The sequence below is a fragment of the Dufourea novaeangliae genome, unplaced genomic scaffold, assembly GCF_001272555.1.
Source record: "Dufourea novaeangliae isolate 0120121106 unplaced genomic scaffold, ASM127255v1 scaffold14, whole genome shotgun sequence".
In the NCBI taxonomy this organism is placed as follows: Eukaryota; Metazoa; Arthropoda; class Insecta; order Hymenoptera; family Halictidae; genus Dufourea; species Dufourea novaeangliae.
This window is the reverse complement of record NW_015373890.1, coordinates 2,321,155-2,393,243: the sequence shown is the minus strand read 5'-3', so window position 1 is coordinate 2,393,243 and position 72,089 is coordinate 2,321,155. Positions and strand designations below refer to the sequence as shown.

Genomic DNA, 72,089 nt, shown 5'->3' with positions numbered 1-72,089 from the left:
TCACACTGTTATATTACAAACTAAACGACTTAGAACGAAATAATTTTTACCATCTGAGGGAGTGTAAAATTTGATATGGGAAACATGTAGAATGTCGTTTTTTAAAAACAAAGTGGACCTAATAGAGTCTGGCTTTGTGGTTCAGATATAGTTCAAATTAAAGTAACGAATATAATGCAATTCAACAGTACGCGAGGGTTAAAACGTTTATACAAATGGGAACTATATATTTGTTTTAATAAATTAGCAACATAGTTTAAATTCGAAGCATCTTTTTGTCGTCTTCTTGTTTTAAAAATAACGGATGACGGAGCGTTTCTACAATTTTTCTTTAACAATAAATATTGAATTTGTCAGAAACTAGTGGACAACTAGTGGAAAATAAAAATCGGCATTAGATGGTTCTAAAATATTAAAATTTTCTTGTTTATCATTTATATGTCATGTAATATACACAAAAAATAGAACAAAATATTTCTGTGGAAATTTTTAAATAATTTAGTATTTATGTATTACTGTTAACATATGAAAACCTCTACTACAAGAAACAAAATTCTGCCCAATTTTGTTGTTCATACTCCACTGCTCAAAAACTGTAAATTTACATAAACATCTGCAGTCTATTTACACTATTTCGTTTTCACTGTGTCTATATAATAAAATCAGATTTCAATAAAAACGATTCAACTGGTTTCGGTGAATCAATTCGAACGGTCCTCTCTTGGCGAACATGCTGGTGTCGGGGTCCATTTTCTCGCCGTCGGAGAGGGGGGAGGGGGTTAAACGATCGAAAACGGATCGACGCGGTGGACGGCGAGAAAATAGCGGAAATGGAAAATAGACGGTGTAATAACATTGGTCGACAAGCGACGGGGAATTAGCGGTACGGGCAGGTTGTAATTAGCGGGAGGGGTTGAAAAAATGGTGACGGGGACATGAATACCAATTAACGGTTCGACAATTAAGAGAGGCCGTGTAAATTATACTCGCGAAGGGAATGTCGATATTGAAAGGACGTGAATGGGATTTCATTTGTGCCGGATGCGGAAGTTAATTGGAAACTGAACGATGAATCTGGAAAAAAAATATCTGATACCCATGACCGGGAGAAATGGGAATGTGTTGAAAAAATCCGATCCGTGTAAATAGAAATATAATTTCGAATTGGAGATCGGACAGTTGTTTATGCGTGTAACGCCGCGAAAAAGAAATTTTAAACAAGTCGTTGATATTGGAGATTCAATCGGTGGTCGCAACCTGAGTGCTTTATAAATATCGGTTTCGTCCAATGAAAACACGGTAATGTTTGATCTACTGGGTGATCCGTAAATCGGTGATGGTATTTGAGTTACTTTTGATCGAATTCATGGGTAATTGGGTGTTTCAAAATGCACTAGAATGAAAGCTTCAGTATGAACTGATGACGTTTATGTATTATTTTCAATCTAACCCTCATCCGCCCCACATTTTCTCAACTTAATTTGTCCATTGGTATCAAATTTCCACACTGGTAAAAAATGAATACAATGAAGGGACAAATTATTAAATTTGCAAATTCTTTAAAACAAAATTCATGGAGATTCGCTAAACTTACCTACGCATGACAGAATAAAATCATTTCTGAGGAGAAAAATGTGTCAAATTAACAAAGGGATGAAGATTAATATGATTTAATTATAATTAATAATTGTAATGAATGGCAAATACGTTGGATGTGATATGACGGAGAACGTGGAAAAATTGTCCGTTCAATCGACACGTTGTAATTAATTTTTATCGCTTTCGAGTAACGGTAACTGAAAGGACGAAGAAAAGGGCTTCGATATCGAGATGAAGTGCAGTAACTTGGAATGGATTTCTGAGAGGACGGGAAGTACTCACGATTTTTCTATGGTAGCTGATAACTGTTACTAAAGTTTTTTGCGTGAATTTTTTTTCGTATATTCCACTTCCTCGGTTTCAAATAATATTTCCATTAAGCTCGCAGGAATTTTTATATACCGCATAGAGTCGAATCGTTTGAGGTTCAATAAAACAAGCTGCCAGATTCATGAAGTTTTTATTATTTCTAATGGGTATTGAAAAAAATATTAACGAAAACTCTGTAGTATACAGTTATTCACGAAAGTAAAATATATCTGACAGATTTAACTGAAGTTAAAGATGCAGCTAGCAATTATAATCTATATTAGAATATACTTTAATAAATATACTTTAAGTTGAAATGCTTTTTAATGGGTTAGGCTACCTTTGATGTGTCGAAGTCATAGTCATTTTCGGCAATTTTTTGGGGGGAAGATAATAAAGTAAATAGAAAATTCAATATAAAGCCTTTTATTGAACAACTTTCGACGGAGAAAGTCGCTTTTTTTGTTTGTATTTTTTTCTTCAAACGTGTTTTGACCGTTTGACCTAGAGCACAAAACCAAAGATTTTTATGTTCAACATGCCAAAGACTGCAATAATACGTATGGATTCTGCGATTTCTTGAACAGATTCTTAACCATTGACAATTTTATACCAAATTTTTATGAGAAAAGAATGTACTTTTTCTTCACAGATTCACCACTTCCATACAAACGAATGTTTCTGTACCCGTATAGTGTATATTTAGTTTTTGGCATGTAGAAAATAAAAATGAATGGTCTTTTGCTTTACATAAAAAGATGTAGCCGTGATGTAGAACACCGTGGAGAACGTCGCTCGAAAAAATATTCGCGTATTTCGGCTCTAATGCCTGTATTTTGTGAGAAACAAGTACAAACAAAACTATGACTTTTTTCGTTGAAAGTTGTACAATAAAAGACTTTGTATTGAATTTTTCATTTCTTTCATTATCTCCCTGAAGAAGTTGCCGAAAATAAGTATGACTTCCTTAAAAACGACACCTTTCCATTTTTTAGCGTCAGTAACACCGTGGGGTTGCGGGCGACTAAAATAAAAATCTTAATATTTAATATTTTCAAACTATTGCTTAAGGTAAAGAAATGAATGTTCTAATGTTTATTTTCACGTCTATACACAAAATTCAAATTTTGCGGCGATGCCGGTAGTCCCAGGGTGGCGTTGCAGGATTAAGTGAAAAAATTGAGAAATTATACATAGTTTATTTAAGCTAATATTGCTTCTTAATTCTATTTTTCATTACATATGTTTGTAAATTATTCGACACCTGTTGTTTACCTATCATAAACTCGGTACAAAAATTGACACAATTCAAAAATCGTGTTTTTCTGAAAATTCCCGTTATTCATCCAGTGTCGGTTCGCAGTTACCAAACAACCGACAAATTTCCTTTGGGTTTTCCTGCATTGGCATATTCGATCGCTTGGTCTATATCGATCCCCGAATGAAAATATAGTTTTGGTCGGCTAAAAACTTGTTCCCTGTTTCACTCGGGGTAAAGGGCGACACGGAAAAGGAAACTAGCGGGGTCACGCGTGAGTTCTGATGAGAAAACGCGAGCTACAGCTCGTTAAGGCACGTAAATAACGACAACGTCGAGGACAACGAGGCAATTTCAGGGACATGTGTATGTGTATGCTCAGATTTTTCCCATCCTCAAGCTCGAAATTTGTGTACATGTACGCGGAGCTCTCTTCGAGCCATCGATGTTATTTTTACCCAGTTGTGAATTTTGGGGGTTTTATCCTGATTAGACCTTAAGCCTCGTTCACGAGGACACGAACGGTCTTCTCGTTCAGGGAGACATCTCGTTCTGTCCATCGACATACAGTCCCATTCATAAGTACAGTAATTCTTCGATGAATGCGACACGAACAACGGCGTTATTCTCACGACTGGGGGTTTCCCTTCTGGGTCCAATAAAAACATACAAAATAGAGAAGAAACGAATTTATGAGGGGCTAAAAACCATTCGGCCTTGTTACGAATGCTGTAAATATTATAAATTTCCAAATTGAATGCATCTTAATCCGAGTTATATAATTAATATTTTTATTTTCAATTTAGATTAATTATGGAAAATATATTATATGTATAGGTTGAGCGGATACTTCTGCGAGTAACGGATGTATTAAGCTCGGCGAGAATTTTCATGAGAATATCAGGCTAATCGGGGGGTAGGTTTACGAACCTTCGAAGACGTCGCTAGATTGTTTGGGATCTTAATATTCTATCTGCTTTGGTTGAGCAGCTTGTGCTTAGGAATTAACGCAATCGCGGCTCGTGTTAGCTCGCTTTGATCGGTGAGCTTCTGGGAGTGCAGACGATTTTACGCGTGATGGCTGGAGAAAGCTTAACCTTTGAACGGTTGATTATTTATGAGCTGCATGGAGGGCGGATACTAGTCCAATTGTGCTGCATGTCGAAGTTGTTGATGTACCAGGTTGTAGAACATTAAGTTAATAAACGTTATTAATAATAACTTATCATACATAGTGTTTGAAAACTCAAGCTAGATAGTAATTGGACTCCTATAACGAGTAAAATATAATTTTGTATATTCAAACTTTAGTAACGTGAGCTTCTTAACATCATATTTAATATATAGACAGTGGATCTTTTAGTGGACTGTAGATACTTTATCCGATACGCAATTATTATAATACTTTCTTCGACAAATGTAGAATATAGTATTGTTACAAATATAAAAAGTTACTCTTACGACAAACTCCCAAAAATTTGTCCAAAATAACATTTTCTGCTCTGCGAGACTTAATCCCACACTTCTCAACAAACAAGAGACCTCTCCAACCTTTCCCATAAAAAAGAAAAAATTCACAATGTGTCCCATCAAACACCAAGGACACGCTCTGCAAATAAACACGCCATTCTTCGCTAAACTCGAGATCAACCGCGCCTACGCCACCTCCAACCCAACATACCCGAGGTCAGCCAAAGTCAATACTCGCAAACATACAACTCCGGCATTTCCGATGGTTTGCTAATCCCGTAGCTTTACTTATCATAGCCAGCGTCATTCGAAGACAATCGCGTGCTTGCGGGTGGAAGGGAGGACGAGAGGCTCGACCGGCGGCTTTGAAAGTGCAATTGATCGCGAGGCAGCAGCAGCCTCAGACGGTGCAACCGTACGGACTCAAGGCGTACGTCCTCGTGGACCGTCTCTCTGGTTTCCAGCAGCCGGGGGGTGCTGTCTGTTGCTGCCAACTTCGACAAAGAGGAACGTCTCCTCTCTCTCTGTTCCCGTCTTCGTTGGCCGAGAGAAGGGACACACCGTCTCCCTCGGTATGGTCGCGTAGGTAGAGACGAGGGCGCAGCAGCAACAGCGGGTAGCTTCGGGCACGAGGAAGTGGGGTGTGAGGAGCCGCCACGAGCTGTACGAGATGCCGTAGGACGAGAGTGGAATCGGGAGGAGACGCCGAGAGAGGAGGAGGAGGAACACGCGGAGAGGAACCTGGACGAAACGAGGAAGCAGGAAATCCAACCTAGGGGAAGCGGGTAGAGTAGCTAGGAGAAAAGAGGATAGCTGCGATTGAGAGGAAAGAGGATAGGTAGATTGAGGGTAGCTTGGGAGAAGAAGAAATATGTGTGCGACAGAGGAAGGAACCGGGCACAGAAATAGGTGGGACAGGCGGAGAGGAACCTGGATGAAAAGAGAAAGCATAAAATCCAATCTAGGGGAGGGGAGGATGGCTACGAGGAAGGAGGATAGCTGTAACTAAGAGGAAAGAGGATAAGTAGACTGGGGTTGCTTTGAAGAAGAAGAAAAGCGTGCGCGTCGGAGGATGGAGTCGGGGATAGAAGGAGGATGAACAGAGCAAGCAGGAAGTCTAACCTAGTCGGAGGAGGATAGTTACGACTAGGAGGAAAAGGGATAGCTAGATTTGGGGTAGCTTGGACGAAGAAGAAAAGTGGTGTGCGACAGAGGAAGGAACTGGGGGGGAGGGGAGCAGAAAGAGGGAGAGAAAGTCGTACAGAAGAACGATGGAAGGTGGGAAAAAGGGAGAAGAGTGTGGAGAGCGAGAGGTGGAGAAGAGCCGGAACGACCCGGGGGTTGCCGTGGCGTTATCGACCGGACTGGTGGTCGGTACGAAACCAGGCGTCGGCGCCGTGGATGCCCTGGCTTCCTCGAGTGCCGGACCATCCTCCACTTGCACTGCTACCACCACTACCATTACCACTACCACCACCACCACCACCACCTCCACCACCACCACCACCGACGGCAGCAGCAGCAGCAGCAGCAGCACCAGCACCGCCACCTCCATGGAGGTCGCGCGGTTGGCCGTCAGTAGAGCCCGGGACAGACAGCCGATCGCATGCACGGAGGGTGCGGGTCGTCCCTGGGATTGCTCGTCGGATGATCGGGTTTGGTCGGTTAGGACAGAGTCGGTCGGTTGCATGGTTCCAGGCGCCGGATAGTTGGTTGCCACCCGGGATTGTTATTTCGTTTCGTTCACCGTCACAGTTTTCTTTTCCCGCCAGTTCTCTCCACGAACCTGTTTATAGTTTTGTGTTTTTTTTTTTTTTTTGGATCGTCGTGGTCGAAGTCCGTTTATGTGAACGGGTCCAGCGACGGTAGTGCGATGAAGGAGCATCGAGAGATGAAGACACCTCGTGGGTAGTGGTGGTGAGAGGGTGGTGCAGGTGGTGAAGGAGAGTGCTGGACGCGTTTCATCGCGAGCCGAATTATAGTGTGAACTGGACCGAGCGTTGGATTTGACAGTGACTGGGCTTTCTGTTTCTGATCTGATTACCGTGATTCGTATTGTACTTCTGATTCGGCCAGTCGGTGTGTAAACGTGTTTTGGGATCCCGTTCCCGGCTTCCATGGACTGAACACTGGAACCGGCTGGGATTGTACGGGAAGTTGAAATCCTCGTGGACAATGACATGATGTTCGAAGAAGGAAATCGAGTGCGATAAATATGGATGCTGCAAGAGTGGTGTTCGATTGTTGTTGTTTTCGTTGCGACATTAAACGACGGATTTGTGCGGTGGCGGCGTATCCAGCGGCCGCTGATCATGTGAATTGCGAACAAGTTGCTTCGCCCAGGCTTATGGTTTAATAGTAAACTACTTACCGAAGTGTTAACTTTGTTCTCGTCTTCTTGAAGCCGTTTAAGTTCGAAGGTATGCAAATACGTGGTGGATGGAGAAGTTTCAGTTGGCTTACGGTTTAATCACGGTTGAAAAGGTTGCTGTAACTTTAGCAGACTTTCCCCCAGGTCTTCTTTATATTTTTAACTGAAAATTATTAATACGTGTATATTGCCGACGATATTTTCGTCACAAGCTTGATTTCATAGTAATCTGCGACTTTTAACTTTAGCGACCACCACGAATAAATTAAGGTTCGCATTAGGTGCAACAATTTATTCTGGATTGATTCAACAATCCATTCTGGATTAATTCAACAATCTATTCTGGATTAGTGCCAGTCGAGTCTTCTGCATCATTTCTCTTACCCTCTTCTTCCAATCGACCGTTCATAACATACTAATGAAATTCGATATATCCAAGATCAATCTCATACAATTAACATTTTGAGCACCAGTTTGTATCCAAATGAATACAATCTTTTCTAGCCTAATGGGGACCACCTGTATTAGTTTGGGTACTATGTTATAGGAAACATACTCAGTGACTAAAAGCCGCATAATTTGAGGAGTTAAGCGATACACTTTCTCTGATCTAGCGTTCTTCATCGATTCCAATTTGAAAGAAATAATTTCTACATTTCCATTCAAAAATTGAACAGCTGTTAGGATAACGACAGGAACCATTGGGGTATAATTTTTTTATTTCTGACTTCTGGCTAGCAGGGCTTCTAATATCCACCCCCGTAATCCGTTGTCATTAATCGCACCAAAGACGTCGGACGCAAAGTCTAAGCTCCCGGCGGCTTCCATTCGGGCACAGCATTGAGCATCACCAGGTCGGCGTCGGGACAGCTGGGTCGAAAATTCAGGGGTCCGTTCACCGGTTAATCCTACTCTGTTCTATCCCCTATCTCGATAATTTCCCGAGGATCGATCTCCGAGGCTTGGAAGTTTCCAGCGGACGCGGGTCCACCGAATTATTAATCGCCTCCTCACAGCTCGTCCCTGGCGATTAGCGGCTAGAACGCTCGGAATTTCATTTTGCTCCGTGGGGTATAATTCAGCAATTTGGCTCTCGCGAGCTGTACGTCCTGATGATCGTCCGGTTTTGTCGCGGTATCTCGACGACGGGATGACGGATATGCTCGTCGGCTCGTTTCGGAACGCGTAATCCCAATGACACTTTGATCCTCTTTTGAAGTTGTAAAGCCCCATCGACACCGAGCCAACTTCCGCGATGGAAGCCTCTGATAGGCGACGAATCGGCCGAGTAGTTACACTCTCCCGACGATCCTCTCTTCATAGTTCACGGTTTGATCCAACTTGGACATTTTTGATCTCTGATGGAGAGAAAGTTCCTCTCGGCGAACGTTACTGCGGAGACTGGGTTCCTCGATGATGCCCTGAGTTGGGGTAACTTTCACTGAGACTGGAGTAGAGGAAAGTGGCCAAATATGGAATAGTGTAGCTAATGTGGAATAGTATACCTAATATGGAATAGTGCCATTTTTCAAACTCTAGCAAATGAACTCAGTCTCTCATTTTAGCACCGCACACGTTGCGAATCTGAATAGCATAACTAATATGGAATAATGGACCTAATGTGGAATATTATACCTAATACGGAATAGCATACCTAATATGAAATAGTATACCTAATTTCTCGTAGTGCTATTTTTAAAATCTGACAAATGAATATCTGGATATATCGTTTGTTGTTTGATGATATACTTTCTGCCAGGGGACTGTTTATAATATACCGACGGATCTAAAAATAAAGTTTCCAAGTATATTTTGCGAGTATATGTATTCTATCAATCACAGTGATAGAGGAATATTATATAAACGTAGGTCGGTGTTAGTTTTATTTTCAAGATACAACGTTTCAAAGGTTTTCATTACAAAAACTGTTCGGAACGACTAATTTGAATAAGACAATATGAGTCGTTTTTCTTTCAAACCGGTGTAGTTCGAGACATTCGATAATATTGTTGCGATGGTAATAAACCAATTCAAATAAATTGAAGAAGAAAAAGTGAAGTTTACACCACTTTCACAATAAACGACTGAATATTTCATGGATCTGCAACACTCGTACGAGAGTCTCTATTATTCTGAATCGTTTGACAATCTTCTACAATATGGTTGCGGAGATGTGACCTCTCAATCGACTTGGAATCACGTTTACGTGCTGACGTTGCATCAGAGCATTTCATTTCATAAGGGAACTTCGGAACGTTCAATCCTGAATATTTCAGAACCTATGCTGAATTATTTCTGTCCATTATTTTTGAAAACGATGAAAAGGAAGAGACTAATACACGCTGAGACTATTCTTAAGATAACGCTAACATGATCTACATATATCGAACGTAATAAGGAGAAATTATTGTTGAATAATATTGATACAGAATATGTCACAGCCTAGTTCGACATGAGCAATTAATATTCAATTTTTTAAATCCAGCATTAGGTATAGTCAGTTGATGCTAATATCCATTATTGTTAAGTGTAAGTAAAAGTTATATTATTACACGAATATCATTTAGGGAGTGTAAAATTGGATTCAGAAATATTTTGCTATATAACACAGAGTACTAACTGTTTTTAATCAAATTCTATTGTTACCTAACGTATCGTCGTACACATTCACGGTATTGATGTCTTCAGTATTAGAAACCGACTCCATCTGCAGTATTTCTGTTAGCTTTGCATTTTTATTTAATAGTTAAACTTATCGAGTCACAGAAAATAAATATTCCAATCGTTTTCGTGGTATCGAAGTTAAAGAGTCAGATAGGCGCTGTTCTCGAGAAAGATGATCATCTTAAGTTGATAGAGTAGGTGGGTCGCGGTAAAAAGTTTCATTTGCAGTTCGATTGCCGGCTGGAAAATCTTCGAACCTCGAGTTAGATAAAAAGTTGTTCGACGCACACACGTTCGCCGCGGTCGACTGCCCTCCCGATGGAATATAAAACGACGCAGGACGGGCGCGTCGTTTACTGCCTTGGATGTGGATCCACATAAATTTTCGTTTCACCGCGTAATTTCAACACCCCCTTAAATTTTACTCGCTACCAAGGACATCGTCACGAGGTATTAGTCGTATAAATTTTTATTCCAGCGTTCATTCGTTACGACGACGACAGTTATTCGACTGACAATTGCATTTTCGGATGTTGACTGCTTATTTTACCGTACGCCAAGTGTCGTCTTTCTTAACGATATATGAAAGCTTAAAATGAATTGGATTGAGTAAGCCACTTGAAGGGATTTTTTTGAGATTGTAGGTTTCGATAGTTTTAGGTATCAACAGCTAGCCAGATTTAAATCAGTAGAAAAAGAAATATTTATTTATTGAGAATTCTTCCTTTGCGGCTTAGGATGACTTCCGGTTATCGAGGGTGCTTCCGAAATGATGGTACAATCTGAAAGGATGTGATTCTACATGGTAAAGTAAATCGAAAATGTAGAATAACATTTTTGCGGACGATGCTTCGTTTTGGAGAAAATCGAATTTGAAAACCTACTGGATATGTGTGTAATTGAATAAGACTTGGCTGGCGGGTCTGTTCATTGCATTCTGCTTCCACTTATTGTCATTATGAATATATGTACGTTAGATGATTTTGAAAGTTGATTATCTTCGAAACGAAGCATTGTACGAAACAATGTTATTCCATATTTTCGACTTATTTTTACATTTAAAATCACATTCTTTCGGGTTCTACCATCATTTCGAAAACTACCTGTATATCATACAATTACCATCTATTATAATTGCTTCTTATATGTATTTCGAGAAACAGGAATTATAGAGAGATGAACATTTTATTCTTGTTTCGTTTTAATGATCGTTGATTATATTATTAAATGTTCAAGTGTTCTCAATTTTTTTGTTTTTATAGTATGTTTTATGTTCAACTCGATTCTTAATAGTGATTGATGAAGTCTACTTTGTATAAGGCCAAGTAGCACAATTCTTCTAACTAACATTTGCAAAGATTCGAAAAGAATGAGGTTTCATAATTTTCTTTATGCCTGCCGCGGGTTTTCATCACAGGACATTTCAATATAGGAAATGGTTTTAATCGTATTTATCTTACTTTTTGTTACATACAACTTAAACATATCATTTATCATCGTCATTAGTATTGTTAGCAACTGTTAATGATTCCTAAAAAGCAAAGCGATTTATATTTACATTTGTTACAATTATTATTAAAATCTTCTGTACATGTCAAGTGATCATTTAGGATTATCTAACATACAAGGGAATATATCGAACATATACACGCTAACTTTCATGTCATTTATACGGAGCGTAGTTTACGAAAAAATATTTCACACCTTTTTTCGTATCGGCAATCGTCCATATCGGAGGGGTGAAAGCAGCCCTAAAATTAGGTTGTTGAAAGCATATTTCTTGGAATATCTCGAGAACTAAAGAGTATAAAAAAAAACATCTTTTTCATCCAAATATGTTTTGTTTTATCCTAATTATCTATGATTAAAAAAAATGAAAGTAATTAAATTAAAAAATAAACAAAAACTCTGTTGCTGCCTTTCAGAATAACGAAAAAAGGGGAATGACGTGTTCACGATCGGTCTCCTCGAGGGTTCATTTTCACCATCATAATTAACATAATTCGTTAAATAGAACATTTTAACCAACGAGGACAGAATATGGGTGTCACTAGAAAAACGTAGAAACCACAATTCAGCGGATCCCGTTCGACCGCACGCGATGCTAATTGTTTCTAAAGTGTACGTGGACTATGCGTACCGTAATTGGCCCGGGACGGGAAGAGCCTGTGTGTTTGGTAATTTGCACCGGTTTCGATTCCCCTTTATAGGGAATAGGGATCGTTCGTCGAACCGAGGCCACTCAGGGTTAGGTGAGCCGACACCGGTCGAAGGATCGCGTTTAAAGCTGGCCCGGGCCACATGGAAATTCGTACATCGGCCTCGCGTGAATCGGTATTATTGGGTCTCGTGTCATTTGCGGTTTCAGGACACCAAGGTAGGGGGGCAGGGCACGTTACAAATTGAGTTCCACGACGTAAATTCCCCAAAAGGGGCCGAAAAAGCCCGCTAAATGTCTGATCGAGACGCGAAACAAAAGCAACTGGCTGGCATTCAGGGTGGAAGAAAGGGACGGGGGACTAGATTAATGTTATTATTCCATTACTTTCGCGTCGAGTTCACGATTCACTTCCGTGCAAAAGTAATTTTGACTGGTTGTTGGTTCTGCAGGTTTATGAGTTATAGGCTTGCTAGGAAGATTGTTATTTTATTTACTGCCGTTGACACATGTCTCGTTGTGCAATTTGTTGAATTATTCTGCAAGTAAAAAGAAAGAATTTTGTTTGAGTTTACGTTTTCAAGAAACTCGAATTTGAAAATGAATCAAACAGAAATTCATGTACCCTATTAGAATATTTATCAGATTCCAAAGGAATTATAGAATCCGTTAAACTCTATGAAACTTTCAACTGCACTGGACTTTACATATCCGTGTGTAGTATGAATGCATAAAATTTATAGTCTAGTTACTGCAGGGTGTCATGTAAATGGTGGTACAACTGGACAGGAGGTGATTCTACGTGAAAAAATAAGTCGAAACTGTAGAATAACATTTTTTTATTCGAGACTTTGTTTTCGAGAAAATTGACTTTGAAGATTCATCTGAAACGCGTGTATTCGGTCGTGATAGTAAGTAGAAACGGAATGGAATGAGCAGACGCGCTAGCCAAGTCCTATTCAATTGGACGCGTACGGAGCAGATTTTCAAATTCGATTATCTCGAAAATGAAGTCTTAAATGGAAAAATATTATCCTTTCTTTTCGACTTATTTTTGCATGCAGAATCACTAAGCGATTGATTTTAAACTTATGAATATCATAAGTGATTCTAGAATTTTTAGTGGCAGTGTATCTCCATGTAAATTGAATTACCGGTTGCTTTCATCCCCGTAACATGAATATGGATGGCTATACAAAAAAAAATACGTGTCGAATATACTCCGGTTGTCTACCTGCCTGTCAAATTTGATGAAATTTCGCCCATGTCAGTTGGGCGACATCTCTTGTGAGTTAGAACATACCTTCGTCACTGAATTGGTTTTGTTATTTTATTACGTGTTTCAATCGAGGAACACTTTGCACTTTCTGAGTTCAACTTTAGGTCCGAATATACCATAAATGCCATTTCAATTAAAAATATGGAAACGGGGATTCTAACGTTGTTAAGTTTAATTTAATTTAATTGAACAAGAGTTTCCAATGTGAATGGAATCTAAACTAAAATGTGAATATCATCATTGACTTTAATGAAATATAACAAAAATTATAACAGTGAACAGTCTTAAGGATATGGCCATTAAGAATTAACACTAGAACTATCAAGCGAGTCAGAATGACTTATCAAGACACTCTTACAACGATGATTAAAATGTTATGACAATACATTTTCTCAGATCTTTTGCACCTTTTATTACGATATGAAAGTGAAGAAATTAGTCAATTTCTAAATTTTAAAACTTTCGAAAGTTTTTCACGTTTATCCACCGATCGAAGCAAATATGTGTTAATGTCGGTAGTTCTAGTGTTAAAAATGGTAACGTTTTATATTAGGGAATAATCATATTTAAGGATTTGGAATGACAAATAAACGATTATAATTATAAGAAACCGATAGATATTTTACACCTAATACTAGACTATGGATGTTTATGAAAATTCACAATTTACACCGTAGTTTATAAAAATGCAAATTAGAGGACATTTATTTTCTTTCTTAGATGTTTCATTATACGAATAATAACATATAAATGTTACTAAACATTTTTAAGCTATTTTCGCGAGTAATGTTCACCAGTTGCTGCTCGTTTTTATATAATTAACAAAGCATAGTGTTTGCTAAGTATATAAAAAAATTGAAAAACTTTGGATATCTGAAAAGTACCAGTTGATATTCACTTGATTCCAGTGTCGCGTCATCGGCGACTAACAATTTGCACATACATAACGCACCTGTGTCGACGTCGATCGTCATAGTGTTAAAGTTAATTTACTTTACTACGTTTTGTATGTTAACCCTTATGGTATATACTGGGTTACAGCAACCCAATCCGTTTAAAAGACCCCTGGGATTTGTGAACGGTAAAGGGTAGGAAGTTAGGCTTCTGGTGTTTTATCAAAAGATTTGTGACTAAATAACTTAGAGTGAGTCACACGAGTATTCATACCCTCGCAGTTCTTGAGTCCGAACAATAAGTTTTTAACAATATATATATTCTGTAATGCTTATCAATAGGGATGTGTAGCGCATTAACTAAGCTTTCAGACGATGTGTCGTCTATTGAAAAGTAATAATTCATAGTAATGTAAATTAAAACTCAGGGTAATATAATAATATAGTAATATATTATATAAATTTATAGTAATATAAATGAAACGTACAAAAGTATTTGTATTAGTACTAGTGGTATCCTTGTGGAGTCGAAATATTTGTAAATATTTATAAATTTTTTAAATTATACGAATTTGAGTACTTTTATGACATTACATTTTCGATGATTCGCTTAAGTTCCCATTTACGTATATTACTATTTTCAATTAATGATACATCATTCGAAAGTTTATTTATTGCACAATATATCCTTATTGATAAACGTTTGAGAATGTACATTGTTAAAGAATATTAATCATTCAAATTCGAGAATTGTGAGGCTACGAATATTTCTGTGACTCACTGTACATACTTTTTCCCTATTGCCTTACGAATCGATTAAGAAAAAAACCTTAAAACCAGTGCATTACATCCTGAGATACAGGCAAAAGAATATTTTGGGTACCGCTAACCCACGTGTAGTCCAATCGGTGGGAGAATAATAATGTGGTCTCGGAGGGTTAAGAAACGTTATAAATACATAAATAAACTTAACCCATCCACTGCCCTAATATAACAATACAACCCAATATTCCCCAATGACTACACAATATCCAATCAATTCTCTCCTTTCTGTTACAGCAGAGTACGACTAAAGAAGAATACGAAGAAGACTGTTCATAAATGAAGCTAGAGGCTTAGAAGCAACGTCAAGGAATTGATCGATACCTAACTATATCCTCTAAACTACTCTATCCAAAGAAGATCCTCTTGGGAACTGCCAGACTGTCCGTCACAGAAACTACCAAAGCTCTTGCTCCAAAAAAAAAAAAAAAATACTCACTGTTAGTTCTCGCTAGATCATCGAAGTTTGCTAGTGTTCGATGAGTGGACTTCGCCGATGCTTCCCTCAACCGTAGTCGCTCTTGTGGACCGAAGCTCGTCGTGCATCGTGGGAAGGACGGTTGCGGTAGCTTCAGGGCCCGAGTACTTCCGAGCAACGCGGATGCTCGTTGCCGGCAACGCACGCGACCGAGAATGGAACTGATCGTCAGTCCGCAGCCAAACAGCGCGCTACCGCCGAGTTTCTACGAGTTCATGGTGAACCGTTTAATAATCGTTGCTTGGAACGCTAAGCCTCACCAGTCAAACGGGTTGTTTAGGACGTGGACGAAGACCGGGGAGACGAACAGCAAAGGGAGACAGTTTCGAATAACCCAGACAGAAAGGCTAGAAGAGAATCGAAGACAGAGTAACGAAGTGAACGCGAGAAAGTGCGTCAAGAAAGAAGAAGAAGAAGGTTCTTCGGAGCGAAACGTAGCAACGAATGGGTATAAAGAACTGTTGATCGAGATTCCTACAGAGGAAGTGGTAGCAGAAGATTCGAAGACGGCAAAGATCGAGGAGAAGCCAGAAGATAAGAAGGAAGCAAACGTGAAAAAGTGCACCGAGGTGAAGGAGGAAGAAGAAGGTTATTCGATAAAAAAGGTAGCAGAAGATTGGTCTAAAGGACTACTGATCAAGATTCCTAAGGGGGAAGCAATCGCAGAAGCTTCGAAGGCTAAAATCGCAGAATCGTTGAAGGTTAAAATCGAGGCAGCACACTGTGAAGAGACAAGCAAAGAATCCACGGGAAGAGCAGAGGAAAAGGGTCGTCCCTTAGCAGGAGGGCTCCACAGATGCGGGGCCCGGAGGGGCCAGTCCGCGGCGGCGTGACGCGATGCGGACGTCCTCCTCCTCGTCTCCGAGGAAGAGGAAGAGGAAATACCTCTCGCCTCTCGATCTTGCCGAAAGTCTGTCTCCCCTGGGCAATTGTTTCGGCGGATTCTCTATCCTTCAGGATGACTGGCGTGTCAGCCCTAACAGACACCTATCAAAGCACCGGAGAATATGTTCTCTGCAGAAAGGATCTGTTCGCCAGAAACGCGACAGTGGGCCTGTCGAAGCTGATTTCTCGTGGTACGATGACGAAGAAGGATCGCGTGATCGTGGTGACGGGAGCTACGCGGGGAAAGTGGACGTTGCATGCCTGGAAAGTGGGATGTCAAGGTGCGCTGGAGGAAAATGGGGACAGGAAAGAGCTGTTGAACGTAGGGAGAACAGCTCGTGGAAGTGTCTGGCGACGTTTATCGTGTTCCTCGGAATTCTGTGCGGACATTGGTGTACAGGTGCAGCGGAGGCTCTCGCTGGCAGCCAGAAGTACAGCACTAGGACGGTCAGAACCAGATACGGGACACTACGGGGCGTCGAAGCCAGGTCCTCGACGTCCGTCGAGACGTACTACGGTGTCCCGTACGCGACACCGCCAGTCGGAGCGTTGCGATACATGCCGCCGGTCACACCGACCCCGTGGCGAGGCACAAAACTGGCGGACACCATGCCACCTGCATGCCCCCAGAAACCACCCGACCCGGACGCCAGTCTGCCGAAGACTAGACGCGCCTACCTGGAGAGGCTAGCCCCGATGCTGGCCAACCAGAGCGAAGACTGCCTGTATTTGAACCTGTACGTGCCCAAACACCCTCACGGTGAGTTATTCTGATCTTTCCTATACCTTATCCAATGAGTCAAGTCAGTGACTATCGAGAAAGGAAGGCGATGACCATATAGATGGGACAGAGGCAGCTGGTTACCAATAGCTGGGCTCAGTACGCGAACGTTTTGGTTGTTTCTATTGACTCGTCTCGGTAGATGGATTGTTGGCCCCTTTTTTTCGTGGTGTTTGGTGTTCGGGGGTGTGTTTCGTATTTATGTATTGTTCGTATGTTGATTTTGTACTGTTTTTGATTTTTGGAAATTTTTGAGTTCTTAGGTATGATGGAAAACGTTTTAGGATTATAGAATTTTTTGCAGTAAGTTACGATAATAACAGTAACATAAAATGAGTGATATAATATTGGAGATATGGAATGTGTAGACTGTGCGGATTTATGCATTTTCTGAACTGGAACATACAGTAAAATAACGATTTTAGTGGATTTTAGTACTATTTATGTAGTGTTATTCACCCGTTAATGGCTAGACCCGTAAATCGTTTTTTCAAAATTATGAGACTAATACATGTGCTCTATCTTGTTATTTTGAAGTGAAAAATATCGATTTTAAACCGATCTATTTTTTAATATTTCTTCACATCAATTTTAAAATGAATATTGCACGGTTAACAACACTGAGTGTTGGGAGGTTAACGTAATAAAATCTTTAGAACGCGAAATAATGTTCTCACCAATTTTGTATGTTGAATGTTAGTAGCAGAAATACTACATTTTCATAAACTTATGCAGTTTAGTAATGTGATTTGTTCTTTCATGCTTGTTTAAACATGATTGGTAAATACAATACATATTAATGATGATATGAATAGATTAATATATTTCACGAATAATTTTATTTCATACAAAGGCAAATTATTTGGATGCGTTAAATTCTCCTGTTTTGAATAGAGGTATTTCACCTCACAGTATAAATGTTATTAATCGAAATAAAGGCCAATAGAATCTCCACGTTTTGCCAACGGGGGATATAAATCGGTTTTCATTCAAATTAAACATTAAAATAGAAGCGGGTAATCTAGGGAATTCTAAATATGAAATTTAAAGTTACATTGCAGAATTGGATATTGTAACGAGCAAATTGTACGAAAATATATGCAGTTAAGGTGCCTGTACAGAAAATGATTTGCAAAGTTCTATTAAATGATATTTGTTTCATTGACAGAAGAAGGAAAACAGTATTCTTTCTAGAGTCTAAATAATAAAGTGATCCAGAATGAAATCATTTGTTCCGTAAAATGAATTAATGTGAAATAACTGGAAAATTACTGTAGATTTAATTAAATAATAAACAAAATATTCTTAGTCGAACGGAACATGTAATTAATAGTTTTTATATTTGTCATGTCTTATGATGGTTTCCTTCAACGAGCATGAAACGTGAGAATTAAAGTACAAAGTATCACAGTATGTAAAAACATTTTAGCATCCTCTTGTTGTATAATGTAGTCATTCTTCAGAAACTACGGAAATAATCCTTGTTAGAAAGTCTATTGTTCACTCGTCACAATTATTCGCTTGAAATCTCGTGCAACCCAGGATTTAATGGAGAAACATTTCCTTATCGGCCATGAACTTGCACGTTAAATGGCGGATACACAACGGTTTGAACAACTTAGCACGGCAACGAAACTGCTACTTTGCACGCGAAACGTGAGGTGGAGTTTTATGAATAACAAATTGTTCTATAGCAAACAGATCGGCGTCACGATACCTTTCGTCGCTTTTGTCGTATGACTGTGTGTCGTTTAACCAGTTATGCAACTAATACTTTATTCGTAATGTTTATTTAATCAATAAGAAAAAGTATGATGCGTCTTATTTGGCAGTGAATGATAACAATATGCCACTTTCAATAACGTAAGAATTATGTAGTCACTAAATGTAGGAATTCATAAATATATCGATTAAATGTGTAAGATTGGGAATAATAATTTCCATTATTCATATTTCTCATAATATAATATTAGATGAGTGGAAAACAAGTGGTCGATCACCATTAATGTTTCCAGTGATAGATCAGAATGTTGTTCACTACAGTTAATTTTGTTTCTTCGAACTCTTATCTTGACTGCATTCTAAGAAGAAGTAAATATACTCGATATATTCTCCAATTATTTTTGACATCCTCGTCTTATTAAACGGTCATAGATTTCCCATGAAACAAATATAAATGAAGAACAGTTCATATTGTAGGTACAATACTTATCAGACCCAGAATAACCCTGTTCTACGTGTCTGGCCAGGAATAAAGCTATTCTACTTACCTGACTTAAGATTGTCCCCATTCTACTTGTCTGAAGAAGAATGCCCTATTCTACTTACTGGAGCAAAGATGGATCCTGTTCTGCCTGTCTAACAAGCTATGACGCTGCTCAACTTGTTTAACGAGCAACGATCGTACCCTACACGTTGAACAATCATTGACCTTATTTTACGTGGGTGATCGAAGATTGTGATCGTGATAAAAATTGGCCCTATTCTGCTTTTCTGTCGATGAAGGGCCCATATTCTATTTATCTGTAGAGAAATGGCCTTATTATACTTATTGGATCGAATATAATCCTTCTCTACTTGTCGGACTAAATCTTGACCCTAGTCTACTTGTCTGACCAGATATGGACCCTAGTCTACTTATATGAGCAGATTTGTCCCTAGTCTACTTGTCTGACCAGATATTGACCCTAATCTGCTTCTGTGGCCGGCAATTGACCCTATTCTACTTGCCTGACCAGATGTTGACCCCAATCTACTTATCTCAACAGATATGGTCTCTATTCTCCTATTCTAACTATACGTATACAGTCACTATTCGGTTTGTGAAATTAGATACGGTTCCTATTCTGTTTGGCTGATTATTCGTGGACAATGTGATGTTTGTCTGACCGAAGACGAACCTTATGCTACTTATCTATCCACGGATGGCATACAGGGTGTCCCAGTATTGTTGGTATAATCGGAAGGGGGTGATTTTACATGAGAAAATAAGTCGAAAATTTAGAATAAAATTTTAGCATCCGAGGTTTAGTTTTCGAGAAAATCGAATTTGAAGATTCATCTGTAACGCGTATATTCATGATCGTAAGCAGAAATGGAATGCAGTAAACAGACGAGTCAAGTCTGATTCAATTGTATGCGTATTCAGTAGATTTACAAAGTTGATTTTCTTCAGAACAAAGTCTGAAATGAAATAATTTTATTCCATATTTTCGGCTTATTTTCTCATGTAGAATTACCCCCAGTAATACTGGGTTTTATCATTAATACTGGGACATCCGGTATATTGGACACGTTCGTCTATATACGGTCATTATTCTACTCGTTCCACTTATTCTACTTGCTTTCTTTCGTTTGGCTATGAACAGGCACACTTGTCTTCGCTGTTTTTCTGTTGTATATTATAATAGCCAATCACCAAACATCAACGGCCTTGTCTGAAAATATTCCAATTCGCAAATACAACACGGTTAGTATCGGAACGCAGCAATATTCCGCTTGTTTCGTATCGATTACGTAAGTTCTCCCAACATAGTTGTCGACTTGAGTTTCGCAATTTCAACGATACGAATCGAAAATAAAAAAACGGTTTTCCGGTTCTGTCGCGTTGGATTCGCGAAATCGAATCACTCGACGTTAAATTTGACACGGAGATTAGAGGAGAATGGGAAACGCGATGACGGGAATTGCTTTTGCAAAACACAGGGCAATTTGTGCCTCTGTTTGCTTCGTGCGTTTACGAACTGCTTGATTCATCGCGTGGTAGATTGTTTTCAAACGTTTGGGAAATAATTCCAGTAAACAATTTTTAAATATTTCCAGTTTTAGCACGAATATACTATCGTTTGGCAGATTAGAGTTCTGTGAAGTTCGAAATTAGGATGTCAATTTTGGGATAACTCGTAACTGGCATTATTTCGAAGTTAAGGAAACTTAAATTGTTCATTTTGTAGTTTGTTATTATACAGTTCATAGTCAGCAGTGATCCTATATTAGTATTGTACTCTTTTTGAGTATCATATACTTGTAGAGAAAAAAAAAACTACTGTAACGTTGTCCACTTAAAATTAATAACTCATAAATATATCCTTACGTACCATTGTTGTATCTGCTTTATTCATTTTTTTCTTTTATAGTAAACGTCTGCATTAATTTATTTACAAATTACTTCCACATACTGTCGTTGTATTCCCAAATATTTGTGAACAAGACGGACAATGTGCTATTTATTGCATTTAGATGCAACAACGTATGATTTGTTGAAATTGAAATTCTGATTACATGTGACAGTAATTCTTTGTATATTCCTACCAATTCATCCCATTCTTCTGTATCATCCAAAGCCCAAAGTTAATAAAACTAATAGAATTTATTAACACCGTTAATTACAACCATTGATTAACACAGTTAATAAAAATTAAATAACAAAGTTAATAAAAATTGACTGACACAGTTAATAAAAATTAAATAACAAGTTTACTAAAAATTGACTGACAGTTAATAAAAATTAAATAACAAATTTACTAAAAATTAACAAACAAAGTTAATAACAATGTAAGTAACGAAGTTACTAAAATTTCTTGATGGCTATAATATTCTGAAAATTTCTAATTTCCAAGAAGAAATAAACACGACCGTGCCCGTGCTCTAAAGCAAAATTGAAACTTTCCAGAAATACGTCTCCAATTTCGTTGCACGTGCCGAAAACAATCCCATTCGTTCCTGAAATATTCTCTGCTCCACTGCATTTTCGAACTTTCTAATTTCCCCGAAGAAACACACATACTTTTGCGTCCTCGACGCGCACTGCAAGATTGCAAATTTCCGTAAATGCAGCTTCAGTTCCGCAAGCGAGCTTCCTCCGGAAACAGCCGAAATTCGCAAATGAGACTGTCCTGCGCCAGCGTCCACGTCCGTCCTTGGGTTTTATTACGTCATTCCATAAATAATACGATGTTTTTCGGTACGTATGTTAGCGAGAATGAAGAAATTTCTTTATTAATGATTAATGTGTAATATTTTCCCAATCTTTGTGGCAATTAGTTCATAGTTTTTCATCTTCAAAATTTTCCAGTTCTGTTGGAATTCTTCAATAATTACTGACAATTTTTGTTCAACAATAACGTATAAAGTGTCTTCATGTATGTAGTTTTTCAAATGTTTCGACATGTTTCATCTTCAAGGTGCCCTATATATGCTATATAACATTTTCACCTTCATTTGCAAGAATTTATAAAAAATATTAAAAAGTTCGTATTTTTATCATAACTGATATCTGTACTTTTTGTTAGATAGAATCCTGAAAATATCACGGAATACTGAATGAATCACACAGACACCGTCGTGTGAGGGTTAAAAAATAAGGAAATGATAGTATGATAAAGAATACAATTTTTATCTTCATTGGACAAAATCAACTTTGAAAGTTCATAAAATTTCAACTCTTAGAAAAGCCATACAACTTCTGCGATGACCAAACACACTATTATGCACGGGAATCGAGTTACTATTAATATAGTTCGCCGGCCGGCGAACTTCACTGGGTTATTTTGCGTAACATTACGGAGAAATCGATGCTGGCGGGAGTATGTTTAATCGGATCACGCGCGGCCATGTCAATGATATCACGGAGGTAAGCAAATTTTTCAATCAGTCGTGGCGGTCGTGTACGAGCCACCGAATTTTCTGCACGGTCGACGAAAAATCCGCGGCTGTTGAACGACGATCGAGTGTGCTTTCGGCACGAGGCGTTGCCCGCGACGTCGATCGCAGTGTTGGCAATACCGTGTTCCGTCCACAAACTCCTATATTCTATACTAGACTGTTCACTCCCCAAATTTCGCTTGTATAGAATACTTTTAAAAAGTATGTACTAAAGTAGGAGACACCAGGAACAAACGTAACAATAATTATTTTTGAGTCTGTAACTTTTGAATATAGTAGAATTTTTCAAACTTTAAAACTTAGAATATCATATACCAGTTTTTTAAATAAGATTTTCTATAAAATCACTTATATTTTAATTTTGTCCCTACATCTAGAGATGATTGTAACACCTTATCTAAATTAAAAAAACAATTAATAGGTAAGATCGTGAGAGTGGCAGACTCGTGCTCTGATTGGTCCGGGTTTTTCGTTAATATCTCGTTAACGAAGCCTCGGAGAACTTGTCCGTTAAGGAAAAAATTGTTTCAAATCACCTCGGGAATTACCTCGTTCAAGGACATACACCTATTTTGGGACATTCTGTATACGTGACATTTCACTCAACCATCTCACCGACTCAATCGACAATTGGCTCACCGACAGTCAAAAATCTCCCACGAACGTGTTCCTTGTCCATTATATCCCCACGGATCCCCTCCTATAAACCTCAATTCTGTTCAGTAAACCGATACGAGGAGGGTCTCCGATCAATGGATGGGGGGCCTAGATAAAACGGTCCTGCTCGTCGTCAGACGACAAAAAAAAAAAAAAAAAAAAAAAAAGAAGAAAGAAGGTGAGTCGGTCGTCGTCGAGTAACGGTGGTGCGTTTCGCGGTAAGGTCTCGCTGGGGGGTAGCGATTGCCGAGCTCTTGAATCCTCGCTGTCTCGCCGTCGGTCTCTCCTTTCTTTCTTGCTCCCGATTCTTTTCTCATTTTTTGTTTTCGTCTCGATTCCCTCGTATTTGGAGGACGGTGAACGGGGGGAGGATCGAGGAAATGAAAGAAAGCGGAAGAAAGGAGAGAATCCACGCCGACGACAAAAGAACGCATCGATCGGTCCTGTCGCGACGTTTCTTCTGATTGCGAGCCAAGTGAAACAGGGAGACGACGTGAAAATCTGGAAATCTGGAGTCTGCTACCGGGTGTCACGTAAATAATGGTCCTTGGCATTCCATTTGAACTTGAATTACCAAGGAATTTCGTATAGTGTAAATAAAACTTTCTTCGTAAAATATAGAATAGCTTTAGAAGGAAGTCGATTGAGAAGTGATATGCGTATTGTCTCACTATTCTAGTTCTATACTACTTACAGTTATATACTCGGAATAAGTGCGTCTGAATCGTAGGAAATATTTGGATAATTCTGAAAAAAAAGCGCACAAAGATTGATGCTCCTACTGATTCGTATTTAATTACGTACTCGGAACTGGACATCGAAACAGATGAAAAATGAAAATTTAATATGGGAAACAGGTAAAATCAATTTTGCATTAATACCGATACTATTTATTAAATAATGATAAAAATTTGCTTTGAATCTACTGTTACTAAAAAATGACCTCAGTTTCTTGCAGTACTTACGGAACACTTATGCTACGTAAGTTTATAAACGTTTATATATGTTTATAAACATTGACAACAACAAGGTATTATATATTTGCCACGATAATTTAAAATAAATTGTAAGTTAGAAAAAGATTATGTCGATGGAAAGCTAATGATATCGTCCTACTATTATCGGTATTAATTACAAGTAGAAATGTACAGCAATAACCAGACACTTTAGTCCCATTTAAAGGTACACTGTGCTGGATGAACGTTTTAAACGAATGTTTCGTTAAAACGAATCTACAGTCGAAAAAATTCCATTCTACATTGTATTCTATAGCTTGAATACATATTCGAAAAAATTCTCTTCTACATTCCATTCTACATCCTCAATATTTTCGCCCGTTGAATTACATTTCGCCGTGTCGAACCACAAATTTTTTTCCCAAGCTTTATACAAACAATTTTTCTCGACACTTGTAATTGAACACGAATATTTCTAACCCGACAAATCTCTCAGTGATTTACATTTGACTAGCCGGAGGCGGTGTGTACGGTTCATAAATCTCGATTTTATTACTATTTGAAAATCGAAATAGCACATTGTTCGCGCGAAATGAAATTGGCCGCGATCCAATATTCGACTCTCCACGGGGAAAAGACGAAGAAGAGGAGGGTAGGCGCAAGAACGAAAATAATGCATATTTCATGGCCGTTCGCAAAATCAAAATAACGTATTATCGGAACCCATTGAAGAATGGTTCGATGGCGCTGAGGGCTGGTCTGGAAAATTTATTTTATTCGTCGAACGCGTGAGTGAATTCACCGTTTGCACCATTCGAAGTGATTTAGAAGTTCCAATAATGCTGAGATTTCAACAATTCATATTGCCGTGAATGTTTTTTGGTTTCGACGAATGGTACACGTCGCCGAGCGTTGAAATGGAATGTAAAATATTTATTACGTACGCTGAAATTACTTTTATACATACTTTATTCTTTATTTTTTATTAGCTGTGTGTAGGAGTAATGGTCGTAGTATTCAAGATGGTATAATAAATGTTGTGTTATTTTATAATTTGCTGATGAATCGGTTATGACTTTTAGTTTGTCTTTCTAATAGTAAATAAATATCTACTCTATATTTGGAGAAAGATATTTTTTTGTAATAAAATATAAATATTTCTTCTATATTCGGAAAAAATATTTTGTTTCTTAATAATTTTTTTACGCCTATCTGTTAGAGGATTTTAAGACGAATTCGGTAAGTATCATAACATAACATGTGTTACTTTTTTAAAAAAGTTTTTTTTTTTTTAAAGATTAAAGAAATATTCGAACTGTAATATTACAAAGAGTATCGTATGCTACGCCATTGTACGCGTTCCGATGTTGAGCTCTCGCCTACTGTTTGTAAAAATTTCGTTTTGTACATTGGAACACATCTAATGATATCTAATGATCACGATTTGTGGTTCACCGTTTATATGTCTATGATATTTCTATGCCTATGGTTATACTGTATTACGAAGCGATTCGCAGTTACCGCGGTAACGATCTGAAGAGGGAGCGCACGCGCAAGGGCATTAATCGACACGGTCGAACGCATTACCGCTAATGTCACGGATTACGTAATTTCCCATGTCGCTGCGGGTATCCGTTAATCGGTTCGGCGGACGAGATATTCAATATTTCATGAAAATCATTGTCACGCGTAATGTGCTGTGCCACACGAGGTTTCCGGCGGGACCACCGCATGGCGTCTACGTTGCACGGTCGACGCACACGTCGAGGCCGTTTCCGGATCACCCGACGTGATCTTTCGACGTCGACGAAACGATTATTCCCGTGATTCTACAAATGTGCGTGCGTGTCACTGTAGAGTTCGCAAAATGGAACAACGACGGAAATAAAGAATGCTGTTCGATCTCGGACTCGAACGATCCCCTGAATGGGGTACTGTGTGTTCTTATTGTATGTCATGATCATCTTCATTAGTTTACGAATTATGATTTTTTTACGGTTAGAATCGTCATTTGGGCCACTGTGCGCCGGCTGCGAGTGTGCTGAGAACAAATCATTTAAAAGATTGCAATAATATTATTCAAAGTTATACACACGTGGAGAATAAGCGAGGAAAACTGCAGGGTTAAGCGGCGTGGTTCAATTATTTCTGGCGAATTTATGAAACCGATGAAAATCATGCTCGCCACGGGCGCGGCGATAAGACGTTTTGCCCAATGAAATATCAGCACGGCGATATACGCGGGCACGATAAAACGTTTCAAACGGAACGATCATAAATACGCGAAGTTGGACACGATGAGCAGCTCACTTTACGTAAAAGCGTCGATAAAAGTTACTGCGATTGCCGGAGTGTGTCTCAGGAATATTTTTATAATCCTATTTCCTGTCGACCGCGTTACACCGACCAACCGAACACGACGATGCAAATTCGTAAATTCCCGCTCGAACTTGCGGCTACTTTCGAACGACAGACGACGACCATAACCGTATATCGCAACGGTATACCTTTATGCACCGTGATGCATCACGCGTGATACAGCTATCTCTGACCTTTTCATTCTCCTACGGCCCCCTGTTACCAGAATTCTCGTCTAGATGAACGCAACTACCTCTTGCCCACACCGATAAAAGTTTGTGGAAACGCGAGCGCAATAATAGTGGAGATAAACTGCACGAAAATAATCGTGATAATGTTAATAAATAACGCGAGTGTTCACGGTATGGGCGGAATGTGCTTGAGAATGGTCGCCCGTTATGGTTGGTGCTTCTTCGATGCAAATACTATTGCAAAACGTTTAGAAGTTTGAAACGTTATGGCGGTGTGACGCAACGGCGCCTGTACAGAAAATTTAAATCGTAAAGTTATGTATCTTTGGACGATGAATTCAATTCCTTAAATGATTGTTAGAATAGTCTACTTATTTAAGATGTATATTCAAAATTGACGGAATTGTTCCTTCTAAGACTCTGCATTATAATAACCGAGCTAGGTATAATTATTAGACACCGGATGCAAACATAGAATTTTATAGGCTAATTCAGAGGAACGGGAATGAAACAAAAATTGATTTACTTTATTTAATATTCTATCAGCTCTCAATCAATACAAAAAACTGCTTAAATTTTATCAAATTCTCAAATATACTGAATTCTGCACAATCGTCTATGTATAAAATTCACAGTTAAATGATTATACACTTCTTCTCTATTTTCAATTATTTTGTCTCACTCTCTTTTTTACACCGCATAATAACAACACAATTATATCTATTTATATTATTCACAATACCGATCAGACATGTACGAAAAACTTCACACTATTATTTTCATTTTTTCAGCTACAAAGAGTACCGAATATTCAGGTAACTTTCAAAATTTCTGTATATTATTTGAAACGAAACGGTTCCTCTGTACCTCGTTGCATATTCAACGATAATTTTCCTTTACTTCCGCCGTTATCTCTCGACCCGGTATTTCCAGCACATATCGCCGGGAAATCTGGCATGAAAGCGGGACCAATTACACGATCCGAGATAACAACAGGGGAGGAGGGTTGGGGCGAACATTTCGGTGATTCGCAGCAACACGTAACGCCCCACGTTTGTAAAACTGCTGTAAGACCGTCGTAACAGGACAACAATCGTGACGATTATCCCCCCCCCCCCCCCCCGTAGTTCAGGACACAGGGCAAGTTAGTTTCGAAGTTTTGGTCATTGGAGGATTAAGTTTTCGCGCAATCCTGGTTATTATGCAGCCAGCGAACTGCGCTCCGCTTACCTTGGATACGGATATTTGTTGCTCCAGAACGGAATTAGTGCAATTAGTGCATACTGTCATGTGTAGCGTGTTTATATAGGGAGTTCCGCCTTTATCCGACAAAATATATGGAAAATGTTTATATTAAGCGTTTGCAGTTGTAGAATTTTTTTTATTATAAATAACTAGTAACTTCGAGATATTTGTTGCTCGAAAGCGAAATTACTGCAATCGGTACTGTTACGAGTCGCGTGTTTATATAGGAAGTGTTACTCTTTTTCCAACGAAATGTGGAAGCTTAACCTACTAACGGAAATATGAGGAAAGTGTCATATTGATTAGTATTATTATTTATTAGTATATTTATTGCTCGGGAATGAAATGACTGCGATCGGTACAACTAGGAATTGTGTGTCTATGGAGGGATTTCAATATTTTTTCTATGTAATCTAGAGCAGACATATGAAGAATATGGTATATCAACCCTTTGCAGTAAGACTTGTTGTTATTATAAATGGCTAAGAAGTGCAATATATCATTGCTGTGTCAGTTCTAAAACGTATAAGCGTTGCTTTCCTAATAAGTATGTGCAAGTGGTTACAATTTATATTTAATTCGTTAGTTTAATTTTTTATTGCAGTAAACAGATGCATTTTGCGATGATGTATGTAAGCGAGTAAGACTGTCCCGGGGATCGCATAGCTGTATAAATCTACATCTAACATGGCAAAACGTCAGAATCATAAGGTGATTACTAAGAATTGAATATTAAGTGTACCTACTTGGAAAACATATTGTAAAATATTCAATTTCTGTTCAGCAGTAACACTTCAATAATGAAATTCAATTTTAAGATTTAAAATCTTTTTAATATATGTACCCGTTAATAGAATTGGCCTTTTGTAATATGCATCTTTCATCTATCCACGTACTATAGATAAATTCTTTCTCGTCCATTACTGTTGGACACAATTCATTTATAAACTTCGCCAATCAGTTCCTGAATTTCCATTTTATTCGTGCCCCTTCCGATATCCCATTTCGCAGCGACGCGACCGTTAAGCGCGAATAGCTGGAATTGAAAGGGTTAATTCACTGTCATGATTCATGGAATCAGTCTGCCATGAACTGACTTCATATTCAAGACGCTCGGCAAGAGATAATGTTGGATCCTGAAGGTAGCCCGGAGAGTAAGACCACATAATAGATCGCATTCAGCGGGTTGCGGCGCGGTAAGCTGCAGCGACGGCATTAACAGCTCTCGCGATGCATTTGTCATTTTCTGCTAGAACAAATTTTCCCGTTTAATGGACGCCGAATCCATCTGTCTGGTCTGCTTGTATGAACAACCCAAGAAAGGAGGAAACGACTTGAGTCACTAGCGGTTTCTAATACGTTCCGTCGAAATAAAGACAGTACCAACATCTTGGGTATTGACTTAATTTCTAGGTATTTTCTTCACGAATAACTGCAAATAATATCATACATTGGAGAAAGTGATTGACGAAGTAATACTAATAAGGTCTTGATCATACCATAGAAAGCAGTATGAAACGAACTGAATAAAAAGTGAAGGGAAAAATATGAATCAAATACAAAACCAAAGTAATAGAGTAGATGGTCTAAATATGGGCTAGCACTCTTATTTCAGAACTCCTTGGCAAACCTGTTTAAAGATTTTTTAGACGTAACAGTTCAATGTATTAAAAACATGTTAGCTTTATTATCTAGAGTTATAATAAGCTTCTTCTTTTCCTGCCAGAGGATGAAGTACCTAACATGACTATACTTTTAATTATCGCATATTTAGACCCTAGCCTATATTTGGGCTACCTCTAAATGGTGTACAAGTGTGACCCAACCTAGTTATGTACATTTAAGCCTGGCCTAATAATAGTGAATTGGATTAATGATTCTAGAAAATTAGATATTTCAATCACTTCCAATTTCAGTGTTATGTATAATCGAGAGATGGCTTTCAATTTCATGATACGAATGTTACAGGCCATTCTTTTCCTATCTTCGGAATTATGTAGCTGTATTTTACAAACAAACGCAAACCAAATACTGCATCTGCTTAGTTAGTATGATTACAATTGATATCGATATTCAATCTCGGTTTCTGAAAAATAGTAAATCGCAATTTCTGCAAGTTATTCTATGAAAATCTATATTTCCATGAACATTTAGCGTCGACGACGTTTTAACGAAGTTCTTGTGTACCCTCGAAACATAATCACAAAAGTTTGGCCGTACGAGCTGCTAGATATCTCGTATTCACCAACCCAAACGTTCAGGTCGGATCACAAGATGTCTCCATCATTTTAATACGATAAACAGACACACAAAAAGTAGCTAATAACAGTAGAAGGTAACATCTACTTTCTATCAGCTGTCATGAATCATAAAATAAATTTTTGCCCTATCATTTATTTCATCCTAGTGTACAGTCTGAACGGTCATTGCCATAATTAGGCTACTTTGAACGCGATGGTCTCGCGTCTCTTCAATTTTCCCAAGTAACATTTTCAAATGAATTATTTTCGAAACTTCATTGTTGCACTTGGTACATTCACGACGAAGGTTCTGTGACGTACACGTCGCGTTATTTATACGCAAAGTACCCTCTCCCAGAGTGACAGCGCGATGGTTCCAAGCGTGGCCACGCGAACGGACAGTCCAGGTGTATTACACGTGAAAGGCCGCGCTATCGCTGAAAGTTGGCTGGGAAACGAGTAATTAAAAGTGATAACGCTTTGTACCCCGGGTAGTGCTCGAAATAATGCCTTTTTTATTACGAGGAATTAACCGGCGAGGACCAGAGTTGCGCATACGCTGAGCGTTAAAGCGGAGTCGCGGTGTGTTTGGGGCCTTTGTGCGCTTAACGCGACACGGGACAAAGCGTGGACGTCTAGAATTCGGCAAATTAACGGAGTCAACGTCGTGACATTACAGCGTCACCGGGCGAAATGAACCGCTAGGAACGCGACGAAAATATTTTGAGCATCGTCGATAGGGTGGAGTGGAATTGTGGAAAATTCATCGTAGTCACGGTAACTCGTTAACAGCGGGGGCTGGCGTTCATCGACCAAAAACGAATAGTGTTTTTGCACAGAAACTGGACGCTGCGTGTGGTTACGAATCTGAAGAGACGCGATCGATTAACGACATGTGGTCCTGGATTGATAAATAGATAAACCATTCGATTGAGAAATATTATGGTATACACTACCGTTCATAAATATTAGGACGCCTGCTGGTCTCATAAAATGTGATAGCAGATTATACAGGGTGAGTTAATGAGAACTATTATTTAAAATAACTCGTTACCTGTTTGGTTGTATCAGATAACGTTTTAATTATGTAGCATTTTAAGAGACGCATCGGGTGGATACAATTTGATTGTTTTATATCTTACTTTTTTTGAGATATCAAGGTGACCTTGAGTTTCTTTCTGGGTCAATACATATTTTTTTTCAATACGTGAATTTTACCCTCTAGACAACCATTTTGATAAAATTGATTTAAAGAACCAAAAACTAGAAAGCACAAACTATAAAGGTTTTTGTTTCATCAAGTTTGGATGAATAGTAACAAAGTTATGAGAGTCTGAAGATTGAGTAAATTTTGAAATAATTTTGGCCAGCTTTTCGGGTCAAATACCCCACTGTGCATTGTTTCTGTTAAAGAGTATAATTTCATAATAAATACATATTTTTATCTTCCAGAAGAGTTACCACTTTTGATTGTTCTTGACGTAAACAATTAGAAATGTATTTCAAATATGTATAAATATACCCTGAAACGTTGACTGTAAGAAGTGTTACAGTTACTTTGCAAAGAAAAGCTTCCAAAAGTCACATTGAAAACGGGCATTTACACTAGAGGACCGCTTTAACGTGTTACGTGACAGGTTAATGCACTTACAAAGCAGCGTGACACGCGGAAAAGCGTATTTAAGCGCGGGAAACGAATGTCCCCGCTTTTCTTGATTTCGTTTCTCTTGCTGTGCTCGTCCTTTTTCAGTTAACACTACGACGCAACGTGGAATTTTTAATTGAATTCCTTATCTTTTGAGCCGTTTCGCGAGAAAGAGCCGTAGCTAGAAAGGATAAGTATGCAAACCTCGTGTCCGGGCCATTTTCTTAAGCCAAGTTTCTCTTGCGTCCTCTCGCCAAGGAAGAACAAGGGATATTTCTCGTGTGTGCGCGCGCGCACGTTATTACCGGAGGCGAGAGCGGTCTGTTATTAAGTGCAAAGAACGTTTTCGTGAATATAAGGGGGGCACGAAGCTAATTAGTAGAGTTAGCGAGAAGCTTATTATTAAAACGTTGTGGAAAATTCTGTTTGGTTTGCTTTCAGCCTGCACCGAAGATAACAGAAATTGCTCGTACTTTGTAGAATTTTAAGAACGTAAGAGCGAAATGTTGTACTTTTAGACGTTTAACGATGAAACTGTGTATTTTGTAATTATGTAAATTTGGGACAAAATTATTGGTTGAGCGCTGTCTAATTTTAAGGTTGTGTGCGGCTCAGAAATAATGAAATTGTGATAATAATTAAAACCTATTTTTAGGCTCTCTACAAATTATGGTTTCTAATTATAATTTCGCACTTGTATGCGAATATCGACTATGTCATATATTTTGTTAATGTCCCAAAGATGCGTTGGAGCAGATCAAAATTACGATATTTAATATTTCAGTATTTGCGTATTTTTGCACCGTAATTCGAAGGATTGATATGATACTTTCTGATACTGAGAGAAGTATGTTATACAAATAATACATTTTTTATTATCTGCATACTTACGTGTATGTGTATATAGATCAATATTATCTCATATTGAAATCGTCTACATAAGACCCCCTAGTATAATCAATATTACTTTAAACTTTCTACAGTTAATTTTATTTTTAATTTTCTATGGCTTGGTAGTTTTAATAATTATATAATGTAAAAACTGTTCTATGAGTTAGTAACGTTTTACAAAATACGGTCACAAAATTAGGATATCCGTACTATATTCAATTAATTTTTTGTCATTTCGAGGCTTAGTAGGTTCCCGCATAATTTGGCTTAATTATGCTTACCGAAACAGCTGTATTCGGAAAACAGAACGGAGGACGAACAAGAAACCAAGCGCCGAGGAACGATTATTCCGTCAAATTAATCATTCATAGGAGATCTACGAGACACCCGTTACACAGGCTTAAATAAATCACAGACAGAACTCAACCGTCCGATAGACTATCAGACCCATGTTAAATACAATTCTCCGGTTAAATAAAAACCGTTGCGTTCCTGCACTTTTATTCGCGACAATCCTTGTCGAACGGATACCCATAATCCCGTGTATCTTCTCCGACTTTACTCAGCCGTAACACGGCTTATAAAACACGGAACAACGTCGGTGCTTCGACTTTATCGTTTCCAGAAGTTCCCATTACTTCTCCCGCGGACTCTGTGCTCATCACCGGAAAATTGTAAAATTTCAGCCGGCGTTAAATTTCTTTAATCGTCCCCCTCACCCCTCTGTTTTACTGCACCATAGAGAACGGTATAACGTAGTTACTTAGCTAAGGCTAATTTGTGTACAGAATTGTTTGAGTCTGTACTCGAGCGGAAAACACCGGCTGGATGTGTCTTTCGTAAATACAGCGTATCAAATGTACCGGCGTAAAATTCCTGTTTCACGAACGTCACGATAATTCCTTATGTCTCCCCTTTCTCGTTCCACGTTTCTATTTCTATATTTTGCTATTCCACCGCGCAAAAATTCGGGATCGTTGATGGTATTCATGACTAGACTTCATTTCTCTTGGAAAGTGCATCACGTCACTCCTTGAATATTTGTTAAGAATTACTTTTTAAAAATATTATTGTAAATATTATATGCTTGATGCAAAAATACAAATAGTAAGGTCTTACTCGAGCAAATTCTGGTTTTGACGTGAACGTTTCTTGTAAATGAAGGTACAGTGGACTCTAAGTATATTGCCACTGAGCAGATTGCCACGCGAGGCACTTCCCCTTCACACGTATTTTCACACGAATTCGCTCTTCCTACAACGTTGCGTACGCCGGCGCACCAGCACGATCCAGCTTTTTCGCAGGCGCTGAGGTCGAGGCAATGACGATAGAACTTAGCATGGAGGGGGTTCGGAACTCATTGCCACTTTACTCCCCTATTGCCTCGACCATGGCAATATAGTTAGAGTCCACTGTACCTAGTCTATTTTCGGTTGTTGATGACTACAATGAAAATTATAATACACGTATATAAAGTGGATAGATACTTCTTACAGCGAGTAACTGTATGCCAATCGATAAAATCATATATTTCACATGTAACGATCTCATATTTATGCGAGTGGTTTGAAACTTTTGGCTGGTAGAGTACTCCGTAGTAGATCCTCCCGTAACAATCAATCCGTGACAAGGCGTGCATATCTTCTTCCATGGTAGAATATATCGTTGACCATCAAAGGGAACGATGAAAAATAGGGGTGGAGACAGAGAGAACGAGGGGAATGAAAACGGGACGAGAGGTTCGGGCTTATCTGAAAAACCAGAGAAAATTGCTGGCTCCCTTCTTTGCATTTGTAACGCTAGAATTGAACGTCACTGATCGAGAACGACAGTGGGTCACGGACGCGAAAAGGAGGAGGAGCTGAATGAAGAGTGATAAGGCGAAGAAACGTGGAAGAGCAGCTCGGGAGACCTTGATGCTGGCCGTATATGTCCGCGTTGCTTCTTCAATTCCGTAGTGCATTGCAGTCGATTATTCGATTAACGAGAGAGAAGCTGCAAGCACCGCGGGAATGAGGCAGCCTCGCGGCGAATCAACGATCTCTGCAAGGAAGAACGATGGATGATAGGAGGAGCAAGGTTCTGGGGAAGATAGGAGAACGAAGAAAGATCTCGGAGACGACATAGAACTCGTATTGCCAAATAAAGAAGAATTACAATGGTGTAATATGTTTTTGCTGAATTTTCCGAGGTGACAGATACTGTCTGTTTCACAAGAGCGTTGGAACGATATCTGGAGAAACAATTGATATTTCTAAGAAATTCAAAAATAGGTTTATAGTACATCTAAAACACTACGACGCAATTACCTAATATAATGTGCAATCCCCTTAATTTTCAAGTATAGTCACTATGTTTTTACTCAAGTTTAAGAAGAGTAAAATTATAATGTTCTGAATTATTAACAATATTTATAAAGTTTATAAATTTCTTGAAAATCACCTTCAAAGTTGTCCTATCCTTTTTGGCCTATCAGTATGGCGTTACCCCGTAATATCACTAAAAACATTAATTCCACTAAATTATCAAGAAAAAAACCCACGAAATCTAGTCGAAAAATCCCTATTAATATTTGATCACGAAGAAATAGACCGATTCATCATTTCCGGCCGTAGAATGCACGTATCCGGGCGATTTTTTCATTTCTGAAGGCGTGTAATTTGATAAAATCGAGCAGACGTAGTAAGTATGTAGAAGAGGTCTGAGCTCGGTGGGATTAATTCTTCCTGAAAAGTTCTCCCGTTTCTCTCTCGTTCCTCTCTAGTTCTTCGTCTTCCTTCTCCTCCGTTCTCCGTTCCCTCTCGGAGATTCTTTTTTCCATAATACCGTGGAAGGTAATTAAGGAAGATCCTGGTGATGTACGTTTTCCGTGAGCGATCGGTCGGCTCCTTCGGGATATTTTTAAATTCGTGGAGGCACCCCCTTTGTCGCTAACGACTTCGAGATCTCCCGTTAAGATCTTGAGACTGCCAACTTTCCTGGGGCTCTGGTCAATCGAATTCTGCCCGTAGCTTCTGCCGAATTATTCATAACGACTGAATAAAAATTTTTCTTTATTTTTTAAATTTAAACTGTATCATCTAAGTCCATAAATACCGTCATGTTACAATATTTAGGTTAGGTTTTAACCTTCATCAGGATTATGAATATTCATGGAGAAGAGCCTAATAATAATTAATAACAAAATAATTAATTCTAAAACTTTTAAGTTTTGGGAGAAATTCTGGAATTAGTTTCAATTTTCGCCACCAAGTGGGCGCCACTAAATGTCCCATAAATTCCCAAATTTTTCCGGCACTTTTCTGAATCAAAGATGGCGGAAAAACCTGCACGTTTATTACCGATCCGATAATAAAGTCTTTGACAACCAGCGTGTTTGTCTTAATTTCCAAACACAAACTGTCTACAAAACTGTACATGTATACATATATCCTGACATGTATAAGGGGTGGCCAGCTGGTCCAGACATCGGGGCTAACGCAAAACACCGGATCACTCGTAAATTTCGTCCCAGATAGGATCTCCGGTTCGGCCGGGGATCCTTGATGGTGAGACAGGACGTGCCGCGAAGATAGAAGCGACTGGACTGCTCACCTATCCGGTCGGCCGTGATAGCACGGCGCGGCGTCGTGTCAAAATTCGCAACAGGTGAACGTCTCGTTTTGTCTCGCCTTGTCTGAGGGTGTGCTTATTGCAGCCGCTATTGTGGCGCGTTCGCGGACGATTGTGATTTCATGCATCGCGAACGTGCCAATGCGTCCAGCGGGAAAATATCTTGAAACCAGAGTAAAGCGCTGTAATAATTTAAGTCGCCAGGTCGCATATCGGCGACTCGTTTTGTGGCTTTTCTTCGACGAGTTTATAGGTCAGCATTGATGAGTCAAATTTATAAGGGGCTTGATGTCTTTTTTAGGCAAAAGAAATTAGGTTGTGGGTAATCGGATCAATTGTGACGTGTCAAATTTCGAGGATCTTTTGAGGCTTTCTTTAGGTGATGAATTTGGATATATGAAAATTTGATTATAATCAGAAGCTGTGAATATTTTAAGACTTGAATATTTGATAAGCAGAAGTTGAGAATATTTTAAGGTTTGAATACTTGAAAATTTGATAATTCAAAAGTTCAAAAATTTGGAAATTTAATTTTAAAAAGTTTATATGATTTAAAATTTCAAAAAATTGGAAATTTAAATATTTAAGAATTTGAGAAGTTAGCAATCTGATACTTTTAAATTTAAAATTCTTGCAATTTGAAAATTTATGTAGAATATTCGCGTGAAACATGAATGTGATGCGAAATGGATTTCGAGATGGGATAGAATGTGAAACGAAAATATTATTCCGGATCTCGCAAAATGTGAGAGGTTAGCGGTATTTTATTTCAGCGTCACGTTTACCTAGTGCTCGAAATGCATCGAGGTACATTCCCCGCGATTTGTATACACGGTCTGTGCAACGATATACTCGATACACCAGCATACACAGTGCTGAATAATAGCCTCCTTGCGCCATCCATTTATAAATTGGAAGAGGAGGACAATATTTGGTTGGTTGTGATCTGTTGCAGGAACGCAGACCTGTTATGTGCGTTATTTGCAATTACACCTGAGTGCTTGGCTTGCTTTTAAGTTAATTCGGGTTTGTACTCTCCAAATTAAAGTTGTTTGGTACACCTTCTCGTGAACGCTCATTAAGGACATAATACAAATCGGCTACAAGATAAAATATTTCTTCCGTATCACTAATTTTTATCAGACCTTTAATACAGTACATAAATTATTACACTGCATGTAACATATACGTTAACAACATAATCAGGATGAATTAATAATTAATAATAAATTTACTTTCTTACGCTAAAAAGTATCACATTAATTAATACTTTGCAAGTAGAGACATTTTCATATTTAGGGTTTCAGTGTTTCCGTTTTGTAAAGGTTACGTCTACACGTGTAAATAGATGAAAATAATCACTCTTTACTTTTACATATTCGAAGAGTTCCAAGTCTTTAGAATACATTCTGAAAATGTTACATCGTTAACTCGGAAAATAATGAAGTTTCACAATTATCCATTAATTGTGTTATTTCATGTTTTTTCTATTTTCATTTGTTATAAAGAATATTTGTAATTTCTCTATGATGTTGAAAAATATTCGCAGACCTATTAATCACATTTTATATTAATATTCGGTTTTAAACGTCGTATAAAGACTATGGAAAATGGTATTTTATATTACTTGCAGACAATATGCAATTACATTCCTTTAATGAGTTGTTTTATTCACGACTGGATCTTTTTGTTGAATTTTAAATGAGATATGGTGTTTCAGTTACCAAGGCTTTAGTTCGTGCGATTAACTCTAAAAGAGATGCTTTAATGAACGCAATTAAAATTTTATAATAAAATTCTCTCGACCAGTAAATACATATACCGTGAATATATTCAGTGTTGTTCAACGTTTACAGGTTTGGTTATTATATCCCCAATAACTGTCTGAGGCCCTTTTTCGCGGCATTAATATTATAGATAAAATTGTTCCTATTTATTATTATAAAAATAGCGTCAACCGTTTTTGAATAAATTTCGTCAAACAGACAACATCAATACAATAATTAAAAAATACAACATATATCCCATTTATTGCCCGATTTTATTGCTTGGTTAAATAGTACCATGAAACGAGCAGAATACATTTTGAAATTTTGTAACAAAAAGTGGAGCTACGTTAACATTTCTCATTCATAAAAGTAACGTCAAGTATACCTATCTATCAACAAAATGGGTCATTTCATGTGCAACAACCTAACCATTTGAATTTTCTTCGTTGTACAGTGAATATTCCGAAAACTCGAAGGTATATTAAGGGAATAAATAATTGTTAATTATTATTCCAGGTAGTACTGCGGACTTGTTACCAGCCCTTCTCCTAATTCACGGTGATTCCTATTCATGGGGCGCTGGGAATGCTTTCGACGGAACCGCGTTGGCCGCTTATGGACGCCTTATCGTCGTTTCCATCAATTTTCGCCTGGGCGTACTTGGTAAGTTAATCAATTTCAGTGTACTTATCGTTAAAACATGCCTCATTTTCCAATTATGTTTTACTCTGCCGTTCTCATTAATATGCCAGAATAATGCAGTAGTATAACATGTTCACGATTAAATATGACGTGATTTTATGCAATTATGGCGTATAAACTACAAAACAACTACGAAACTGTAAAATTAAAACCTACATAATGATTTAATCTCATTTTTGATTACTAATTACATATATCGTGTTACTTATTACTAGACTGCGGATTTTATGCAGTTTGTCGCATACACGATTGTTTAAAACTTAGTGCAGTAAAAAGTTCAATGAATAGTGATGAAGTTCTCATATTATCCGGAATCTTATAGAGTCATAAATATAAATATGATGATATGTATATAAGATAAATATGATTCGATTTGATTTGTTTGCTATAAACTAATAATATATGTAATTCTAAAATTACTTTATAAAAATTGTATTCGCATAACTTCCGCAGTCTATTTATTACACAACTAGTTGTTTTGCATTCTTACGTAAGAAAACATCGAAATCAACAAGCATTTTTCCAAGTATAGACTACTGAATCAAAATAAAATGTTCTAAAAATATTATCCGGGTTCCGCGGACCCCATCTCATCAGTTAAGACTTAATAAAGTGTGTTTTTCGTAGAACTTCTTAATTTAGATAAAAAATTTAAATATTTACTTTAGTTTGGTTTTTATAAAATGTTTTAATATGCATGAACGCACACAACCTATTTATTATGAAAATTTGAATTTCGTTCGAAACCAGTTGCGTGGAAGAAGTTGAACTATAAAAAGGTTTATTTTAAAATAACGAGAGAGAAGAGATTATTTAAACCATGAATAAATAGACACACTACGCCCATGCGAGTTAAGAGTGCAAACGAGATATAAATGTCATGCTCTGCAAAGCGTACTTTCTTCTTTTTAGTTTCGTTATTTATGAGCTGACTTTTATTGACACTCTCACGTTTTTAACGGTTATTAAATTAAATTTTAAATATAACCTTCGTTTATATAATTATCTTCTTTATTATCTTTTTTATAGTTCTTTATAACATTATATTTGTTATTAATACTTCATACTCCCTAAATACTAATCCTACGATCAGTTTCTCAATGTAAATTACATTCTTGCTCTTCATATTTCAAAAAGGTAATGGACAGAATTTGTGTAGATTTTCTGCATTTTATTGCATACACGATTATCTAAAACTCATAATCAGTACAGATAAACTTTTAATAAAGTTTACCGAGGTTTCTATTTTCTGTCGAATCTTATGGGAAGTTTAATGGAGCTATCTAAATTCTATTCGATTCCAATATTTACAAAGTAGTCGACAATAGTTATTTGCATAAACATCTGCAGTCTGATTATGAAATTGATATCATCATACAATATTAGAATTATTACTATACTAGAGAATATTAAAGAACTGACATTAAAGAATTAACGCTACTAGAGAATTAACGATATTAAAGAATTAACAATATTAGAGAATTAACAACGTGAGCGAATTAAAAATATTTTTTACAAACGACAATTTGAAAGACTTGCGAAACACAACGACAGAACATTAACGCGATAAGCGAACCCAAGTTTCCAGCTTAATGAAAGTTTGGAAAAAAAGTTATTCGTCCCATCGAGAATTCAGACAGCTTGCGGCTCTCCTTTTATTTCTCATTGTTTTATTATTCTGTTCTCTTTTTCTCTCTCTCTTTTACGCCGACTGGAACACGAAACTTCTTCTGCATCGATTAGCGATTTCTTTTCGAGAACATACTGGCCGCTGACCGACTTCGGGGGTTGGAACTATTGTTACGGATTTAATATAAGTTGAGAAAGAAACCCAGTTTCTGGTTCGGTGAGGGGAATAAGAGAAACGAGAACGTCGAAGTTTTCGAGCAAAGGGAACTAGAGGAAGTATCGGCCGTAACGAACTCCTGGAATTTTATTTAGGAAATGGGAACGTTGCGTGCAACTTTCTTGTTATTTTTACAGAATTCCAGTTTCGTTTCTTAGTTTTGTGAATTTGGAAGCTCGATTCTCCAGAAATTCAAACGGTTGCAGATACAGCAGTGCAGGTGTATTAGGTGTACCAATACTAGAGCTCAATTTAAAATACAATAGCTTAATTCGAAACATGAATAGCTTAAATTCAGAATATTTTTCTGATCTTCTGTTTAGTTAAAATAACGGTGAATTGTGGGAATACATAACGAATCCTGTTAAGATAACACAGGGATTTGAATTGTTTAAAAAAAAAAGCAAAACTTTCACAAAAAATAGTGGACCACTTACTGGTACACCTAATAGATATTTAAAAATTCAAGTTTAATTATTTCGAACATACTTAAAGTACTTGCCTAACATTAGCAAGAATTTCGAATTCTTTACAAATGCATTACAGACACGTGACAAACTTTTACGATCATTAGAATTTAAAAAACAAAAAATTTTCACTTCCGGTTAGTCAATAATATCTATGCATTGCAATATTTTTAGTATTTAATTCAACTACCTTTTAAGTCACTCGTTTATGTACTTGTGTTTTTTTATGCGAGGTACAAATAAATTCTACTCTGCTATAATCACGTTAAAAGCTCTCTTAAAACCTGATAAAAACATTTTCGATCGGACTACTAATAACAGAGTAATCTCTACTGATCACGATTCGTGGTTCACCCTGTATATTACAAAGAATATTTCTCAGTTTTGGTCAAAATATTCTCCATTTTGTCGAATGTTCTTGGAAACACGATATAAACAGGTTATGAAAATGCAACTCTTGTACGATTACTGCAAAAAGTTAAAATAAGCAAGAAAAAATCAGAGTTTTTTTGATTGGATTCTCTTTGTACGCGGGCTCACGGGGGTTTTTGTTCCGAATTCCCAGTCAGTTTAAGAGAAAACGAGGATTCGTTTTCCTTCTTGGAACAAAGATTAAACTTCTAATTATCCACGGTCAGTACATCCCAAGTGGTTCCCGCAGACCAATTCAAAAAGTTTCCCCGTTCGTTCTTGAAAAACAAGTCGATGCCAACGAGGAAAGCGGCTTCTGGCCTGTTAATAAGCGCAGCTCACGCCGGATAAGAGGAATTTAGATAGCTTGCTTTTCATTTCTGATTACAGACTCCACCGATTCGCTTTTTATCCCCGAGTTTCCTTGTTTTTGCGAAACTTTTATTTACTCCTTTACTCTCGTACTTCCTTTATTTCTCGACTTGAAATTTCTCTTACAAACTCGGCTCTTCTTGTACCGATTTTCCTTTTGAATTCGTGACCCCGAGCAAATCGAACTTATCCTTTTTCTAATTCGATTTTCTTAAATACGTATCACATTTTTCCGGTATAAATATTCTGTTCATTACTAGGTTTCGATAATAGTTTCTTAGTAGATCGATGGAGATTTTTCTAGATTCATCAGAAGAGAGTGATTCAAATAGAAACTGTTTTATTCTATTAATTCCCTCACTGCATATTTTGTCATTGTTCACGATAGAAATCGAAAACTGATCTAACAAGATTTCACTGAAAAGTATCCAAAAGTATTCCTCTAGAACCCTCTATTTGCACCCCAAAATTTCGACGTTCCATCTCGAAGCGAATTTTCATTAAAAACATACACTTCCATGAGCACCGTATATCACGACTGTGGACCTAACCAGCGCAATTTCCCAATCTGAGATCTCTGGTAAACAGAGTTCCCGTCGAGCAGACGTCTACATCATCAACCTGGACGGCTTAACCGTCGGTTAATCGCCCTGTGAATATTTCACCGAGCAATTTTCTCGTTGAATAAGAGCCAAAGTGAGGCTAGTCGGGACCTGTTACCATCCATCCGCCGCGCACACAAACGCTCGGTTCATCGGCTGACGCCCTTTCCCTCCCTTCAGAATCTTAATCAAAAGCATTCGGTCCTCGGAAAGGGGCGATATGCATCGAAATCATGAGCTGCAGGTGAACTTTTCTGCGCGAAGCGACTGATGTCGTTGGTATCGCGAATAAAAGACTATTTCGTTGAGAACGCGGAGAAATGGTCTAGCTTGACGTTGACGGATAGACGGTGGCGATAAACGGTAACCCGAATTGCGTGTTCACTGGCGAATTCGGGGTATCGAATGAAACTTTGAGTATGATAGTGAATAGGAGAGATAATGCTCAGATTACTCTGTTATTAGCAGTCCGATCGAAAATGTTGTTATCAAGTATATCATGGTTTCAAGAGAGCTTTAACGTGATTATAGCAAATTTTTGGTCAACTCTTTTTTTTCATGATTTTTCAAGGCCACCTTCCACGTCTGACTCGCGATATTCATGTTTGGGCCAAAATTGTTATCACGAGGCAGATTCCTTAAACTACGGCAAGGGATTAATCAAGCGAATATAATATATTTCTTATATTTTCCATAAAATCGAAAACGGGATAACTCGAGATACGTCCTTAAGTGGTTAAATATTGCAATCAATAAGTCGCATTAACCCAGTTCAAGTGTCCGTTATTAAATCCGTTTCAATCTCGAAATCTTCAGCGTCGAACGTGTTTCGATAAAAAGAAGAGCAGGAAAAAAAAAGAAGAAAGGAAACATCAAGCAGGCAGTCATCCGGTAACGGCAATAATTTTCCACCTCTCCCGGCCGTGTTCTTCCTTTTATCCCATTTTTTTCCTCGGTTTGAATCACGCAACCACGGAAAATGAGCGCACTTTCGTTCGAGAACCATAATTTCCGCCCCCCCTTTCCACGACTTCGTTGAGGCGGTTTTTGTTTTAAACGCGAAGTTTCCTGGATAAAAGAGTAATCAGCGGCCGGGGTTGAATGGGGGGATGGAGGGCGGCTGCCTATCGGTATCAGGTTGCCAGAGGACAGAAAACAAGGGTGGATCGGATCGTCATTTGTACGTCTGCTCCCTTGCAACGGTTCCGCGCGCGAAATTACGCTCGGGCTCGATTTCATCTGTGGCTACGAGACTACGTTATCTGTCCATTCGATGCCTCCGGTTGATAGTATTCTACGTTCTCGTTCATCCTTTGTGGATTTGCGTGATCTTTGCGTATTCGTGACATCTTGCAGGCTGCTAGTCGCTGTGAAATATAGAGGGTGTTCCAAAATAGCTTCGACCCCCGAAAATGAGGGGTTTCTGTGGTAATTTCAAACAACTTTTTCCTTAGCAAAAATGTTATCCGAGGCTTTGTTAACGAGATATTAACGAAAAACCCCAAAAATTTTCATTTGTGTTTGAGTGTGAAATATGTCGGCCGTGAAATTCGTACAGATTGTTTAAAAGTTACCCATGAAATAGAAAAATAATAGAAAAAATATCCATGTTTGTACATGGCTAACATAACATCGAATTTTAGTGTCTTGTTTTTTCATTCGCAGAGCTACCAAACGCACTAAATTCTCCCACGTATTTTTATTCATTCTATAGAAAAAATGAAATATACGATCATTATACTCTATTCTATGTAAGGATGTAACCAGTATCTTTTCCGACTTTAACGCCGTCGAATATAATTACAACATAAGGCGATAAGGTCCTCTTCGTCGTCCGACATCTTTGCGAATGAGGAAAATGAAGCTTTCTGTACGCTTCCTATACGCTTCCAATACGATCGACTGGACAGAAGCTCAAGCGTAGCGTAATCGTCATGTTGTACGCTACGCTGACGTGTCTATGACGAGATGCCTTAGTGAACAGTAGGCCTAAGTCGAATCGAAAAGATCCCTTCTCGTTACTTTTTTCTCGCCGCTGAACGAACGTAATTGACCAATCGCCGCGACGATACGATAGTGGGAGGGGGTGGTGGGGCCATTTAATGGCTGCGGAGTTAGGCGTTCCATAAATTCAGGGTAAATCGAGCGGCAACGCTCGCCCGTGCGCGCGTCCTCCATTCAGGGCAACCCGTTTTCGCGAGACAATACGTGGCCCGAGGAACAGTGGGGGGCTTTCGGGGACATGCACGCGCACAATCGGCCACGTATCTATTCGGCGAACCAGCCTGGGGCGATCGCCGAAGGAATTTTAAATATTGCGTCCTCGTATTTTTTCAGGACCAACCCGGAAACCTGTAAGGAGATGGAAAAATACTGTGTTCCTTTCCCTTTGAAATCAACCCCTACTTGTCGCTATTTTTCTTTTTTTTTTTTTCGGTGACGTTCCGGATGTGGTAATTTCACGGACTGGGACTTCTTTTGGGGTTGGATTCGATAGAAGTCTTCTGAAATATGTACCTTTGCTCTATTGTTTGTTACACCGTCTCCTGTATTATTGTGTCCTTTGTATATAGCGGTGGTGCAAATGTTTCCTAATATAAAAATATTTTTTAAAAATTCACATTCTATGGGGTGCTTAATATTTTTGTCCAAGGCGGTATGTCACATCAAAATACTCTCGTTTAGCCACCAGATGGCATAAAAGAGAAAAAAATCAACAAAAAAAACACACCATGTTAATATTCTACATTGTCGATCTACAGTCCCTGGCCATATTAATGTGAACACTTGAAAATTTTATAGAAAAACAAACTATTTGCTATTAAATAAAAAAATATGTATTCATATAAGTCAAAATTAGTAGAAAATATTAGGTTAATGTTAAACACAGTATTCAAGACATTTTTTTTTCAAATTTTGTTGTATTAAATGCAAAGAATATTTTAAATCAATCTTTCGTTATTTCCCCCGTTGTCGCTATGACAACACGTACTCACTTACATACTTTGTATGTACATGAAGCACATATTTTTTAAATGCTCATTTTGATTCCAACAGTAGATAATTTTTTCTATTAAAACTCTCTTATTTGTAACATTTTGTTTAGAAATTTCTCGTTTCAGGAGTTCTTAAAAATTCCCAATAGGATTTAGGTCAGGGAAATTTCCTGGCTAATCCAATAATGGAATACTTTTGTCCTGGACAAATATCTTCACTGATTTAGCGATATGTCACGGTGCTCCATCAAAGAATAACAATTATACTTCTGAAAACTGGTGTTATTTACAATTAGATTTTGTTAAATACCAGAACTACGAAACCCGTGAAAATGACGGATTGCAGGTTACTTATTTTACAGTTACTGAAGTGATAATAATGCTTTGTTGACTTCTGATTTAGTATACATTGCATATGAGTATTATGTACATTACTAAATTTTACAAGTTATAATTTAGTATACATTCACCGTTGGTAGTTCTAGTGTTAATGTAGATAAGTGGTCACATTAATATAGCCAGGAACTGTACTTCCAATCGAGCCTGTACAAATTTTCGAGACCCTGTTTGTAGAACGTGCTCACTTCTACTCCAGCATCCGAACCATTTCCCGAAACAAGTAACCGTACAGCCCATTCCGTCGGCCATTTTCTCCGGGCGCCTTTTCGCAATCGGGAGAAACGCAGTCGCAGATAACACGAACACCCTGTATATTATTCTGTTGTTTCACTTATCGAGGCCATAAAGGCGGGGCGTGAAACCGTTGCGGAAAAATTCCGCTGGTAGTTGGAAAAGGATCGAGATATCATTTCTCTGCGTTTCCGTGAACGCAGACCAGTGGTGGCCCGGCTGTAACACAGTTCTCCGTCGGGGCTTGTTTCGTCGCTGCCCTTTTGTTCCGATGGAAGTCGTCCCGCGTGCGTTCCGTTTGCCGTTGAAGCGAAACAATACGCCCAAGGCGTTATCCGATATGCGGGCGGTCGAGTCGGTCGATTCGATTTCTCGCTGGTTCTTTTCTGAACCGTTTCCCACATCTCGTTTCCGTCCTGAGGACCGTCGAGTTCTCGGTGCAGCGATGTAACTCTACGAATTCTATGAATTCTACGAATTTGCGTGGTAACTTTGCAAATTGTTAAACTGATCAGTTGACGAAGTTGTTATATATATTAGGTTGACTGATAAATGAATTCTATTTTTCTTTTTTAAATTTGTATCTATAGGTACGCGATATTTTATAATCAGTATTAATCTGTGACACGTATTTTTGTAAAAAACAATTTATTAGATAATATCTCGTTTGAAGAAAGCTATCAATCGTTACGGTGCATATTTTAAGCAACTGAAAATGGTTTTCCAAAAATAATGAGCTGCCTGGGATAAGATGAGTGCAATACAGTGGCCGTTTAATTTAGAAGAGTTTCTATTGAATTATAAAATGTAACAAACAGCATCTTTTCATAGGGCTTTTAATTTTGTAATATTCCTAGATGCATCAAATCTGCAGTCTAAATGTAAAGCACCATTCGATAACATTTCTGTTCACGTGTATATAAAGAATTGAACTGTAAGTCAACATTTGCTTGTCGTTTGCAATAGAACGTATTATTCCATACTAATCCATTGTCAAGACGAGAAGAATAGTTCCAAAGAAAACGTGAGAGCGCGTAGTTGGCCGGGACTATAGCGATTCAATTCGCATTGATTGAATAGTCAAATTGTAAATCACAGTTGGCAGTAAATCGCGGCCGTGACTTGTTCTTGCTGAAAGGAAAACTCGGACAATTGTCTGGATCGAAGCTCGCCGGTGAGTTCGCGTTTTCTTGTCACGTTCGCCTGTTCCGGTATTGAACTTTGAAACAGAACTAATAAAATCGAATCCACGAGGAATTGGAAAGGTAAATGGCGTGAGTTCACGAATATAAATGAAGGCGTGAAAGATCCGTATTATTAAGACCAAACAAAATTCGCCATTTTCTCTTCTATTCTTCTTTTATAGTGATTTTTATGTGGTTGCTTAGATCTTCGTACGATCAGTTTCTTCCCGTCTATTAGACTCATTCCTTTTATTTTCTCAAAAAGTAATAGACAACATTTATGCAATCACTTAATGTTTATAGTATATTTATGAAAAGTCAATATGAATATTACTTGTGCAATTATAAGACGTTTCATATATTTTAAAAACATTATATTAAAAGTAATTCAAAGTATTTCAATTAAGTGTAACAATACAACAGTATAATTAATAACTTAATGTTAAATGTCTTGTATACTAAATACTTGTAAAGCGAAATTGTTATAAACGAATCGTTGAAAATCGAAACCTTGATAGAACGTTCATAAATTGTTAATATACTTAATGATAAATGTCTTAAATATTAAAACATTTATTTTAATTTTTCATTCTTATTAAGACTACAATAATATCATAAAAAATTAATAATTCTTACAATTATAAATTCTTCATATTGTAAAAAAATTGTTGAAAATCAAAACGTTGATAATTCGTTATCGTGATGATAAAGCGCTCGATGGCGTTAATAGAAAATTTCGACGTCTCCAATAAATGAAGGATGGAAGTAACAGCCTGGTCTGATAATTTGCATTTTTATTGGAAAGTTCCCGTATCAGTAATCATTTCGGAATTCTAACAGGAAGTACGCGCCGAGCAATATCCTCGAGTAACTTGTGCTTCAAACTTTCTGATTGCTGTCTGCGAATAACCTTGACTGAGGGGTTTCGGCGTGGCGGGTTAAATTTAATGAAACGAGAAATAAGCTTTGAGTAATCAAGCAGACGATGTGACATAATATTATTAATGTAAATATGTACCCTACTAGAAGTAATCATATTCCACGATTAATTTTATGATAATTAGATCAGTATCTTGTGTCTTTCAGGATATTTGTGCGAGACATTCAAAGGAATGGAATACTAAAGAAAAATGCTTCTAATTTACAGATATTTATAGATTGTATTACAGATTACATTACACATTACAGAATAATGTATAGAAACTTTAGTCAAACAGAAATCTATTTACCCTATTAGGGTACATATTAACCAGAATCCAAATGAAATAAAAGAATCCATTAAACTTTATCAAACTTGGAACTTTGGAATCTACTTACATATTGTATGTGAAAGTAGAGTGCGGACGTTTATAGAAATATTATACAGACATTACAATTTTATGAATTGAAATTAAAGAAAAGCTTGTTACCTCGGTGAATGGTTTCATTCGGTAATGAAACAGATAAAGTTCGCGTTAAATTTGATTACTATTTCTAAATAATTGTGTTCAATATCTGTATTGTATTACTTCACGCCTATTTTTATTATTTTATTATTTTTCGACTAAATCCGTGTTTTTTGATTAACATTTCTATATTACTGTATTACATGTCGATGTTTTATTATTATTCCTCGAGAAATTTGATTCATCATTAAACTGCGATTTTTATGCATTTATATCGTGCTCTACTAAAATATTCCAACCTCCAAATCCGCGGTTCAATAAAAAATGAAACTTTTTCGCGAAAAAGTGGCAACAATACATCTTATTATAAAAAGTCAAGGTTCGTGAATTATTCTTCGACTGTCGCGTCGTAACAATTCGAGAAACAATGGGCCGAATGGATTGCACGGTCTCGTTTCAAGTCTCTCGTAAAAGATTCGCGTGTCCGCGAGAAAAAAGTGTGAGTAAAGGATCGCTTTATGCCCCGTAATAAGAAACTTCCCGTTTATGGAGTTCAGGATTAACCGTCTTCGTGAAGTCCTGCAACTCGAATTAAAACGCCAGCCGGCTGGTCTCTGTGAAATTTCAACCGAAGTTCTCCAAGCGATGACGTCCGTTCCTACCTCGAACGGTGAGAGTTTAGTTAAGAAAACAACTCGCCTAGAAGCTCTATCGCGTCTTCAAAGCCCAAAGATAAATCAGTAAGATGTTTCTTTCCGTTTACTTTATATTATGTACTTCGTCTTTGACGTCTTACAATTTCCTATTTCTCTATAATCCTTCAAAGATCTAAAAAAATTGTAAATAACTTTAGTTATGTTTAATTTTTTTCATATGAATGCATCTACTATTTTTTTCTATTCTGTGTGAGATATAGACGAAGGTTGTATGATTAATTTCTTTAATAATAACTAGACTGCGGATGTTTATGCAAATATCGATCTTTAAGTACTAACTTACAGATACCTACTAGAATCACACAGACATTTGTTTAGTGTAGGTATTAAAGTTTCTCTTGAGTTATAAATGACATAAAAAAGTCATTAAACTTTATTAAACTGTCTACTATATTGAATGTTAGATTGAATATGCTATAAATGCATAAAATCGGTAGTCTAATGATAACATTTTTCCTTTAATTCAATGAGTAATCAGATCCAGATTTTCGATCATGATTCAATAGACGTGTCATAATTAGACAGCGAACGTAAAAAATATAGCAAACTTGAAACTCTGATAAAGTTTAACACGACATTTATTATAATAATTTATATAATTAAATTACATTAATAATTTTGCATTATCATTATCACAGATTGTGATTAATATAGCAGTTTCACAGAACGCAAAAGTCACTACATCTCGTAAATAGTGTTGGGTCCACGATCAAAAAGTTTCCAACATGTTTGGTCTTTTATGAACACAAGGAGTTCGAACAGTTAAAGTCGAGTTTGATCTTGGCCAAGTATTCAACCGAAGATCGCGTTCAAGCTTTTCAAACAGTTGGATCAAACGTTTCAAACTTTAGGCTCCAGCTAATATAATCTTGTCTCCATTACTCCATGGTAACGACGGATGATGTCGGGGACAGGTTTTAGCTCCCGGGAGCCAATTTTGCCCACCGCTGATCTATATGAATATTCTTCTATCATCTGCAAGTGCTGAATCCCCATCCTCGAAGTAGCTCCCGCATATTATGGGACACTTTGTGTAATCATCACCAAAACAAGCCCGTATCGTCGAGCTGCAGCTCGCCATATCGTTCGATAGAGCGGCGTCGTGCATTCAGCCCTGCAATCCGACGGATTCGTTTGGAATCGATATGTTACGTCAGAGCGGGGGCAGAGGGACGGGCAGGAATCTCAAAAGATTTAGGTGCTCCCGAACTGTCTGGTTTTAATTCAGCCGTGGGAGAGGGGTGGGGGTGGAAGGGAAGCTTTTTGAGTTATTGCTCGAAAGAGATTGCTGCCTCCGTCGCTTTTATACCACGGCCCCGTAAATTCGCCGTGTTTTAAGGGTGGGACAACTGTTTAATTCTCATTCGAACAAACGGCCGCAATTTACCGGATAGGAGGAGCATTCGTTGACGGACACGTATTAATTCGTACAAATTGCTTGCAGGCTTTCTTAAAACCAGCCCGAAGGGGAGCGCGCAGGGAAATTACGGGCTGATGGATCTGGTGGCGGGGCTTCATTGGTTGCACGAGAACCTCGGCGCTTTTGGCGGCGACCCCGATCGACTGACGCTCTTTGGCCATGGAACCGGAGCCGCGCTCGCCAATTTTTTAGCCGTCTCACCCATGGCAAAAGGTAAAAAAAATGGACCCTTGTGTTTGTCCCGTGATACCGGGACGCCTTTTATTATTCGTCTGGTACCGCATGCCCATTTCCACGGTTTAATTCGCCCGGGAACCAGCTTTCAGAGGCTCTCTTCGTTGCTTTCAACGTTTCGCGTTTCTTTGCAGCAGGCAGTTACACAGGTCACATCTTTTATCAATGTGTAATGAGATTGTGATTCAATTGGAGGATAAGGGAAAGGAACAGAGAGTGTCCATTTGTAGTGATTTTACGGTTTCTAACCGGTTTTGTTGGTAAGAAATGTAACGACGAAGCCGTCGAGTCGCAAAGGGTTAAAGATAGAAATATCTACATGAGATAACGTTAATGATTTAGTGTGCTGGGTGAAAACAGTGGTGGATTAACGTATTGAAAATTAATTTATCTTAACGAGTCTGTTTGGTGACGTTGCTAACAATAATAATGATGATAAGGAGTGTTATATTGAACAATAGAAATACCGACGATAAACGTGTCCACTGCGTGGAATAACTATAAAACAACCCTGAAATTTTCAATTTTTATGTATGGTGGTTGAAATAATAACGAACCATTTTTTTATAGGGAATATAATGTATCCTTTTCTGGAGAAACATTATTTCTCAACACGATTTCATACATTGCATACTTGGTTTCTATTTTAATCACAATACATAAGAGTTGAATATTTTAGGGTGGTTTTATAGTTATGCCACGCACTGTATCTATTCTTTTTGGATCCTTAAACATGACAATATTTTGCAAATACTCAAATTTACAAATCAACTAACTTCATTTTCATATTACAGTAAAAGTTGTAAAAGATCTGACAGAATGCATTGCTGTAACATTTTAATCATCATTTTGACTGCTTTAGTAGTTCTAGTGTTTATGCTTCAGTTATTTACCTTTAAGTAGTATGTAAAAAAATAAGTAAATATGATTCAAACGGTTTCCTACATTAAAATATCCTATGTTGAAAAATATAAAGCTTTCTCGGACGTTTGAAAATGTTAATTAGGATAATTGAGCTAACAGGGGTTAGATTTCTGATTCGAAAGTTCTGTACTTCCAGTTTCCAACCATAAAACACGTTATACACCGTAAAATTATTAAAAATGGACATTACCTGTTCTTTTCTCTTACCCTTCATGTTATTTTGCCACACAATAGACGACCTACTACAGACAAACAGTAATGCACATAACGTTCGTTATTTACGCGTAGAATATACAAGCATGATATGATCATTTTATCCTAAGATACTCCGTGTTATGTTACCCGTAGCGACCCCCCTCAATTCCACTTGCAAGCCGTGCACAGTAACCATATTTCCCAGAATCTGACTTGAAAACATACACTGCACGAAAATGGCAAACTAGGAAACCAGACACCAAACATACGAGACTTACCCATAAAGGAAGGTTCATCAATTAGAAGAACCAGTTAAAGGAAAAAAAATGTTGAAACATGGCGGAAAATAACTAGGTACATACACTATCATCTAGAAACATTAGGACATCTGTTCTGTATGAAGAAAATATAATGCTTCGTGAAAATTATATAGCGTAGGCCACGTTTATTACTTCATAGTAGCATAAACATTGTTCACCAAGCTTTAAAAACCCCTGAAGAATATTTGTTTCAGACTTTATGCAATTTTTTAATACCTTGTAGTATTTACATGCATATTGGATAAGTGTCGTCATACTTATGGACGGGAGTGTACATATATTATTTTTCTATATAATCGCCATTGACTTTCACGAAGATGGTGTATCGTTGCAGCATCTTTTTTAAAACCTGCATCAAAAAAGCTTTCGTCAGTGACTTCAGCCAGTTTGTTACTCCTGTCATCAGTTCATCATCATTTCGACATGTGTGAGGCATACTGTGAAATCATAAGAAACTGAGACACGTCATTCGAAACAAAAGACGTGGAATATTGTCATCTGGGGTTGACAAAACATTTTTTATAATCACATTAAAGCTCTCTTGAAACCATGCTATACCTGATAACAACATTTTCGATCGAACTCCTAATAAGAGAGTAATCTTTACTGATCACGATTCGTGGTTCACCCTGAATAACGAGTGATGATATTAGAAACATAAGAGGTATTAAGTACCTTTACCCTAAATATAAAAAAATATTTTCTTTTGGTTTGAAAGGAAGAATTTAGGTCGTAAAAGATTAATTTCTGACCAGACCTTGAGGATGCGTTCAGTATTTTCGTTCCACACCGAAATCCGGTGCACGATGTTTCGATTCCATTTCACCTTCCTTGATGGTGGAGTTGTCTCGTGTCGTCATCGTAGATCCGAGTAAAAGGTGTCGGAACACACGCGTGGGACGGAGCTGGTCGAGGGTGGATATACCTGGAGGACGACGGTGTCATCATCGTCTCCGTTGTCGACGGCCACTAGAGACTTTAACAAGCTTCCTCGAGTGTAGCCTTCTCTAACCCCCCGCGACAGAGAATAAGGGCTACAGATGGGTAGGTAGGTTGGGGGGGGGGCGAAGGGTGAACGGAACGCAAGGTGGAAGACCCTCGCACCTCGTACAGTGTTTCTAGATTGCACCTCCATTCCGCTAACGAACCCACCTCGTGTCGTCCTTAATGCCCTTCCACAATGCGTTTTAGTCTCTCACCCTTACGCTCGGATTCACCCCTAATGCCACCCCCTTCTCTTCCCCCTCTTTGCCACGAGTATTCTTGTTGCAAGGTGACGAGTCGCAAAATTCTTGCGGCACTCGCGAAAACCACGCGCCGTCGCTGTTCCACCGGTATTTGTGGATGTAATTTTCAATGGAATTGTGATTTCAACCCCGGTTGAATGTCGGAGATCTCTGTAGTCGGCGGTGTTCAACCGCCTGCGCACCGCGTTCGCAGTATTTTACGGGTTAAGGATCGCACGGTGCGTTACTCGCGCATAGGGGTCTCTAATTATGAACGTTTGAATTATTTCCGTTGGTGTCAACGATATGAGAAAAATGGGGGGAGGGTTACGTGATTCTGAAACCTTGGAAGAGTATTTTCTCGTGGATGGAGGCGAGTCTTTGAACATTGTTTCAGACGTTTGGACTTCTTTAGGGTTTTATTTCTTTAGACGTTTGACAGTTCTTTTGGACACTTTCTTTTTCGTACCCGCAGTTGGAGTCTATATAGTTTTGAAAATCAATCTATAAAACCCTGTCCTTTAGTAGTCTTTTCATATCTCTAATAATAGTGGAAATAAGTTAGATATTCGTAACTATAATTGTTTGCCACCTTGTATATCATATGCCTATGTATATTCTTTATTCAGAAGATGTATCATAGAATTTCGAAAATATTTAATTTGGAACGGTATACTTTAGTGTATAAAGTGAAACAACACCTTCACCGCCAGACCAACCCCTATAACACAACCATAGCGTTATATTCTTGCCACTAACAATACAAAAACTGGATAACCCAATATTCACCAGTCCTCCTTTTTCAACCTTTAACCGCTAACGTAACAATATTTCCTTTAACGTGCGGTCTGTGAGACGCTAAACACGAAATAATTAAAACAAATATTATTTTCGTATTTGTTTATTGAATACAGTCATCTATAAGTGTGAAGTACAAAAAAAGTAGGAATACAATAATTCTTGTAAACAAATAAGTCTGTTACACTTCGAGCAGTCGTATTGAGTCTTCCGCTTTAGTTTTAGTGGACATCAATAACATGTAATCATTTTTTCTAAACGCTCTTCGACAGGAGAATTTTTTACATCGGATTTCTCGAGATTTCCATGAACACTGTTCTTTTATCACAGTAAATAAACGACAACTCACTTCGATGGCTTGTAAATGAGTTATTCATTTATACATATGATGCTCGAAAGTTAGAGGGCACCTCAGCACAGAATATACTTTGCATTAAACGAAATGAAACTTTGTATGATCGACGGTGTCGATTGGCAGACCGCACGTTAGCGGTTAAGGTTGATGTTCTCGAATTTTTTAAATATTCTGTTGTTAACCGTCCTCTTTTTAAAATGTCCCACCCAATAGATTAGCCTTTTATTTGTATGTGTGTGCTTCTTAATATTGCAGAGCTAGTTGAGAGGGTCGTTTTATTGGGCGGCTCGGCCCTGTCGCCCTGGGCGATCCAACGTGATCCACTGATGGTGAAGCGTCGCGTCGCCGATCACACCGGATGCCCTGGCGACGTTGAGTCCGACGACATCGCGCCGTGCCTTCGTCTGAGGAACCTGGATGAACTACTCGCGGTGCAGTTGGACCCGCCAAGATTCACTTCGGGATTTGCTCCCTTCATGGATGGAGCGGTCATGCCTCAGCCAGTTAATCAGGTATTAGGCGTTACTAAAAACTTTTTACATACGATATTGGATATATGTGTTGCATTCCTCTGTAATTTATTGATAAAAGGAATTATTGATAATGATTTGATAAAATGACTACTACCAAGTTTATTTTGCCCTAGATAGTGAGCAACACATATTTGCAATAATTATTCGTTTCAGTTAATTTTCTTGATATTAACAGTAAGAAAGGTGTACGTGATAACGTGTTCCATGTATTAGTGATGCAATAAATATTTCCAGTAGTGCATACTCTTAAACATTTTTCAGTCATAAAAAGAGATAATTACAGAGGAAGCGGGTTCTAAGGGAGGATTTTAACAATAAATTGGTATATTGAATGCAAAATTTTAAGTTGAAACGAATTACAAACTAGATTTCGTTGCTAATATTTTAACATAGGAAATGTTGGAGATTTGACACTTTGATTTTTTTACTTTTGTTCATTGATCGATAGACTGTAGTGTCGCCAGGCACAGTTGCCTATTTCGACTTTGCGGAACATCGTACGGCGCGACGTGTAAGCGATGAGTTCGTTAATTGAACCGACAACCGACTGACGGATGTCGTCCGGCAGGATCAGGATGGCTGGCCAACGAAACTCCCAGTATATTAAGTTCCGGCCACCCCTGTAGTCGTCGTTAATCACGCCAGCCACCGTCGAACGGAACGCGTCTTTTTCTGAAAACCGATCGAGCTGGTATCGCGGGACCAGGATTGCTTGTCGGCGAAACTTTTAATTAAAAGCCATAAACTATACGGTGTAATTGCAATTACTGATAGTCTCGCAATCGGAGCACCGCTCGGAATCGATAGTTGCTTCAACTTCTTCTTACGTTGACTCGACTGCGCCCCCGGGGCTCCGGGAATCAATTCATTAACACCAGTGGAAGCGAGCCCGTTCGATCGACGACCTCTGCTCTCACCGTAGAGACTTTTGGGCGTGACTGTGTCCTTTTGAAAAAATTATTCTTGTTTTTCATCGGCATTGTAAAGCCAGCTTTATCATTGGGTCAGCAGATACAGTGATGGAGTGCATAAACATCGAAAGGCCACTGACATACATAATTTTAAGAAAAGTTCTTTAAATAATTCTTTTGAATAATTTTTCCGTACCGATATATGGACAACTAAAAATGATATAAAACTTGTCTGAAGATTTTTTCGACATCTTTTTTACTTCACGAATTACAAGCGAATAAATAAAAGGAACGCTTCGGATAGAAAGGGTGGTTTCTCCCTTAAAGTCTAAAAGTAGCACCAACCATGTACGATAAAATTGTTGGGTTGGCCTCCTAAATAATTGAACAAGGTTATAGAAAAATCGGCGCGTATCACTTCACGAACATCCTTTGTGAAGCAAATGTATAGTAGGAAGAGACGAGGGGAGTACCGTCAGTTGGGGTAACTCTGACGCAGTCAAGGGTAACTTTGTCCCAAAGTCAGAAAATTATCATTTTCGATTTCGCAGCTCTTTTGCAGGTATTTCACTTTAGTAATTGTTAAATAACAATAGTATAGACTAATGGTATCAGTGTATCTCCTAATCTCCTAATAAAGCTAGTTGCAATATTAGCGAAAATTTGGAATGATTTTTCTAAAAAGACAGCTCACTCTCGATAACCTCGGCCGTGAGAATTCTTGCATGACGCCAAGCGATGAAAGTCTCGATAGTTGCTTTAACATTTTTTCGAATTTACAATCTCTGTTCTCTATTCAGAATTTCCAGCCGACCGCCTCCTCTTCGGGACTAATGCCGCTGATGCCTGGACCCGGCACCGAGTTCGCCAGCCTCGGAGACCGGGACCTGCTGCTCGGCTTGACGTCCGAGGAAGCTTGGGTGAACCTCACGGACGACGATATACAGGTAAACAAACGGTTTAGATTAAATAGGTCGAGGTAGTTTTATTTAGTTCACCTGGCTCCAGGTCCTTGTGCCTTCAGATCTGTTCGCTATAACTTATTCACATCCGCGAAGTTTATTCAATTTTCAATTAAAAGTTCGAGACGCGATGAAAGTTTCTTATTCGGGTGGCATATGTTTGAGAGATGATGTGCTGCGAAATAGGAGAATTGAAATGGAAATATTAAACGATTTGTAGTTAATTTTTGTAAATAAATTCTTCTATTGCAAAGAATCTGTGAAAACGATCTGTCAAAGAATCTTCTGGTCCTTGGCATGTCTGTTTTTTTATTGCTTAAACAAAATCACTCATTGCTCATGAAGAAGAAAAGACCAGATAAATATTAAAGCAACTAATTACACGTAATATACAAAACTTGAATGTCATCGGAATTTAATTGGAAAATGTCAACAGTCCATCCAGGAATATTATTTTTTCTACAACCCATTAATTACAATCCGTTGTAACTCCAAATTAAAAAAAAAAAGAACATGCAGCGCTTTCTTTAATTAACAGTCACGATGAAATTGGCAGGTTCGAGTGAAACGGTTGTAGTTTTTAAATTGCCGGGAATTATTTTTGATAGATACTGGATTTTAACGAGACGCAGGACATCCGGCACACTGGTAATTGACAAGAGGCCAATAAATTACTAATTACTAGGACTGTGTACACTGCAAAACGTAGCCATCGATCGTGTCGGGACATTATCGGCGATCCGATGGTCATGGTAGCCGGACACCTTGCGAAGCGTATTTCCGCAGCTCCTTGACAATTTGATAATGATCGGACGTTTCGTGGTTCCGGGCCGAATTGTTCATTTACATGCACATATCAGCTAGTTACGATTGGAAACTCGATCGATCCCGGTTGGACCTCAATTTCCACTAATTAGCGTCCGTCAGTTACCAGTTCCTAATCGGTATATAGTCCCTGGATACGTGTTAAGAAATTGAACTGTGAGAAGGAAATTCCTGATTTACGTTTCGTAAGGAGATGATAAGCTTACGCCTTAAATTTCAATGAAGCTGTTGCAGAAAAAATACATACGTACCGAGTAATCTTAAATTAGCAAGCATATTCTACAGGTCAAGACTGAAACGGAAGGTCTTCGTTTCGAAATTCTTCGTTTTTTTCAGAAACAATCACATTTATTTTGAAGGTCATATTGCATCACAACATTCGATCCGGATGTATTTATGATGTTATTAGTTTACATTTACTTTCTTATTCATTATTCATTTTGATTCCTTGTTAACTTTCTTTTTCAAGTTGTCACTTAGAACCTTTTACGCGAATCACCTGACTGTATTCCACCTGCCATTAGGTAGTTTGTATAAATTTCGAACATTCTCTTTATTTCACAATTCCAATCACTATAATGTCATCTAGTACATAAAAACATTTCACGGTATGGAATTCGTAAAGGAAGCTATATGTTGGCTGTACAGGGTGTCCCAAAATAATGGAAATTAATTCAATAGTTACTTGCTAGCTGCTTCTAAAAGCTCTAACAGAAAAAAAGGCACAACCTCGACCAACACTGAACATCACCAAAAGCTAAAGACCGATTAGCCATAACATTACTAACTCATCGATCCCCAAAGTCCACAACGCGTCGTAAAATGGAAGCTTTACGATCATCTCGAGTTTTTACGAGTCGTTCCTTAGAAACTCTGAAAGGAGTCACGACTGAGGAATCCATCTGTGATTACAGAACGGCTTGAACGAGACGAGGAGGGATCGTATCCTACGCACATACGTGCGTAACACCTATCGTTACCACCTTCACGAGATCTACTCGACCCTTCGGAACGAGTACACGGATTGGGAGAGGGGCGAGCAGAGTCCAATCGCCATTTGCGAGGGTCTACTGTCCCTTTTGGGCGACGGACAGGTCGCCGCGCCTCTTCTGAGGCTGGCGTTACTGCATTCGGCTGGCGGTGGACGTGGTTACTTCTTGCATTTCCAGCTGGGCGATCGACCGAGCCAGAAGGGCGAGGAGATCCCCTATCTCATGGGGATACCTCTTCTTCGCGGTGAGGTCGTGTCCGTTTTGTTCGCCTCGATCAACTACACTTCGCTCGATGAGAACCTGTCCAAACTGTTGGTCCACTACTTGGCGAACTTCGTGAGACGCGGGTGAGTTTCTTTTGTGTTCTTGTTTTTCTTATATATCGATCGGGATTACGTGCCAGTTGCTACGGCGGAGATGTTCGAAGCTTCGGATACGTTTGTAAATTGGATTTGCAGGGGATATATATGGAACGGAGTAGAACGGTGTTTGTGCAGTAATAATGTGCTACGAGAAGAGTTATGTTATCCTTTATTGGTAATTATTAGACTGTCGATTTTATTTGACTCTGACGAAAACGTGACGAAGTATTATATGTGGGTCAATCTGAATTGATAAAGTTTGTGGTTTATTGTCCATTTAGAAACAGTGAGCCCTTTAATTGAGAAACTTTTTAAATGGCACTGTTAAATATTGACTTGACATAAACTTTTACACTTTGTTTATAATTTATGTAAGTGTGTAAAACATAATCACGTAAAGGATATTATTATGACTTTATATTATTTTCTTGACTTAATGGAGTTGTTTGGAAAAAAGATAATTTTCATTTACAGAGGTGTGCAAATTATTACATTTGCTTGTAAAATAATTCGAGATATACGAACATTAGTTTTATTAGTTTCTACATTAACCCTTCAATGCCCAGACCCTTAAATCGTTATTTCATAATTATGTGATTGATAGGTATGTTGTATTTTGTTATTTTGAAGTCGAACATATCGATATTGTACCATCCCTAAAAATTTTGTTCTTATTTACTTTTGGAAGAAATACTTGACTTTCTACACGGATGCAACACTAGAAGTTAAGGGTTATGGGCAGCTCCTAAATTATAGTCAATAAACTTCCCCCTCCGTCTCTCCTTTTACAGTTTCGAAGAAATGATTCGTCTCATCTAAGGATCCTTTGCACCTTGTTTCATATTATTTCATGCCGTTGGCTTTGAAGTAACTACGAGGTTTGAGGCTATCTCAAGGGGGCAGCATAAGGCTATTCGATGTCCGAGTATAGAGACGGGTCAAATGAATTGTGGTGTTTGTAAAGGGGATCTCGCGAGGAATAGTCTTCTCCCGTTTGGTAAGCTCCTTCATTAGAAGGTTGATTTGAGTGCGGGCATATTCGCAAAGCGATTAGTTGGAGGACCTTGTTCCAGGGTAGAAATTCTTAGTTCATGATCCCATTTATTCACAGAAAAGGGTTCTTGGTTTAATTAGATGTGTATTCAGTAGATACAAAAGGACTAAGCTGAGAATTTTAAACCTTGTATATACAATTACAACTATATAAAACAAAACTTTCGCGTTTGCGTGAGATTATACTGGAATTGTAAGGATTGTATTAAATTGTTTAACGGTTTATCAGTTGATTCCGTTGTTTTCAGTTTGCGTTTCAATTCACGGTTTGTTATATTAATGGACGGTAATTAGTTAGTGAGCCTATGAAATACATTTATTTATTTGTAAATTATATGCATTCTGAAAATTCATTTAATTATTTCAGGAATTATTTAGAGTTTTGTATAGAGAAGCTAGAAACAAATATTGCTAACTGGAATACAGTCTTTTCATGGCAATTTGAATTGAAATTATCAAAAAAAAGCGATTACAATTGAATGGTACCTTAAGTCACAGATTTGTTGTATAATTTTAACGTATTCTAAAAAAAATATTATTTTGATTATAAAGGAGTACCTCATTTAGAGTAATACACAAAATTACAGAGCCGCAAACAAAAAACAATTTTTTGAACATTTTAATTGTACGGTTTAGTACAAGTTTCAACTTTATCAATATTGTAAACGTTTCGATAATATTTTCGGGATTTTCTCATTCAGAAATTCGGTGTTACGAAATTAATCTGTTCTCGTCGGATAAAGTAACTCCAGAGTGAAATATGTGTATAGAAATCAATCTGTTATTCCGTCGTCATTGAATCAAATTTTTACGGTCACAAATCATGAATAACGAATTTAATTGGACTTACAGTTGAGATGATTAGTCTCCCAGGCCAGTGCACAACGCAATTTCCATGCAAATACATTTCACCAGTTCAGCCATCGTCTCGAGCAATTGAACCTCGAATAAAATTGCATCCATGTGTAGAATCGTTAGGAATTCTGCTCTTTCTGTATCACGACGTACTGGAGGCTTCTCTAAAAATCCAAATATACACAAAAATGATAAGGATTTTATAGAAAGCAATAAAAATCGTTCAATTTTTATATGTACGTCCACACTAACATTTATTAGCCGTGCGAAATATTTCTGCACTTTTTTCAGTAAAATTCAGTCTGCATATTAAAAATAAAACAGAAATAAACTCAATCAGTGAAATATTCTGTCTGAAATATCAATGCCTTCTCTTCATTTTTTATTTCACTGCAGAATTCATTACGACAGAAGTTTGATGGTTTTAATGGAATCAAACCACCGATACATACGAGAACACCATCAACTGAGTTTTAATCTATTATGCACAGATCTAAATCATTTTTTTTTTTTGGAAAATGTGGTGAGTATATTTTCTGGTACTTCCACAAATACCACTATTTTTAACCCTCTATGGCCCGAATTTCTTTCGTGACTATACAAATTTTTAGGTAACGTGAAACCAACAAGTATCAATGTAATATTAGTCAAAATATTTTTAATATTTCTGTTTTGCAAATTAGCGAGAATTTCTGTTTCACTTTCTGAGAATGAGAATTGAAAAATATTTTTTTTGCAGGATAACTGATAATACTATGTATACGTAGATATAAAAGTAAACACCGCATATCAAATTCTTAATTAAATAATATTATATTAATAAAGGCGGATATTGTTCTTGCAACAACCCAGGAACGGCCCTGATGATTTAGTTAGAGTAACAGAAATTACATAAGGAAGGAAAGTAATCATAGTCTTCAGTTCTGTATATTTTTATTTCAATCTTCATACAACTGAATAAAAAATTATTCAAAAACTAGAACAACTCGGACTCCCTATTAAGAAACACGAAGACTTTTAACTTCACGATATATACAAATGATTCACAGACGAAGAAGAACAATAGAAAACTCTTCGTGTATTAGTCAATCGTGATCTGATTTTCCCCATGAAAATTTTCCGAACCATCTTATCAGTTAATGAAATAACGTTCAATTTAATTAACAAACGGGACGATATCAGCTTAATTGCAATTTTCTTTAATCAGAGAATGCGCCTCCAATCTTTGAGTATCTCCCGGTTGCCCCAGATTTTCTTCCCCGTCGTCGACTCCGCTTGAAATCGATCCTTCGGTCTTTGTTCTCTCCTGGCCTCGTATATATTTTTTTGATTCTTACGACCGACGACCGCGCAGCCGGTCGTTTTTCACGAAACTGGAGGGAGAATCCTGACTGCATCGGGCAGCTCACGACTGACAGATAGAAAACACACGAGACGCGATTGCATTCGTGTTCCGCGTGATATCGCCGGGACGCCTGGTGGGCTCAGAGAAAGCCGGGGCTGTCCAGTGGACTCAATTTCGAAACGCAATTTCCGGGGGCCGGGTATCTCGGTCTTCGCCCGCTATACAAATCGAGAAAAGGGAAACGACCGCAGCGCGACGGCCTTGGAATAATCAAACGAGAACGTGTATGTGACTTACAGTCCTGTCCACTGGACACTTACACAAATAAACATTGAATAAGAAAGAATTCGGGTAAACAGCTACTTAAATTACGAAATATACGAAATTTATCGTAATTTTGATATGGAAAGTTGGCTCCCAAATACTAAAAGGTTGAGAAACGCTGGTTTACGAGTTATTAAAGCTTGATGGACACCGTCTATGCTACGTTAATGAAGTAAAACATGTGGCCTAAAACATACAATTTTGAAGAAACATCACATTTGCTTCATATACACCACGAGTCCTAATACTTACGAGCGCTAGCGTGCCTGTTTTACTACTTAGTAAATTTATTTCAAGTACTGAAATTAATGTTAAATCGAATGTTAATTTGGCATAACTTCCAGTAACTCCTGAGACCAGATGGTAGTAGGCCTTTCTCCAAAGCTGCTCTTTTCCCTAGAGTAAGTTTGCTCGTGAAGGTACATAGCAAAGAGACTGGATCATATAAACATCATTACAAAATTGTCCGTAAAATTAATATCACAGTAAAATATAAACCAGGACCAACATCCTCTATTAATTAAACGCATATATTTTCGACGATTTATGACCTAAGAAACAAAATAAAGTGTGTCTGTGGCAGTCACCATGTGAAGACCACCTATCCCGAACCAACAAGAACAAAAATGCAATTTCCGACAATATTCTCGTGATCCCATCCCCTTAGTTTCATTCGGATCCCTGTAGGTCCGTTCGCGACAGAACTGTACCATCCAGTCGTCGCGCATAAAAACATCAAACGCTATACAGGGGATATACGACCAAGTCTAAATTTATACGTCGATCGTGTATCCGAGCCGATCGGTACGAATACAATTTCCATCCAAACCCCTCCCCCCTGAAAACCGTATCGGTGACAGCCGCGTATACATATACAGCATGCCCGTGGCTGGGATGTTTCAGGGATCCAAACGGCGCCAGCCCGCTGACATCGGGATCCGACGGGCTTCCGACCAGCCCGCCGTTCTGGGATTCGTACGATTCGATAAATCAGCTCTACCTGGAGGCCGGCCGTAGCACGGAAATGCGGTCGCATTACAGGGGCCACAAGATGTCCCTGTGGCTGAATCTGTTGCCCCAGCTCCATCGACCAGGCTACGAGATCAGCATGCGCCACCATCATCTGGCGGAGAGTCCGAGTCTTTACGAGGGCGCCGTACGTCCGCAGACAATGGCGCTGCCGCTTCCGGCCCCGCCGTTGCCGATGCCATCCCCTACCGAGCCGTCGTCCGTATCGACCGTCGCGATCTCGACCACCGAGTGTACACCGAACACCACAGTCGCCACCACCATGGCCACCACGCCCAGAACGCTTCAGCACTCGAACTTGGGCCCAGGGCCTAACAATCTTCTGCGAAAGTTAGCTTCCAGCCACTACCAAAGCTACACCACTGCTCTGACGGTCACCATAGCGGTGGGTGTGTTTCTGTTGCTGCTGAACATCCTGATCTTCGCCGGGATCTACCACCAGAGGGACAGGAACGCGTCAAGTGCCGCTGGCCTGTCCTCGGCGTTCGGCGACAAGAAGAAGGAGGAACTACTGGAGGCTGGTTGTTCCGGCATCGAAATGTCTTCCGGCAAACAAAGGCTGTCCACGTTGAATCTTATGGACTCTCCGCCCTCAAGTCCACCGCCCCATAAAGCGAAGCTGGTCCAGGAGCTGGAGCTACAGTTACAGGAGTTCCAGTGTTCACCGCCACCCGGCGGAGGGAAGAGGATACTAGAACCGCCATTGTACACGATGAGCCCCTGTGTCCAGAGAACCCGGACTCCGTCACCGTGTGTCGATGCTACCACTGCTAGGATGGACGACGATGACGATGACGGGGACAGCAGTGATGATGATAATGACGACGAGAACCTTCCGGAACCCCCGCCACCACCGAAGGTCCCGGCGCCGAACGTTGGACTGTCCTGTCCAGGGATTCTCAGGCAACCCGGCACACCTGGCAGCGCCAAGAAACGTGTTCAAATACAAGAGATCTCGGTCTGAGGGAGACTTCCGGGTGGTGTCCGTTTACCAATGGGTGATGCTGCGAGTTTCTCGTAGCGGTTCCTTCCGGTGGTCACTACTGCAGGCAGTGGTTGATTCAGCCACGGGAGAAGTTCGGTTCGATTAGGGATCGATAGGCTATTGATATCGGTGTCATACAGTTGTTATCGACGTGCCATGGATTTGAGATGTTGTTGAATTTTAGCTCGACGGAGACGCGCAGGCCTACGGTGCGCACCCGACGAACACACGACGAGGAAAGCTGCGGTTCGGCCTCGGATTGGAAGTACGGTTTCGCGTCGAGCGATTCGTGAACGACACGTTGAAAGATCATCTTTTTTCTTCGGGATGAAGTTTGTAATTACGGTTACTTAGAGTTTTGTTGGCAACTAGCTGAAGATTCTACTGTTGGAGAAATATCGTCATAGTGTGAATAAGACTTGAACTCTAAACCACGAATGTTCTGGAGACGTGAGTGACGGGTCGACGGGAACAAATATGGGCGGCAGGATAAGAGCACAGATCGACGGCCTTAAGAGAATTCGATACTCGTATGAAGCACTGTGTAGTCGTACGAGAAGATAGACGCTGTGAGTGCGTTTTAATTGGGTCTGTCAGGTTGTTGCACGATAAATTGGAGTTTCTCAATGTCGGTTTTTGTGAATTTTATTCAAGTAGGTGTATCTTAGCTTATCAATTTTTTTCTATGATTATTTAGGCAATACCAGGTTGTCTGTTTTTAAACTCTGGAGATTTTTCAAGTCCTTTTCGCATATTTATGATTTGCTAATATTTTTTCGAAATCAATTTTAAAAGAGACATATTGTTAAATCGCATACGTTTCAACAAAGAACTGAGTAACATTTACATTGTTTCTAACGATTAATCCATTTTTTTAAACGTTGGTCATATATTTGATAGGTAACAGTACATTATTCGTTAAACGCTAGCTCATGTGTTTAAATGTGGAAGTAATTCAGTCGATTCGAAAAGGAACGCAGCGGAGTTTTGTATTAAGTAAGTATTTAAATCCCTCATTTTTTTCCTAAATCCAAAATACTTAATCTTATAATTTATGTCAGTCAATACAGTTTATATTTTAGAAAAGGGCAGTTCCTAAAGAAAAGGGTCAAGGCAATCTCACTTGCAATATTAAATTTCCCAGAAAATTCGAGCCATTTTTTGGTTACAAATATACCAACTATTTTTCATTAACATGTTATTTTATGAAATGTCAAAAAAATGTCACTTTGTAAAATAATTGCCCCTCTTATATCTGGAAAAACTTTTATTCTGAAAAATGAAAGTAATAGAAAGAATATAAATATTTATCTAAACTTCCATACTGTTAACTTCATTGTATATTATTTATTTGCATTTTAAATTACAATAGTGTGGTAATCAAAAAATTCGTTTCATTATCATATGTAAAGTGGCATTAATTTTCAGGGTGATTTAATACTACGAGGACTAATAATCATGACTGGATTTTATTACCTCGCAAATTCCGTAATATTTTATAAATGACTCTACAATGTTCTGTTTCCATAACAAATTCTTAATATTAGATCTACCGTCGCTGAACACACACCTGTTTCTAGCAAAGTGATAAAACTCATACGTTCTCGAAGAAACTAATTATTTTATACATTAATGCATTGCAGTAAAAATTATTCAAGATTTCTATAATAACAAAACTACAAGCAAACACATCTTTAAAAACCAGATCGTGACTATTGGCCCACGTTTCCCAATATCTGCCGAAACTCAAAGAGAACAAAACCCAACGGCGTTCCTGACTGGGATTACCGACAATGATTGTTACCGATTATTTATCGCGCGCCAAATTGTTTCTTCGTTACCATCAAATCAAACGATAATTTTAACGGTCTCAGATTAACGATATCGGTTACCTTACTGACCTTATCGACCTATTGAAACCGTTCGAGAACTTATCCAGGGGAGGACTCTATACCTCATCCAACGACTCGAGTCAGCAATTATAAACAAAGGAAAGTGATGACTATGTAGGTGGGGCAGAATCATAGACAATTGACAGCCAATAGCTAGGCATAGCATATGAATGTTTTGATTATTTTTACTGACTCGTCTCGTCGGTCAGGGATTATAGATTTGGGATATCTGTGACGAAATACGTCGACCCATCACCTTCTTTCCAAGGTTCGGGGCAGGAAAGGTAGGTTGGAGTCGTTGAGGGTAGGTGGGGATGACTTTTATAGAGGACGGGGATATCGAGAACGCCAGTCTGATTGGTTGTCGAGCATCCTGTGGAAGAAATCCGAATCGTCGTCGGGGGCACGTCGCGACGCTCGACGCCGTGAAACTAGGGGATTGATATAATCTCAGGAACCCAAAAGACACAACGCGCCCAGGGAGGCCGGCCGCCTTTCACCGGGCTCCCTCTTATCCGGATTTGTCGGAGCACTAAGTGGAATTATTCGAGGAATTGGAAGGGTCTGACGTCGACTTTTGAGATGAAAGGAGGGGGAAAGTCGAACGATGGACTGGACCTGATCACGCGAGACAGCAGGTTTATGGGAGACGGAGCCTGCTAAGATGATGAATCGGTGAATCGTCGAAGTTCTTGTCAGTGTAATCGCGTGTGTCCTTAGTTGTTGGGTGTGTGCGAGATATGGAGGCTGATAGTCATCGTGGATTTCGTGTCGGTGAGCGGGGGAGGTGTGAAACGATGCATGGTGTGTGAGACGACGGACGGAGTTTGTTGTGTACATTGTATTCTATGTGGGAGACGCTTGGAACGCGATTGAGTGTCCGGGTCCATCCTAATTGTATTATTCTTTTCGTCTTGGAGGATGCTTGCAATGGCGGATCTGGGTGAACTTGGGTGAGTTTTTGGTGGATATTTGATGACATTATTATTGGGATCGTCTGACTTAAACGAGAGTATTTTAAGTGTCTTGTTTGAGAATGTACAAATAATAATGTTGTCTTCGACAATTTATGTTGATCTACATTTAATTCAGTATTTTAGAAATGTCGAAATAAATAAAAGGAACAACAAAATGAAAATTTAAGAGAAAGTAAACCTCAATAGTTGCAGAAAAGAAATATGAATTTTTAGTAAACATCAATTACAATATTAAATTTTTAACAAAAAATAAACACGAGAATTTAGTGCATTTTTTATTCACAACCTTGTGAATATAAAAAAGACTGGTTTCTTTATTTCTTGAACTACGTCAAAAATATGAAAATTCGTAAATGTTATATTACGTACGTGAAATCCGAAATTGTATTACATTTTTAGACTACAATTTTTGTTTGTGATATTATTATGTTCATTTCCCATAAAAGTGTCATAAAAAGAAAACAGTCAATGGAATCTCTGTTATCTGAACTAATAGAGGGACATAACGAGTATATACCACTATAGAATCATGTAAACGATATAAAAAGACCTTTCCTAAAAATTGTCAACTTCGTTCACAAAATCCAATATAATTACGTATAAATATAATTTCTCGAACTTGATTACGTATAAATATAATTTATTGTATTCGAACACAATGGAATAAAATATTCTCGAAACCATGAGTGTTCACCAAAATAATTCATTCATTTCAACACGATATAACATTTAGTTGCTCGTCCCTCGTATTCAAATATTGCTTTCATAAAATTTGAATTTGCATAAACATCCACAATCAAATTATCACTAAAGATTTTCCACACTTCCGGTTTGTAGTATACAATTCATCCCCTCAATTTCTATGTACTACGAGATCCAAGAATTGTCCTTACCTTATCAGTAGTCATCGATGATCACTTTCAATCTGTCCCAAAGGTGTCTCGTTAAAGTTCCTCAGGAACGTGCTTCGTTAATGGTACGTCTCGTTATCAGAGAACACGGATAACAGAAGATTGCACGGTGATTCCGAAAACGGAAGAGAAAGAGTGAACAATTAAGCGAATCAACAGGCCTTTGCAAGTGTCCGCGCGTGTATGCCTTGTGTGTGTGTCCGCGACAGAGTGACGAAACGAACCCGCGCGAGGGGCCAGCCGTAAGTAACATAACCTAATTTAGTTTAGTCGAGGGAACGCTCGCCGTCGTTAAGAAAATTCGTGCGCGTGTTCGCGGCAAAGGAGAAAGAGACTCGATTGTCCCGGGGTCGTTTTTTCGAATCACGGCGTGGCTTGTGTTTTCCAAGGAACGAGTGCAAATGCGTGTGTCTGTATGAGAGAAAAAAACCGAGAACGAGTGGTGCATGAAGTTCGAAAGTCCTGTCGTTGATAATTCGTCGATTCGTCGACGGATCCTTGACAATTCGTTCGGTAAATGCGTTTTCTTTTAGGTTCTCGGGTCGCGATCGATGATTTTAAGCGAGATTCCCAGGTTCGCGTCGAACGAATCTCACTATAGTTCGTAAGATTATCGGTGAATTAACGCGCGAAAACAGCGACGTCCTTCGGGCGTCATTTACATACAGATTTAAATGAAACAGCCGCAAACTGAACACACAACTACACATGTACACATACACATACACACCTATCAATGTTTGGAATGTTGGGATTTGTTTAAATAAATAATTAAAGCATTCAAAGCGTAAGCATTTGGTATTTCGATTGTGTTCCCGGTTTACGTACACGCGCGCCTTTCTTAACCTGTTAACTGAGGCCGTTCGACCCGTTCGACGAGTAAGAACGCTATCTGCCGGCGTAGTTGGAAATCTACAGGGACGAGATTTAATTGATGAAAGGTAAAACGAACAAATTACTCACCTGGAAAATAATATAATTTCACAGGTTGGCGAGAAAAATGTCACAACTAAAAAATTTTCGATTTACATTTTATTGTGTGAGATATTTTATAATTTGTAGATAAGTCCAAGGAACTGTCATATCGATATTTGACTGTTGCAAATCGATATTTGATATTGCAAAATCGAAGTTCGATATTTCAGTTGAGATGGTGGCACTAGTGTCACTTTGTTTAATACGTAGAATGCTATCCAATGAATCAGTTTCGTTTCGCTTTTCTGAAAAATTAACGTGTTTTTGATTTGTGACACTTTTCTTGCGACAATGCGATATATAATGCGTGTTTTGAGAATTATATTATACATATAGTTGTAGTAACAAGAAAGAGTAGTAATTGAAATACATATAATACTGAAGTACAGTAGTGATAGAAATACATAGGATTTAAAAAACAAGTGATCTGTCGAATTTGACTTGTGTGATGAGTCCATCTGTTTCATCATTATGGAGGCGTTTTTCAATTACGAGTTTACTCGTCTAACTCAGTTAACAGGTTAGATATTTCCCCTTTTACAGGTAAAATACTTGTATCTTAAGTGTGATTATGTTGTTGCATGATAAATACCGTTTTCGAATCCGCTTTTTATTTCATCTAAGTTAAATTATTAAACGTGAGATAAAGAAGTTTGTAACTCGTTGACAAGACTGTGTCTATTCTGTGATTTCGATTAAAAATATTTGTCTTAAAATAAGTCATAAGCGTTACAATTCTGCAATTTAAAAATAACTTTTGTTATCCAACAACCTAATATTTTTCGGCAGTCGTATTTTAGACATGGTAAAAGTCATATAATATGAAATACCACGGTATTCGTTATGTTGATTCGATCTGTATTTAAACTTGTTCATATGACTCGTTGAAATGTATTTTTAAGTCATTTTTATTGTTTCCTAGTTTCAACACTACAGATACGGGGACTTCAACTTCGTATTATACATCCTTCCGTCTAAGCGGTAAGTGGAACTTTAAATATGATACTGTTATTCTACATAGAATTTAAATATTCTTTTAGCCCAATTATTACTTATTATAAACAAAATAAGAGAACTATTCTTATTTATTATTGAAGAATGTTAAAATATACTTTTAAACTGCTTCGACAATCTAGTGAAATTAACGAATGAAATATTATAAAATGAAAGCAATGACATCAATTCGTGAAACTGTTAAATAGCGCGCCTCTTGTGTCTTACGTATTCCCTTGTAACTCGTAATCTACAGAAGGTATCGAAAAAAACTTTAGATAAATTTTATATCATTATTGGTTCTTGATATATCGGTAGGAAGAAATTAAAAAAAAAGTCATGTTTTCAAACAATTTTTTCTGAAAATATTTTGTTGTAAAATTCTGTGTTTTTACCACCTATCCATATGTGGATAATTAAAAACACTATAAAATTTATGAAAACTTGTTTTCGATATCTTCTGTAGTTCACAAATTACAATCGAATAAAGAAAAGGACACGTTTGGTATAATAAAGATGGTTTCTCCTTTAAAGTTTAAAAGTAGCAGCAATCAGGTACGGAACATTCTTAGGTTCGTCCCATAAATAATTGAGTAAAGTTTCAGAAAAATTAGCGTATATGGCTTCGCGAACATCCCTTGTCAGATATTTTCAACTATTTCTTACGAATCGTGGAGAGTGACGTGCGTCATTGCGATGAGCAAGAATAAGGTTCATTTGACACCGTCGTAAATAAGCTTTCTCTTCGCATTGTACACGGAAAATAGGAGACAGAGACGGACTCGTGAGAGCTCACAGATACACACACAGAGACATGTCCTTGCGTTTGTCGCACGCGCAACTTTGGCAGGCCAAGGAGATACGGAGTATAGCTCGTCGAAAAACGGTCCGCGAGATTGCTCGTTCCCGAGGAGCCGCGAGGGAACCGGAATTTCCATTACCCTAAAACATCGAGTGTCTCCGTGGTTTTCCACGGCATCTGGCATCGCCGATGGTGCCGGAGTTCGAGAGACGGAATGCTCCGCTTCCTCCTGATCGAAGCAGACCGCGCCTTTAGCGGAGAACCGGAGCATCGCCTCGGGAAAAGACCTCCTTTACCATCCTCTCGACCACCTTTAGCTCGTGAAAGACGAGGCAAAGGACATAGAGAGAGCCGTATCTTAGATTTCCGATCTATATTAAAATCT

General features: G+C 38.3%; 1 protein-coding gene across 1 annotated transcript; it reads left to right on the top strand.

Moving 5' to 3' along the window:
* The first annotated feature begins 16,418 nt into the window (after window positions 1–16,418).
* LOC107186713 (neuroligin-1-like) lies at window positions 16,419–65,133 on the top strand. The gene is made up of 7 exons (XM_015574650.1): window positions 16,419–16,946; window positions 38,712–38,858; window positions 50,951–51,139; window positions 55,234–55,490; window positions 57,223–57,369; window positions 59,124–59,548; window positions 64,044–65,133. Exons 1-7 carry the CDS (start codon window positions 16,460–16,462, stop codon window positions 65,131–65,133), a joined length of 2,742 nt encoding a protein of 913 aa, XP_015430136.1. The 5' UTR covers window positions 16,419–16,459.
* The last annotated feature ends 6,956 nt before the right edge of the window (window positions 65,134–72,089 follow it).

What these genes read in the sequence shown, in the direction of transcription:
- LOC107186713 (XM_015574650.1), top strand. Translation starts at nt 16,460, where the DNA reads ATGTCAAGGTGCGCTGGAGGAAAATGGGGACAGGAAAGAGCTGTTGAA. An exon ending in TGCCTCAGCCAGTTAATCAG is followed by an intron (nt 55,491 to 57,222) that starts GTATTAGGCGTT and finishes TTCTCTATTCAG; the next exon opens with AATTTCCAGCCGACCGCCTC. An exon ending in GCGAACTTCGTGAGACGCGG is followed by an intron (nt 59,549 to 64,043) that starts GTGAGTTTCTTT and finishes GGGATGTTTCAG; the next exon opens with GGATCCAAACGGCGCCAGCC.